The sequence below is a fragment of the Lithobates pipiens genome, unplaced genomic scaffold (assembly GCF_037356315.1).
Source record: "Lithobates pipiens isolate NorthernLeopardFrog02 unplaced genomic scaffold, aLitPip1_a1.2 Scaffold_18, whole genome shotgun sequence".
Lineage (NCBI taxonomy): Eukaryota > Metazoa > Chordata > Amphibia > Anura > Ranidae > Lithobates > Lithobates pipiens.
In genome coordinates this window covers 435,979,889-436,051,977 of record NW_027507758.1, presented here as the reverse complement: position 1 = coordinate 436,051,977, position 72,089 = coordinate 435,979,889, and the positions used below count along the sequence as shown (strand labels likewise).

Genomic DNA, 72,089 nt, shown 5'->3' with positions numbered 1-72,089 from the left:
GGTGGGCATGGATGGGCACTGATAGGTGGCATGGATGGGCACTGATAGGCGGCACAGATGGGAACTGATAGGCGGCATTGTATTCTAATATATTGTACTAATGGTTGCCAATCAGTGCCAATCAATAATGCATGCCAATCAGTGATGCCCATTGTGGGCACTGATTGGCATCCATTATGGGCACTGATTGGCATCCATTGTGGCACTGACTGGAATCCCTGGTGGTCAAGGGTGGCATACCTTGTCCTGGGCATCCCTGGTGGTCTGGTGGCGTCCCTGGTGGTCCAGTGTGGGCATCCTCGGGGGGCTGTGCTGATAATCGATCAGCACAGACCCCCCCCCCTGTCAGAGGAGCAGCCGATCGGCTCTCCTCTACTCGCGTCTGACAGACGCGAGTGAGGAAAAGCCGATCACCAGCTTTTCCTATTTACACTGTGATCAGCCGTGATTGGACACGGCTGATCACGTGGTAAAGAGTCTCCGTCGGAGACTCTTTACCGAGATCGTAGTTGCCGGGTGTCAGACTGACACCCCGCAACAACGATCGCCACGATGCGCGCCCCCGGGGGCGCGCAGCGGCTCATAATCCTGATCACGTCATATGACGTCCGGTCAGGATTATGCAACCACTTTGCCACCGTCTATTTGTTATAGGGCGGGCGGCAAGTGGTTAAAGCAGTAATAAACCCTAAAACAAACACTTATTATATGACAGCTTACAAATTCTTAAATTTGGTGGCTGCATTTCTTTATTAGACTTTCTTCTATTTCCATATGGTGATCCATCCAGTAAGTCTGTTGCTTTTCAAAAAAAACACAAGCTCTCTTCCAATTGTATCAGTTTACAGGGATGAAATAGACCACTGGTAGCAAACCTTGGCAACCCAGATGTTTTGGAACTACATTTCCCATGATGCTCAACTACACTGCAGAGTGCATGAGCATCATGGGAAATGTATTTCCAAAACATCTGGGGTGCCATGGTTCACCATCACTGAAATAGACCATTTACCACTGACATGGGTACTTGCAATGAGCAGCTTTTATTCATTGTAGCCAGGTGCTGTGCTACAGCATTATGGAGGTGGAGATATTACTGCCCTTTATTTTTTTCTCCCTCTACTGGGATACTAATGTTATACTACACCATCCTCCTCTGACCAGCAAGGGGAGAGCTAAAGCCAAGCAAGCACACAGACTTTTATGCAGATTCCTGAGAATCCTGGGAGTTGTAGTTAGAGACAGCATCCATATAATGGCTACACTATAATGGTTACACAATAGATCGCAATAGGCACTGTACAGTAGGAGGAGTGGAAAGATGATTTATTTTTATTAAACTGCCGAGGAAATTTCTTCCTCAGGGGGCACTGAGAAAGAGTGACCACCACTGTCTGAATATTCACTTGCCAGCTGGAGACCACACCAAGGGAGACCTAAGCCTGGGAAAGGGAGTGGGAACACCCAGGGGCAGCACAGTACTGCACACATCACAGCACCTGTGCTTCTGCTGAAGGGAGACTGGAGCGTACACTTACCCTCTGTTTCCCACCACTAGTCAAACCAGTCAAAGGAGGGGCCCCTCTTCTACAGCAAGAGATCACTGCATCCTCTCAGAGACTAATGAGAGGGCTATTTGTCTACTTCTGATATTGCTAGCAGGGACTGAGTCACCAGAGGTGGACACCAAATGTTCCCTTTCCATACCACACTCATACTGCCCTCTGTTCTGCAATAATTTCAAACCTAGTGTCATGGTCGATCTGTTGTCCCGATCGTACATAGGAAACCTGCCCGCAGGATTCCCTTGCGGAGAGCTTGACGGTATCCTTGGGCGCGCGTTAGCGCAAACGAACGCACGCGAGTGCATGTAGATACGAACAGGCGCACACGGGTGCGCGATGGCACGAACGAGCGCACGCGGGTGCGCGACGGTGCGAACGGGCGCACGCGGGTGCTCGGGGTCACGAACGGGCGCACGGTTACCCGCGGGGCACGCAGACTCGCCGTGCGACCGTTCTTGGCGCCCAAAGGGCTACTTAAGAAACCAGCTTCTGTTCCTTCTTGCTGTCCTGTCTACAGCGTATCCGGTGATTCTGCTATCCGTTTCTGTTGTTCCTGATTACCGTTACCCGGCCTGTTTCCGACTTAGTTTTGATTGCTGCCTGCCACCGACCTCCTGCCTGTCTGACTACATCTCCGTCTCCTCCCGTGTACCTCTGCTGCCCGCCTGATACCGACCCGGCTTGTTCCCGACCTTGTCTTCTGCCACCTGTTGTTCCAGCCTGATTGCTAGTGCCTGCTGAAACCCGTTGACTGACACCTGCTGTTCCAGCCTGACCTCCAGTGCCTGCTGTCCACACGGACCTCCGTCAGCTGTTCCAGTCATCCACCTGTGCCTACGGTGTGACCGCATCCCCAGCTGCTTACCGGGTATCTACCCTCCAGGGCCTCTGTGGATCTCTTGCTGCTACAGGTCCGACCTACCACATTCCAGCTTGGCACTTGTGCCCTCCGAACTCTTGAATCCCTGTCTCCACTTCCAGGGGCTCTCGAGCCGGAGGCTTACGAGGAGCCGCTCCCTGCATTCTGGGCACTCCTACCAGGTACGTGACACCTAGACTGCACCTATACCAATCCTATACCGTATTATACAGAAACTTTACCGCATCTGAACTACATCTACCTTGCACCTGTGCCAAGGCTACACCTTACCTATACTGTATCTATACTGCATGCAGGTTAACTCAAGCTGTCGTTAAGCGCACCAACACTCTTAAAGAGCCCCAACAATAGCTGGCAGGTGAACAGCTCAAAGGATTGCCCTTCTTGTAATTATTATTCAGCAACCCCCTTTTTACCCCTGCCTCCTCCACTGCCATTCTCCTTTTCTTTTGAATAGTGCATAACCAGTCCTTCTAGGACTAGCATCGCTGCCATAAATGCTCTGACTATATAGTTCCAGTTCTTGGTTGATTAAACTTCACTTATACTCACTGCTGCACTTGGGTTGGCCCTGCTACTGTTTATGCTAATCTGGATGCCAAATGTCAACCCATTTCCCAGTCCTTACTGTTAATTTGTGTTATAACTAGGGATGACCTTGATGTTCAGGTCGAATATAAGTTCGACTCGAACATCGGGTGTTCGCCTGTTTGTCAAACAGCGAACATTATGGGCCATTTGCTGAAAATTTTAATGGCGCAGAATGCCCCATAATGCACTGCGAGATCACCTGACCTGCATGCTTTGGCCAATCACAGCGCACTCTGCTGAGAAAGCCATAATTGGCCAAAGGCTGGGTGCCTTTGGCCGATCAGGGCTCAGGGAGGGCTAAGACCACGCCCCACACTATATGAGGCTACTTACAGAGCGGCTGTGTGTAGTGTTGTTGGCGTGGACAGAGAGATAGCTTGAGTTAGATTAAGCAGGCAGGTTATTCAGTTAGTGGCAGTTTATGTGATATATATATATCTATATATTCACTGTTTACTCTATATTCAGTCAGTGCAGGCAATGTATTAATATATATATACTCTGCATCCAGTGTAGCCTATATCTATCTAGAGTGCATAGTATGGTGTAATGTTTTTAATATACTTCAGGTGGTGTATTAATATATAAATATATAAATATATATCCACCCCCCCCCCCAAACCTTCTCAAATTTGTTAATTAGTTCAGAGCCCCTCTGCTCAAGTATGTAGCCTTGTAAAACGGTACTGCCTTGTTGGCCAATGTTTTCCAAGACTCCAAAGTCGGTGACACAGAGCTTTTCCATGAAAGGATAATGCACTTTTTACAGTAATAGGGCAAGAAGGGTTTGAATGGCCCTGGTAGTGGCCAGAGGCTCCACTAAGTGTAGAAGACACACCTCAGTGGACACAGGGATAGAGATTGAAGTGACCAACCTTATACAGGAGGCAATGGCTTGCCAATAAGCTTTAATTGATGGGCATTCCCAGGAAACATGCATAAAATTAGCTAAGGGTGCAGCGCATCTCAAGCACATGGAGTGCTGGGTTCCAAACATCCTTGCCAGTCTAGCCGGGGTGAGGTAGATTCTGTCTAGGAACTTGTAGTGGATCAATCTATCTCTGCTAGATACTAAATACTGGAATGCAGTCCCCCACATATCGTCTCAATCATCTCTGTCCAGTCCCGGAGCCATGGCCTCTCAAGCTCTCCTGCAAGGCCACAACAGAAGGGTTGTTTCATGAAATAAATCTTTATATAAGCAGGAAACTGTTTTTTGCAGTAATTCACTGTGGGTCAGTAGCTCTAGGTCGCTGGGCTCAAGGTCAAGGGGCTCCCACCCAAATTGTGAGAAAAAAGCATGCCGCAAATGAATGTACCTAAAGAAATGTGACTTTGGCAAATCATATTTTAGTTTTAATTCATCAAATGACAATAAAGTACTGTTTGATACAATGTGGAGCCAGATTTTAATACCATATTTGGTCCATACCACTGGATCCGGGTAACCGAAGAAGTGGGTTAAATTGGGGTTCCTCCACATTTTATTAGGAGAAAATCTGGTTGGGCCAGGCATTAGCTCTCCCTGGGCCATGACCCATGCCTTCATTACTGAGCGCATGGAGGATGTCAGTGGGTATGGAGCTTTTAGACCCCTGTATACCAAATGAGACAGCGCCTCGTAGGAGCCCACACAGGCCGACGGGATCAAAAGTTCAGCCTAGTACCCAATAGCTTTGCTCTCGTACTTTGATCTGAGCATGCATGGCACTTTGTCCAATCAGAATTCTCTACAAACAATCGGAAAAAGTCTGATTGGATTTTGTTGTTGGAAAATTTGAGATCCTGCTCTCAAATTTTTTCCGTCGGAATTACCGACGGAAAAAGTCCGATAGAGCCCACACACAATTGGATTTTCCGACAATATAATCCGATCGGACCGTTTCCGTCAGAATTTCCAACCGTGTGTACAAGGGCTTTGTCAGGTTTGGGTAATAACACTGCATGTGCCTCATAAAAAAGGAAGTTGGTAAACCCCCTTGTTCAAAACAGTCCATGTAAAGTTGTAGAGATCGGGGGGACAAGACATCTAAGTATTGCTTGTACCACTGCGCTGGGAGGCCATCCAGTCCCGGCGATTTCCTGTTAGGAAAGGATGCAATAGCTATCAACAATTGTCCATGAAGGGGGCCTCAAGACTGGTTACCACCTCATCGGGCAATGCCGGGATCTAGAAGGGGCCCAGCAGGTCAGTCAGTACATGTTGGTCATACGCGTAGTATGCTACAAAAGCCTGCATGATGCCCTCCCTATCATTCACCATATCACCCTCTGAGGAATAAACACAAGGTATAGCCGCATGCGTCTATGTTTCTGCAGTCAGGTACGCCAACAGCTTCCCATTTTTGTCCCCTTTCTCAAATAGTTCCTCAGCCCTGTTTCTGCAGTTACATTGAGTGAGGTTTTAGAAGTGTATTAATAGGGCCCTTCTAGCCATCTGCAATTCAGTTAAGGAGGATATGGAGGGTGTCTCAGCATGTGCCTTAGCACACTGTGTTTCACGAGCCTCGAGTTCATTGAACTTGGAGCTTTTCTCGACCCGTGCAGCTTTAATGGCCCCTCTAGTGGATGTTTTGTTCAAAATATTCCTGTAAATGAGGCAAAACCAGGGCCTCAACCGAGGGTTTACTTACCCATCCAGGGTGCAATCTTCTGGACCTGCTGCGGCCACCCGCGGCAGGAGTCAATGTCACCTGCAAGGGGGTATGGTCAGACAGACCCCCATCCAGGTGACCGACCTCTGAGATATGGGGCAACAACATAGGATTCACAAAGGCAAAATCTATGTGGGAGGAGTTACTGACGTGGGAAAGAGTACCTCATTATAGAAAGATAGGAGACCTCCTCCAGAGCCGCAGACTCTGCCCAATGCCCGAGCTCCAGATTTTGCGCCCCGGTCGAGTTCCCGGTGTCCAAGGAGTAATCCAGGATATTGTTAAAATCACCCGCCACGAGCAGCTTCAAAGGGCCGAAGGTAGCAACTTTTTCCAATACCTGGTATAGCACCTCCTTTTTGAGCTGAATTTCAAAATGTATGCTGGGATTAAGGCCGTGGCTGCCCAGGAACAGGTAGGGAAGTTTGCAGGTCTCGCCAGATTGTTTTACAGGCAGGATGGCGGTGGATTAGGCCAGGGTGAGTGGAGAGGACCGCAGGCCGTGAAGCTCCGCAGCCATGCAGCCGAATTTGAAAATGTATGCTGGGATTAAGGCCGGGGGTGCCCAGGAACAGGTAGGGAAGTTTGCAGGTCTCACTGGATTGTTTTATAGGCAGAATGGCAACAGATTAGGCCAGGATGACTAGAGAGGACCGCAGGCCATGAAGCTCCGCAGCCGTGCAGCTGAATTTCAAAATGCATGTTGGTAGTAAGGCCAGGGGTGCCCAGGAACAGGTAGGGAAGTTTGCAGGTATCACCAGATTGCTTTACAGGCAGGATGGCAACAGATTAGGCTAGGATGAGCGGAGTTCGGCACCTGCACGTATTCTTCGGCTCACATAAGGACACGCCCCTCCTATGTACAGTTTTTAATACAGTGCAGGCAATGTACACAGTATCTAATACAGTGTGTACAGTTTCTATATACTTCTGGTAGTGTATACAGTATACGATACAGTGCAGCCATTGTACACTTTCTAATAAAGTGAAGGCGGTGTACACAGTATCTAATACAGTGTATACAGTTTCTACTACACTTCTGGTGGTGTACACAGTATACAATACAGTGCAGCCATTGTACACTTTCTAATACAGTGAAGGGGGTGTACACAGTATCTAATACAGTATAGTGTGGTGTTGCAAAACAAAAAATACATCATGTCCGGAAGGGCACCAAGGAGAAGCAGGCACTCACGGTGGTCGTGGACATGGTGCATCCTCTGCAGGTGGCTGTGGGGCATGATTGTCCTTTTTTACTGCTGCTGGCCGTGTTATTGAGCCACAACATGCAGAAGAGTTGGTGGAGTGGGTAACAAAGCCGTCCTCATTCTCCTCATCCTCTGTCACCCAAGCTCAGAGTAGTTTTCCTTCCAATGCAGCTGCCAAAGCAGCCTATTCCACCAGCTCCTTGTCCACAGTCACTCCTTGCGCCATCATGCACGGAGGAGTGCCCAGAATTATTCGACCACAGTGTAGGTTATATGCTGCTTGAGGATGTGCAGTGATTTGAAGGCTCCAATATTGGTTCACAGGTTGAGGAAGGGAATAACGTGAGCCTAGGGAGAGGGGGTGCCACAGAAGGACCAGAAACTGGCAGTCATGTTCCCCCAGATGCAACTTAATGCCAAGTTTGATCCAGTGACAGGGAAGGAGGGGATGATGAGGTAACTTACTGTACTTGGGTGCCTGAGAGAAGAGAGGAGGAAAGTAAGGAGGAGGAGGCTCCACAGGTGCAGGGCGCTGCTGACTCCCCGCTGACTTTTAAAAGTTCCTTTGTGTGGGCCTTTTTCAACACGTGTGTAGCAGATCACACCATTTGTTTTCAACCTATGTCTGGAGCGGATTAAGTGTGGCCAGAACAGCAGCTGCTCGGGCAACACATGCTTGACCAGACATCTCACAACCTGCCATGCAGTCCATTGCCAACAGCACTTGAAAGACCCACATTAAAGAAAAAGGTGGACTTCTCCTTGCTCCTCATCTGGGATCTCCAACCCTACTATACTTCCAGTCCTCTCAAAAACCTGCACTGAGAGGAATGAAGGAATAGCAATAGGTGTCCCAAGTACTTGCAACCAATCTGCAAGCAGTACACCACCAAATGGTTTTAGCAGGCAAATTTCCCTACCCCAGTTGCTGAAACGTAAAAAGAAATTCGGTCCCGGCCATCCACGTGCTCAGCATCTAAATGCTAGATTGGCCAAATTGCTAGCACTGCCACTGCTGCCTTTTCAGTTGGTAGACTCTGCCCCCTTTCATGAATTTGTGGAATGTACCATACCTCAGTGGCAAGTTCTAAAACGCCATTTCTTTTCATGGGAGGCCATTCCAGTTCTCTACAGGCAAGTGGAAGCCAATGTCTTGGCCAGAACTTGCCAGATCTTGCTCAATATGCAATTGAGCTACTGGCCTGCATCCATCGTTCTTTCTGAAAGCACATTCAGTGCTGCTGGAGGTTTGTAATAGATCATAGAGTGCACCTGTCCACAGACTCCGTTGATAGGCCCACATTCATAAAAATAAATCAGTCTTGGATCAGCAGCTATCAAGCACCTGATGCTGATGTAACTGATTGAATTTGCTATGGATCTGGGATCCCTTGAAGACTGCCTATGCTGACTATCCTATTCCTTCTCAATCTTGATGATGCTAGATTCCAACAATATTCTTGGTTTAGGGCACCACCACCCAAGGCCCAATTTTTCTGCCCCTGTTTAACAGGGGCATGTAATTATGATTTTTGATCTAATATTTCACAGCAGGGCCCATTTCTGCACCCAAAAAGAGTCTCTGTGAGGGGTTACAGTGTTGTGGCACCACCACCACCACCCAAGGCCCAATTTTTCTGCCCATGTTTAACAGGGGCATGTAATTACAATTTTTGATCTAATATTTCATAGCAGGGCCCATTCCTGCACCCAATAAGAGTATCTATGAGGGGTTACAGTGTTGTGGAACCACCACCACCCAAGGCCCAATTCTCGATCTAATATTTCAACTCAGGGCCATTCCTGCGCCTAAAAAGAGTAACTATGAGGGCTTACAGTGTTCTGGCACCAGCAAAACCAAAGGTCCAATTTTTCTGCCCCTGTTTAACAGGGTCATGTAATTACAATTTTTGATCTAATATTTCACGGCAAGGCCCATTCCTGCGCCAAACAAGAATATCTGTGAGGGGTTACAGTGTTCTGGCACCACCACCCAAGGCCACATTTTTCTGCAGAGTATATAGGGCAGGCTATACCATATATATACTGCTGTTAAGAGTATATAGTGCCTGGGGGCCTAGGGACCTGGGGGACCCCCACACCATTTTTTTAAAAATAATTGGTGCGGGGTTCCCCTTATTTTCCATACCAGACCTGAAGGGCCTGGTATGGATTTAGGAGGGACATCCACACCATATTTTTGGGGTATTTTTGGTATTTTTTTCCATATTGCTGGGATCCAACAATACCAGCAGTTTTGAATGAATTTTTTTCCTTTAGAAAATTAGTTTTGCTGTGGCACTGTTATAAACATGGGAAAGATGCACTGCTTTACAGGCATACTAAGGATACCCCCCAGGCATGATATTTAATGGAATATTTCATTTTTATTGTTTCACTTTTAGCATTATTAAAATCACTGCTCCCAAAATTTTCCTGAAACGGCCATTTTTAAAACTTTTTTTGCACTGATACATGTCCCCTGGGGAAGGACCCCAGATCCCCAAACACTTTTTATGGCAATAACTTGCATATATGCCTTTAAAATTAGCACTTTTAATTTTTCATGTTTGCATCCCCTAGTCTTTAATGGTGTTCGTACAAATTTTTTACCTGTTGGCTAGGGATGAGCCGAACACCCCCCTGTTCGGTTCGCACCAGAACCTGCGAACAGACCTAAACTTCGTGTGAACTTTAGAACCCTATTAAAGTCTATGGGACTCGAACGTTCACAATCTAAAGTGCTCATTTTAAAGGGTAATATGCAGGTTACTGTCCTAAAAAGTGTTTGGGGACCTGGGTCCTGCCCCAGGGGACATGAATCAATGCAAAAAAAAGTTTTAAAAACTGCTGTTTTTTCAGGAGCAGTGATTTTAATAATGATTAAAGTGAAACAATAAAAGTGTAATATTCCTTTAAATTTCGTAGCTGGGGGGTATCTATAGTATGCCTGTGAAGGGGCGCATGTTTCTGGTGCTTAGAACTGTCCCTGCACAAAGTGTCATTTGTGCAAGGAAAAAAAGTCTTTTAAAATCACTTGCGGCTATTTTGTCGGCTCCCCGTAATACAGAGAACACTCAATGAGTGTTCTCTGTATTAGCCGACAATTCATTCATTCATTGATAAAAAAAAAAAGCGTGGGGGTTCCCCTAAATTCAATTACCAGGCCCTTCAGGTCTGACATGGATATTAAGGGGAACCCCGTGTCAAATTTTAAAAAAAATTGACGTGGGGTCCCCCTAAATATCCATACCAGACCCTTCAGGTCTGATATGGATATTAAGGGGAACCCCGCATCAAATTAAAAAAAAAAAATTGACGTGGGGGCCCCCCTAAAAATCCATATCAGACCCTTTATCCGAGCACGCAACCTGGCAGGCCGCAGGAAAAGAGGGGGGACGAGAGAGCGGCCCCCCTCTCTCCTGAACCGTACCAGGCCACATACCCTCAACATTGGGAGGATGCTTTGGGGGTCTGTGACCCCTCAAAGCACCTTGTCCCCATGTTGATGAGGACAAGGGCCTCATCCTCACAACCCTGGCCGGTGGTTGTAAGGGTCTGCGGGCGGAGGGCTTATCAGAATCTGGAAGCCCCCTTTAACAAGGGGACCCCCAGATCCCAGCCCCCCCCTGTTTGAAATAGTAAGGGTACCCCTACCATTTCACAAAGAAAGTGTAAAAATGGTTAAATAAGACAAACACACTTTTGAAAAATTCCTTTATTAAAAATAAAAAAAAATAAAAAAAGATTCCAGCGGTGCTAATCCACCCTTGCTATCCAGCGACAAATCTCCGGGGTCCAGCGATGGATGATCATATCCAGCGACGGGGGATCTCTCAGTCCAGCGCTGTCCATACATCCGTCTTCTGTCTCCACTGCGGAGATCCCAGCGCTGGCGTTTCTTATATTAGGAGGGCGGGGCCACCCGTCACCTGACCCCACCCCTCTGATGCTGGAGAGGGAAGCCAGGGGTTCCCCAGTGACGTATGGGTGACCCTGTCCCCTCTGATGTAACGCAGGTTTCCGTTACATCAGAGGGGGCGTGGTCACCCATACGTCACTGGGGAACCCCTGGCTCCCTTCACCAGTGTCAGAGGGGCGGGGTCAGGTGACGAGTGGCCCCGCCCTCCTAATATAAGAAACGTCAGCGCTGGGATCTCCGCAGTGGAGACAGAAGACGGATGTATGGACAGCGCTGGACTGAGAGATCCCCGTCGCTGGATATGATCATTACCCTTACCCTTACCATTTCAAACAGGGGGGGCTGGGATCTGGGGGTCCCCTTGTTAAAGGGGGCTTCCAGATTCTGATAAGCCCCCCGCCCGTAGACCCTCACAACCACCGGCCAGGGTTGTGAGGATGAGGCCCTTGTCCTCATCAACATGGGGACAAGGTGCTTTGAGGGGTCACAGACCCCCAAAGCATCCTCCTAATGTTGAGGGTATGTGGCCTGGTACGGTTCAGGAGAGAGGGGGGCTGCTTTCTCGTCCCCCCCTCTTTTCCTGCGGCCTGCCAGGTTGCGTGCTTGGATAAAGGGTCTGATATGGATTTTTAGGGGGACCCCCACGTCAATTTTTTTTTTACATTTGATGCGGGGTTCCCCTTAATATCAATATCAGACCTGAAGGGTCTGGTATGGATATTTAGGGGGACCCCCACGTCAATTTTTTTTTAATTTGACACGGGGTTCCCCTTAATATCCATCTTAGACCTGAAGGGCCTGGTAATTGAATTTAGGGGAACCCCCACGCTTTTTTTTTTTTATCAATGAATGAATGAATTGTCGGCTAATACAGAGAACACTCATTGAGTGTTCTCTGTATTACGGGGAGCCGACAAAATAGCCGCAAGTGATTTTAAAAGACTTTTTTTTCCTGCACAAATTACACTTTGTGCAGGGACAGTTCTAAGCACCAGAAACATGCGCCCCCTTCACAGGCATACTATAGATACCCCCAGCTACGAAATTTAAAGGAATATTACACTTTTATTGTTTCACTTTAATCATTATTTAAATCACTGCTCCTGAAAAAACGGCCGTTTTTAAAACTTTTTTTTGCATTGATTCATGTCCCCTGGGGCAGGACCCAGGTCCCCAAACACTTTTTAGGACAGTAACCTGCATATTACCCTTTAAAATTAGCACTTTAGATTTCTCCCATAGACTTGTATAGGGTGTTCCGGCTTTTCGAATTTGCTGCAAACAGCCCAAATTGTTCACTGTTCACTGAACATGAGTTCGACTCGAACTCGAAGCTCATCCCTACTGTTCGCATGTTCTGCTGCAAACTGAGCCGGGGGGTGTTCAGCTCATCCCTAGTTATAACCATTGTTAATCCATGTTATGCTTGCCTAGTTATCAACCATACTGAGTGACAATATATTAAAGCATTTGTTACCCTAAAAAAATTAAATAAAAAAAAGATCCTGTTCCTTTAAAGAATGTTATACAGCACAGTGCTTGTGCTCTATAATTTGGCCCCCTGTAACACCTGAAACACCTAGCTGATCCTGCCAGTTTCTACTCTCATCTTTTTAAACTAACCACTGTTTATCATGGCTGCTGAGCCCTGACAACATGGTTAGTTTACGTGCCTCCTTCATCTGCTGTATCTCCTGTCCTCCTCTGTCCTCTCTCCCCCCTCGCTACCTGCCTCTTAGCTCCGTGTCCATGTCTGCCCCTCCCCTCCTGTTGCTAAAATTACAGTTCAAAAATCACACTATCCTCTCTGTTTAATAATGTAATCTGCCCTGTGTCTATGTTTTATAAAAAAATTAAGCTATGTACCTCATTTCAGAGCGCCCCTCAGTGCTCACATGAACGGCTACCTCTCTTCTCCTCCCCTCCTGACTGACCTCAGCGGGGGATCCTCGGCCCCGCCCGCTGCAGCTGTCAGAGAGGGAGAAAAGAAAGGATCTGTGAGTGTCGAGCAGTGCTCTGAAATTAGGTATATAGCTGCATTTTTTTTTATAAAACACAGACACGGGGCAGATTACATTAATAAAGAGAGAGGATAGTGTGACTTGTGAACTATGGGTTAACAACCACTTTAGGTTTGCCTTTACTTCCTGGTTTGGTATCTGTTTTCTTTTATATAGCAGTACTACTGGGTACTAAGTATTAATTTTTAAGTGATTTCCTGTGATATTGTATGTTTGTACACTTAACCTGGTGTGTCTGAGGTTCTTGAGATGGTCGACGGGAAGAACAGAGGAACCATCCTGTCCAGCAGCTCTTACAAGGGTAGCACTACATTATTCATGTAAAATCTTTATCCCAAATAGAAAAAAAAACTGTTGCTGTAACTGCTTAATTATTACCTGGAGTTTGGTTTCAATTTGTTAGTGTATCTAATTCTGCTAGTACATTTAACAACTCCCCACCCTCCCCCCCTCACCTCCGACTGACAATGCTGCTGTCCGAGGGTTCCCCCCTTTCCCCCTGTGCTCCTTCATCTAGAATGGGGGCACTCTAATACAGGAGGTGTGTTACAGAAGGAAATAAACCAGAAAAAGAAAAGAATGCAGCCACCACATCTAACGGTTGATAAGTTGTAATATATACAGCTGCACTTAATTTTTTTGGGAAACATTTTTGTACTTGTTGTTTTCTGTTATGCACTTTTGTTTGTACAAGATGACAATGCTATATACATCAATACAAATAATAATGATACCGTAATAATAAATACCAGTATTTATGAATTTCTTATAGATTTAGCCACCCAAGAATACATTACAGTAAAAGTACAGTAGGCAGCTTTTTTTGTTTTTTTAATACAAAAAAGCATAGCATTTAGAGTCAAATACGAGCTTCTAAGGAACTGCAAGTTATTCATCTCTTACTGTATCTTGTTATATTTAGTCTCTCCAGGGCAGTTCTAGGCAACAAGTAATACCTAAAACAAATGCAATCCTCAAAACTTTTTGTACCAAAGTCAAAACTGTGCTAAAGTCAAAACTTCATGAAAGAGTCAGACTGAGCAGGGATTTTTGCAAAGACTAATGCCCTGTACACACGGTTGGACATTCCGACCACAAAATCCATCAGATTTTTTTCCGACGGATTTTGTCTGAAACTTGTGTTGCATACACACGGTCACACAAAGTTGGCAGAAAATCTGATCGTTCCAAACGAGGTGACGTCCAAAACGTACGACGGGACTACATAGAGGCCAGTAGCCAATATATTTCGTCCTCAAATTTATTCTGAGCATGCTTTCCACTTTGTGAGTCGGAATTCTATACACACGATCGTAAAAAGTCAGATCGGATTTTGTTGTCGGAAAATTTTAGGTCCTGCTCTCAAAATTTTTCCATCGGAAATTCCGACGGAAAAAGCTCGCTAGAGCCCATGATCGGATTTTCCAACAACATAATCCGATCGGACTTTTCCTGTCGGAATTTCCAACCGTGTGTACAAGGAATCAGATATTAGAATCCCTGGTCTGATTAATCACATTCCCAAAATGATAGGTCAAGTATTGTCAGGTAATTTAACACAGTGGAGTGGCTTCATGTTCTTGAGCAACACCAGAATAAAACTGAAAGCACAGGTATTATTGTCTCTGAATTGCCTATTGCGTATACTGTCCTTGGTAGATATGGCTGTGCACACACTTTCAATGAATTTTAAAAAAAGAGTTTGTGACATGTGATGTAACCCCCATGCTGATGGAAAGGAGCCGGGGAAGGACAAACAATGATGCTGTGCCCCATGATGCCCCATGTCATCCTTATCAACCAATAATGTCATTGGTTGGTAGGGTGCTGGTGGCTAGAACTTTAAATGAAAACATGTGACTTTGTGTATTTAAAAGGAAGGCTTGGCATATATAAAACTTTTGGACAACTTTTAGGTATTTTTCCAAGGCACTCCTGAAGAGACCTAAAGGCACCCCAGGATGCCTGGGCACCCTGGTTGAAAAAAGCTGCTCTAGAAGACAATTGTCTGTCTATGGCTAGCTTATCAGTTTTACAGAAAGTTTGTTTTGTCTAATATGAAATCTCAAGCTTTGTTGTAATAATCAAATTTTCTTCTTAGACCTCAGGTGTCCCAATTTTTTTTTTTACAAACATGGCTGTGTTGGCTATGGGAAGCAGATAGATTTTAGCTACCATTTTCTACAGCAAGATATAAATTGTAAAACAACATCTAATTGATTGCTATCGGCAACACACATAGTTTTCTCTTTTTAGACACTTTTGATATACGACACACTATGTGAAGTAAACAAGAATAGTAGATAATTTGATCTTTAGATCTGATACTTAGCAAATTGTCAGAACACCTGAGCATCAATTTTACTTACACCGATGCAAATAATCAAGCTTGAACCTTTAGGGGATTGTGTATGTTTAACTGCCAGGAAATGAATTTGGTACAGTAACTTGAAGTGAATGCTGATTAGAGTCCTCAGTGAATTCATGTGAAACAGGGTAACTTTCATAGCACAGTGCTGCTGGGTTTTCCTGCACAGCTGCTTATCAGTGGGTCAGTGTGGGCTGAGGGAAATCTGTGCTAATATCAAGGGAAAGAAAAAGGATAAAATATCAATTACTAAAAATACACTGCTGTGTGTGGAATTTTTTTATGTCTTCATAGAGCTAAATTACCAATTGCTGTCAATTTATCTAAGAAATACAGTTACCGTATTTTTCCATGTATAAGACGCTACTTTATCCTTAAATTGTTAGACTGAAATTCGAGCAGCGTCTTATACAAGGTCAGTCAGCCTGGGAGAGAGCCGCGCGGGTGCGTAGATGGTCATAGCTTGTTAACGGCTTCCTCCAATCACGAGCCGTATGTTAGTGAGGTCAGCTGGAGATAGAGGAGGAGGTGGAGAGTGCGCAGATGCGATCCCATTCGACGTGGAGACTGCGCAGGTGCAGAGAGCGGAGCGTTTGAGCCCAAGATGTCACAGAATAATAAAAGTAAGAGACTGTCTTATTCTGCAAGATTCAAACTCAGTGTAGTTAGCTATGCAAAAGAGCATGGGAATAGAGCTGCAGAGAGACAGTTGACTGTGACTCAGAAGACAGCAGTGATGCAAAAGAAGTTGAAGAGATTCTGTCTGGAACTAGTGATGAAGAAGAGAACATTGATGCAACAGAGGTTGAATAAAGTGATATGATGCATAATATACTGGTATGTAAACGTTAATTACTAAATAAAACTGTGTTCTGTTTTACCTGTTTAAAATATGGATTTCTTAATTCTGGGTTGCAAAAGTGGGGGGCGTCTTATACATGGGGGTGTCTTATAAACGGAAAAATACGGTATATTGCTAGAGTCCTATGTCAATATATTAGTTACACCATTGTTGGTAAACGGTAAAGGCTAAGCCCACTTTGTAGACCAGGTTTCATGTTACACCTATATTTAAGGTGTAACATTAAGCATAGTGCATGCATCCCCAAAACCCTCCTTTACCTGAATGGCAGGATGGTTCTATGTCAATTTGATGTGTCTGTGTGTGGCTCCATCCTCAAAGCCATGTCAACAAGGTTCAGTATCACTCACTGAATTTGCTACCAGTCCCATCTGCCACCATGTGCTGAGATCGCCCCTTCCAATTCAAGCCATAGTTTGGCCATACCTCCAGGCTTCTAAACAGCAGATCTGTACCACCATATGGACCATTGGCTGGCAGAGTATGTTGCAAAAGCCTTGTACTGTACCTGCAACACACTGATCATGAATTCAAAGCTCTACATGCTTACAAAAAATTAGTAAATAAAAAAATATTCAGGAGCTGCATGTAGTACTTTGTGAAAAAGATAGACTAAGCTAACACCTGAAAAAAAGTATCAATTAATTATAAAATAAATCGCTATTTAAAAAAAATATATATATTTAGGATATCCTTACCATTGTAGTGGATTCATATCTTTCCAATAGTGCCCTTAGTGTTCTCCTTCTGCCCAACATTACCTTAAATTCTAGCAGTTTTTCCTTCCGGTTTACCAAAACCATATAGTACAAGGGCCTGTCTGATTGCATACAAATTGAAACTCCTAAGGTTTGATCTCATATTAAAAGGTTTTGGTAAATCGAAAGGAAAAACTCAGTAGAAAAACTGATAGTTGGTATGGGACTTTCGAGTTCTGATGCCTGACAATATATTTAGAGTCCACATTGCAGCTCTGAGAACCAGCACTCTTCTCTGCTCTCTGATGCTTCCTGTATGTGGGCAGGCAGCATCCTGGTGTTTAATGCAGGACTGCTGGTCCTACATTGTACGTGATGATGGTAGAACACTTCAACCAGTCAAGCAGCAAATAGGAGTAACTTCAGAGACCAGTCACATAACTGAGGATAAAACTCAAGGAACCAAGGATTAAGAAAAAATAGTTAAACTTATACCTATGTCCCTAGATAAATTGAGAGGGAGAGGGCACTAACTAAGGTTATTTTTTTTTTTACCTGCCCAATGCAATTTTTTTGTTACCCCTATGCACCAGTGAAAGTTTAATCTTTTCCCATTGAACAACAATGCACGTTCAATGTTTTCCCACTGAACCTTAATAAATGTTTAATCTTTTTCATGGCTAGTTTAATATTAAATACCACAATAACCAGATTTTTTTCCTACTAATTACTGATGCCAGTTTAATCTCTGTCAAGATCGATAGAACTGCTATCAGCCCATCCCCACATACCAGGTCCTAGGTGTAATCCTGGACTCTGAAATATCCTTTCAGCCCCATGTCCAATCACTGTCCAATCTTGCCACCTCAACCTCTGCAACATATCAGGAATATGCCCCTTCCTAACCAATGGCACCACACAGCTCCTAGTTCACTCCCTGGTCATCTCTCGCCTCAACTACTGCAACTCAGTTCCTCATGGGATTACCTTAACGTAGGCTATCCATCATCCTTCAGTCCAACATGACTGCTGCTGCCAGGCTCATCCACCTTAACAACCATTGTCTGCTATGCCTCTCTACCAATCCGTCCACTGGCTTCTATACATCCAACAAATTAAGTTCAAAATACTAAAAACATTTTACAAAGTCATCCACAACTCTGCCTCAGCTACATCACTGACCTAGTCTCAAAATACCAACCAAATCATTCTCTTCATTCCTCCCAAGACCTCTTGCTCTCTAGTTCCCTTGTCGCCTCCTCCCATGCTCACCTACAGGACCTTTCCCGAGCCTCTCCTATCCTATGAAACTCCTTACCCCAATCTGTCCGACTATATTTTACTCTGTTTGCTTTTAGACAATCCCTGAAAACCCTTCTCTTCAGAGAAGCCTATTCTCCCTAACAACATTACTTTTATTTTCTCCATTAGATCATCCCCAAGTTATTAACTTTTTTATCTCTTGACCCTCTTGCCTAGATTGTAAGCTCTAACGAGCAGAGCTTCGTAAACTGTTGGTGTTATATAAATCCTGTGTATATATATATATATATATATATATATATACAATTATTATTTGTCCTTCTATTTATTATATCTACAACTCACTGGCCACACTAACACACCATCAGTTGTAGATTTGAAAATTATTCCTGGGTTCCCTCAAGACCTGCATATTTTTTCATGGGTTCCTCTAGGGTAAAAAGGTAGAGAAGAGCTATATTAGCCAGTTAAAGAATATCTTGCACCTGAATAGCTAAGTCAGTTAATTTAATCCTAGTACACACTGCTAGGTTTTTTTTGTTAAAAAAAAAACAAAAAACTGACAGCTCAGGTCAGAGCCGCTGTATTAACAATCTAAACTTAGTATAGTACAGCAATCTCTCCTGCTGTGCTATTTTGTTCTGACAGAAAGACCCCCCCCCCCAGAACACTCCAGAAATTGGCTGAGAGCACTGATCGGAAGCCAGTCGGCAGACCTTTTTTGGTCATGAGCCTTCAACAGAAGGTGAACAAATTCTGTCAAACCGGCTGCCATAAACACGGGCTGAGTGTCGGTCGGTTTCTATTGAACAGGCCAATGCTAGCCGAATATCGGCCATGTGTACTAGGCTTTAGTGTGCTCATTACTTTGTTACCAACCATATCAAAGTGGCACTATATAAATCTGCCTATACTAACTGTTCAGTGCCAATTTTCATTGAAATGCTACTCGGTACTAAGTATTACTTTCAGTGTTTTTCTGTGATAATGCATGCTTTGTACACTCAACCTAGTGTGTCAGAGGGGTTGAAGTCCTTAAAGATTGAGGTAAAGAAGAAAGGACCCATTCCTACCAATGGCGCTACACATTTGAGTATGCTTAGAAGTATGAGAATGTTATTCATACATAATAAACAAAAAAAGAAGACTACAAACACTTGCTTCAACTGCACAGTACTGATTTATTGCAGCATGCTAAAAACCAAATACACAACTGATCATATTGTATTTCTATCTATCTATCCCCGTGGCACCAAGCGTAAATGAACAAGTGGTGTCTTGGTTACAGGTAAAATGTGATTTACAGAACACTTAACACACCTTTAATATTAGGATTCATTTAATTTTTGAAAAGCCTGCAGGGAATTTCTTTATTTTCATTAGCCATTCTCAGAAGAGATGCTGGTATTTCCCAGCTGTATTTTTTTTTCTATAAAAAGTAAGCGCTGAGCATAAAAAGAACTTTCGCTTGTGATCTGTTAGGAGGATGATGGGCACCGCTTGTCAGAATGAATTTCAAGCAGGTATTGTTAGGGCTGAGGTTTCTTTTTTTAATAAGGACACTAGCTGAAAAGGAAATTCATCCAAGCTGCATACTAGATGGACATTTTGACCTGACAGCTGTAATTAGGAAGGGAGATGTGAATATAGGGGGAATATTTTCTGCAAACTATGTGGAATCTCATCCAGATTTATCATTCAGGAATGACCCAGAAAAACTACAGTGTTCAGGGTAAGTACTGAGATCTTATGTATATATAATAAAGATTATAATCATTAATAGTTATAAAGATTAAAGCATAACTGCACAGCACATCAATCCAGTGTCTGCACAGATTCACAGTGAAATAAGCATATATTACAATGAAAGTGTACAAATGAGTCTAAGAATGATGACATACTATTTTACTGACTTACTGACTTCTCTCTTCACTAGTCAGGGATATGTCTGATAATCCACTCCTCCCCACTGACCACCAAATTTGGTGGGCAGCCTCACTGGCCACTAAGAAAAGTGACCTGGGTTTGGGGAATCCCAGGGTGCACTGGTCTTAACTTGTGGTCATCTGGAGATGCCTGCTCAAAGGTTTCAGGGGTCACTTAACCAGGTAAATGAGTGTGTATTGCACTTTACAGTCAGTAAAAAAATCAAACTACCTGCAACAGTAAATGTTCTTTCTACACAATATTATAGAATAGAATGCAATATTCTAAATATGGTTTCTTTACAGGTTTAGTGTTGCAGATTTCCAGGCTGTACAAACTATGATTTTCACAATTGAAGAAATAAACAAAAGTGATACGTTGCTTCCCAATATTACTGTGGGCTACAAAATATATGATGCATGTTATACCCACTTCCAGGCAACGCGGGCAGCTGTGTTATTGACCACTGGTGTTGGAGACCAGCACATAACCTGTGACAAATTTCCATTAGTACCTGTGATAGTCGGAGGCTGCTGGTCTACCCAGTCAATTGCTGTGACAAGAGTGGTGGGGCTTTTCAGAATTCCAGTGGTAATATATTAATGTTATGTTTTTTTTAATATCTATTTATTATGCATTTTCCAATACACATAATTCACATAGTTTTATTACAGTTATGGTCAGGTATTTACTAAATTTGCATTTAGGTCAAAGTTACACACTATATTGCAAAAAAAGAGCAGGGTTTAATTAAAAGTTGTATATTGTTCTAAAACAAGTAACAGCTGTATCAATAAACATAACCAATACCACATTTACTTTCTTTTCTGATATTTGGAGAATATTTCCTATCCATTTAGCAGCACTTTGCAATCTGAAGCGCAGGGTTTATGGACCCTACACTTCAATAACAACTTACAGTATATAGTTAAATATCAGTAGTTTAGTGATTAGTGAAGTAGGTATGGCCACTAATGCCCCGTACACACGAGCGGACTTTTCAACATCCAAAGTCCGTCAGACCGAGTCCGTCAGACTATCCGTCGCGTGTGTGGGCTGCAACGGACTTTAGCTTCGCAAAAGTCTGACGGACTTTAGAAATGAAGCATGCTTCAAATTTTCCCGACGGAACTCCGCCGGACCCGGTCCCCTTCGAAAAATCCGCTCGTGTGTATGCTACTCCGACGGACTAAAACCGACGCTAGGGCAGCTATTGGCTACTGGCTATGAACTTCCTTATTCGAGTCGGGTCGTACGTCATCACGTTCGAATCCGTCGGAGTTTAGTGTGATCGTGTGTGGCCAAGTCCGTTCGGCCGAAAAGTCTGTCAGAACTCCGTCGGAACTCCGGCGGAACTCCTTTGGAAGTCTGTCGGACATAAGTCCTCTCGTGTGTACGGGGCATAAGAGTATAATAAACAATATACTCTAATGCCCCGTACACACGGTCGGATTTTCTGACGGGAAATGTTCAATGTGAGCTTGTTGTCGGAAAGTCTGACCATGTGTATGCTCCATCGAACATTTGCTGCCGGAATTTCTACACACAAATGTTTGAGAGGAGGTTCTCAAATTTTCTGACAACAAAACTTTGTTGTCGGAAAGTCCGATCATGTGTACACAAGTCCGCACACAAATGTCCACGTATGCTCAGAATCAAGTATGAGACAGAAGCTAGCGTTTGTAATGGAGATAGCACATTTGCCATGCTGCAAATTTGGAAATCTTTCAATGCAGTGGATTCTCTTCTTCTTTATAATGCTAGAATATTGAAGTTGCTTTGCTTCTGATATTCACACAGAGTTCTGACAAACTCGTGATCTCATGAATAATCTTTGTTTTTGTTTTTTTGTCTTTTTATCAAGATCTCCAGAAAAATCTTTTATTTTTATTTTTTATAGTGATCTCATTTTTTTGTTTTATTATTTCTCCAGAATAATCTTTTTTTTATATATAGTGATCTCCATAATATTGTATTTCATTTTGTGTGTCAAGTTACCACTTTATTATCTTGTATTTTTTTTTACCTCAAATAGGTTGGTTGGTGTTGGTGCCCCTTTAGTATTTGATACAACAAAAATTGAAAATGTATTAGGGGTCCTAAAAAAATAAAGAGGAAGGCAATGCTGGAGAAACAGTTGGAATTGGTGAATCCTTTGTACCCCAGGGCAGACATCAATTATTTGACAGGCCAAATTGGTAACCAATTTTATAGGGACCACAATACGATCCAGAACTCTGAGAGATCGGGAGCAGCAGCAGATGACATATATGTCCCAAGGCGTGGTCTTACAACAGCCTGTGTCTTTTGCCAGACCACACCAAACCCAGGCCATCACTCTCCTTTCACACTTTTTTCCAGGCTGCTGTGGTGGTTTGGGTGGCTGTGGTGGTGGTGGTGGTGTTGCTGGAGGTGGTAGTGGTGTTGCTGGGGATGGTGGAGGAGTTTGGTCCAACTCACACACATGGCTTGTATTTGTGAGTTGGCCCCTCATCCCCTTGTTTAGAGCCTCAAGTTTTACCTCCTCACAGTAAAAACTTTGGCCCTCCTCCATTCCTTACAGTTTACCGGCCCTCACACAGCCAAAGGACTCAGGCCACCAGGGGTTGTTGTGGGGACCGCAGTAGCCTGCTGAACCAAAGTAGTCGCTGACTCCTCCAGATTTCTCACCTTCCTCGTCTTTTTTGTTGGAAGGCGGAGGGGAGGACCTGGGATTCGGTCAGGCTACATTCCATGGCCACCTCCTGACTGAGACTTTTCATGGCCTCCTCCTGGCTGAGACTTTCCTGTATATGAAAATGGGACATAGTTTTAGTTTTTTGGTCATCAAGCTCACACAATTTTAAGCTCATGACTGTTGCAAAGTGAATGTTAAAAAATAGAAAAGACTATCCTTCTGACCCCAGCGTTTTTCATTCTTGTCCCAATCATTTTGGCTACTACTGTCTATTGATATGTAAACCACTTTGTTAAATCAGAAATTAGTGATCAATAACATCTAGGTAACATCATTCAATTTTTGACAAGAAATATGTTGAACAATGCTATACCTGGCTCAAGCTGGGCTCCTCCACATCTTCTTCCTGTGTGGAATGCCCAGGTTGGACTTCTAATGCCTCATCTGATGTGGAAGGAAGTGTGGAAGGAAGTATAGATAGTGATGGCCTGAGTTCTGTCTGGTCTGACAAAAAACGTAGTCTGTCGTAGTACCACAGCCTGGGGACATAAACGTCATCTGCTGCCGTTCCTGATCTCATGGAATCCTGGAACGTTTTGTGCTCTCTATTATATGTGCTCCTCAGGCCACCAATTTTGGCCTTAAAATAGTTGATGTCTGCTGTGGAATACACAGGCTTTACCATTTCCAACAGTTGCACCAGCACTGCCTAGCTCTTTAGCTTGTTGGAGTAGTCACTGTTTTTGACTTGCCAGAGACATGGCAGCTCCCTGTATTTGTCTATAAAGTTTGGCAGGAAGTCCTGTTCAGTAAATGTATAAATTTTCTCTACACAACACAAGACAAACCCTGTCAGGCTAAACTCTCCTAATCTTGTCCCAATATAGGCCTCAATCTATAAACAGTAGTATAGACCACTAACCACTGATGCTCCAAGTTAAAATTGTACCTTTGTTTGCACGATTGGCGTTTATGCCACTCCATCCTCCGCTCATAGATCGTACGTACGATGCACGCGTGTTATGCTTTATATACACTGCGCATGTGTGAAACTCCGCCCCTGAAATTCTTTCTAGAGTATTCCCCGCCCCTTCTCTTTCAGCACAGGCTGACTATGATGGGAAGCATGGACCGTACCCAAACCCAAATGTGAGAAATGCCAATATCATGACTAAAGTTGTAAGAAGTCTTCACAGGAATTTTGGGGTACGACGATCCAAGGAGCAATTGAGGAAATGCTGGTCAGACCTGAAATTGAGGGAGCATGATCAGTACAGAAGGATCAGGAAACTGCTTCTAAAAAGTAAGTATTTGTCCTGTGTTCCTTTTATTATAATCACTTCCATGCTGCTCCATGTGCTTTTCTTTACTGTTGTACAGTTTAAAATGGCAAGTTTGAGGTTCATGGGCACAGTAATCGTTCGCATTAAACATTGTTCATTCACCCACTAATACAATATTTTTTGGCAGATGCAGGTTAACTACATTTGTTCATGCCTATTTGTATGAAAAGAAGTTTAGTATATTGTTGTCTAGATGTGTTTGTAATATAATGAAATGCAAACTTAATTCAGTGTAGGAGAGGACACTCAGCAGCTGTTTACACATCTGGATATAGGAGCACTAGTGTGGGACACCAGAACACACTTTTTATGGTGTCCCACGCAGGTGCTCCAGTGGATACTAGGGGTCTCGCCATGTGTGAAACTTTAACAAAACAGGTAAGTATTCAGCTTTGGAAAGGGAAAAAATAATGTCTTTAGCTTGGAACTCTTCCAAAAGAGACAATTTGAGGACACTTCCAAGCAATGTTTCATATTAATATTTCTTGCCTCAAATATCTGTGTGCTAGGTATACCTTTTTTGTATTCACATAGGGGAGAAAAGAATCGGGACATCTGAGGACACCAGGAACCCAACACATCCTGAAGAAGGGGAAATCACCAAACATCATGAAGATGTGGATTCCCAGGTACATTTAGTGGGCAAAATAGTGACCACAACAGGTCAGTGTCTGAGACCACAGCTTCAGGTAATAGATGTATGCCTGCATATTTAAAATACATGGTGTGTATTTTTTTTTTTAGGTGATGTGGATGTTGTGGAAGAAGAAACTCCCTTCAACAGTGCAAGTGCACAGATCCTGATTAGCGAAATCATGGTGTGCAATCGTGAATTAGAGAAGGTCGAGCAAAGCATCAATGATGTTGAAAAACAACTCACCAACATCATTGATATTTAGCCAAAATATAACCAAAAAACAAAAGTAAATGTTGTTATTTGCTAAGTTTTATCAAAATTTTAAAGTAATTTAAAAGCCAAATTTTGAATATGCTCACAGGTTGTCTACATGTGCTATCAGCCATCATGGGATATGAATGTATGCATTTTGTTGGTGCAACTCCTTCCTCTCATCTACTTTAGTTGCGAGGAAGGGGTTGCACCCACAAAATGCGTACATTGATATCCCATGATGGCAGATAGCACCTGTGTGTCTTTTTCAAAATAGATGTAGGGAAAAGACACACATTTTAGGCAAGGGATCATGATGAAAATCCACATTTTCAAGTCCCAATTTGTGTGCATCTTCAAAATTTGGCTTTTACACCAACATCACCCCATCTGATGAAGGCAAAATCAACACAGCTTTGACATACTAATGTCTCATATTGCCTTTACTTTTTTTAAAGTTGAACTTTGCAGGTTTCTGAGTTGTGGATGTTCTGGTTTTAAAAATGCCTATTTAGCCACAAAAAGGCTATATACTGTCATACATACATACATGTTATACACCAAAGATGTTAATTTGTTTAAAAAAAAACTTTTATAATGCACATGTGAATGTGCTTTGAGTAAAACAATGTATACTCAACAATGTGCGGCTTCTTCTTTCAATGCTCAATACCAGTATTTTTTTTTAAGTTGGTCTAGTTACAGTGCTAATGGGTGTTATTTACTAAAGGAAAATCCACTTTGCAGTTCAAGTGCACTTGTACTGCAAAGTGGATTTGCCCTTAGTAAATAACCCCCACAGTGCTCTAAAATTTGTCTCAGGCCATTTTGGGGACTGCAAACAATTAATGGAGTTTAAAAGGATGATTATTTTTATCATGCATGCATTACATACATTACGAACAAAAAAATTGTGTGTGTGTAGCAGACCCATAGCACAACATAATAGTTAGCTGAAGAAGAGATTGTCAACTTATGTATTAAATAGGTTATGTTTGCACTATTGAAGAAAATGCCCAAAAAAAGGCCATTGGAGAACCTAGAAGTCAGTTAAAAGAAACACAAACAGTATATCAAAAGAAATATGAGTTCAGTTTATAAAAAATGTATTTGCCATAGTTTTTACACTGTATCTGGCATATCAATTGCCCCCCTACCCGCAAAGTACTACATATAGCTTTGCCATACTGTGCGGGCAAGCCAGGATGGCCAGCTTCAAGTGCCGTCAGATTTGAGTCCAGTGAGCTAGCCTCAGTCACAAGTGAGGCCACATAGTTGGCTGCATTTTTGTGTAAAAAATTGGTCAAAATCAGCATGAAAGAACAATGTGATTTTGTATATATTCCGCCATATTGATTGCAGTGAGGAATAGGCGGAATCGGCTGGCTATTATGCCAAAGGCATGTTCAACCACTCTTCTGGCTCTGGCCAGCCAGTAATTAAAAACCCTCTGGCCCAGGGTGAGGGTCCTCCTAGGGAATGGCTGCATAAGATTGTCCCCCAGAGCAAATGGTTCATCTGCTACGAAGATGAATGGGAGTCCCACCACATTGTCTTCTGGAGGTGGCAGCCCAAAGCTGCCATTCTGGAGCTGTCTGTAAAACTCTGCCTGGGTGATGACTTCACCATCGTTTTTCCCCACATCCACATACAAAACTCGTAAGTTGCCGACACCACCGCCAACAACACGATAATACTATACCCCTTATAATTATAATAGTATGATACCAAGTTGGGGGGCAGAATGATGTGGACATGTTTCCCATCTATTGCCCCACCGCAGTTGGGAAAGTCCCAGTGCTGGACAAACTGGGAAGCCACAGTCTGCCATTCCTGTGGGTTTGGAGGAAACTGTGGACTCAAACAAAAAAAATTTGTACTTTTGCACATAACATTGCAAGCAGCTTAGACACAAACATAAGTATAACATTTATTGAAATAAGTATTTAAACACAAAAATATAAGGTCCACTTATCAGATTCCTCCTCCCCTCTGATGGCCCATTGTAAAAATTTTAGGCGGGGGGAGATTTTTTGGACAGGTATCTATATGTTGGCAGCTTCCTTTATTTTTTCTTTTTAGGTAGCGCTACATAATATTTTTATTATAATTCTTTGGACAGGTAACCGTCTCCACTTTATTGCAAGCTGAATGCATAAATAATGTGTGTTACTTTGGCCAGCCCCTCCTTACTTACACTATTGGCAGCGCACTGGACAGGTAAGACATGTCATAATCCAAAAATATGAATACACACTTTACAAATTGAAGCACATTTTTACATTCTGCAATTACCTATCAAGATAATAGGAGAAAGTATTCAGGCAAGCAATTGCACTACATGCTTTGGTGAATTCATCCATAAATATGAACACAAAAGAGGGAGGTATAGTGTGTATGGGTTTGGCAAAGTCAGCAGATAGAGTATTGTATCAGTTGACTTAGCGGGTTGGGGGGAGGGGAGTTCCAAATGAGTTTTGGCCCCCAAAAAAGAATCTTATACTCTGCCTGAATTTAAGGACAAAAATAACATTTGTACACATTTTAGGGGGTGTTTAGGGTAAGCACTACAATGGAGCTGACAATATACATTGTTAAGTGACTAGGCTAGGTGTGTATGGGCCCAGGATAGCATGCTGGGGAGGTTAGTGAAGGAAAATATGCATGAAGGACAAAAAAGGAGCATTAAAAGTTTACAGCATGCATGAGCACACAGAGGACACTCACAGCATATTACAATCATGGTAATTATGGAATGATGAAATAAATAGAATACATTAGCAAACATTAAATACATAGAATGTCATGTTAAAGCATAAAATGTACCTTAATAAGGTCCTTCTGCAGGACCTGAATTATGGCAGAACAGGTCTCTGGAATAATGATTCCCAGAGCCTGGGGGGAGAGTCCAGTTGTGAACTTGATGTCCTGGAGACTTGTCCCTGTCGCCAAGTACCACAAGGTGGCCATGAGCCTCTGCTTGGGAGTCATGGCTTTCCGCATGTAGGTGTACTGCTTCATAATATAAGGGGACAGCAAAGCCAACAGATGGTGAAAAACGGGGTCCATGATTTGGAGATAATTCTTGAAATCATCAGGATTTTTCCCTGGATCTCCCACAACAAAGGCTTTGTCTGAGAAATGGTCATGCTGAAGCAAAAAATTATTCGTCTATTAACTCCTCCTCGCCCTGTTCGTGGACTGGACTTGGGTCAAAGCAAGAACTCCAACACCAAGCCCAAGCACAGTATGAACTCTACAATGAGTACATACCCGCAACATGGCTTGAAAATGGTCGGCTGGTCAGAATGAACTAACAGAACGCACTGAAAATCAGAAAGGACCTGAGAAGAATGATCTCAAAGTCAGAAATGAGCGGACAAAAACATTCCTAAAAACAGAAGCGAACTATAAATAGAATGCACTGAAAAACAGAAATGAACTGACAACACTGAACTGAAGAACAGATAAGAATCCACAAGCACAAACTGAAAAGCAGAAACAAACTGAAAAGCGCAAATCTTCTCTCACCAAACTTCTACTAACACGAGATAAACATGAGATTAGCAAAAGGAGCCCAAAGGGTGGCACACTGGCTATTGAACTTCTTTTTTATAGTCCCGTTGTATGTGTTGTACGTCACCGTACAGAATTTTGGGCCAACATTTGTCTGATCGTGTGTATGCAAGACAAGTTTGAGCCAATATCCTTCGGAAAAAAATCCACAGTTTTGTCTTTGGAAAATCTCATTGTGTGTACGCGGCATTAGAGTTATAGGCACATGTGATGGCCAAACCCCCTTGGCCCAGCACTCACTAAGCTGTCTGTTCATACTGCAATAATATTTTGTAGTTTTCATGATATGTGTCATGTCATATAGCATAGAGCTTTATGTGTGTCTCCAAGTCATCAATCTCTGGACCAGGATCTGATATTGATGTGATGGCCTTACTGAAAATATTTGAGATCTGCTTGAGCTATATCAAGCTATATGACTTGAGCTGGGAGCAATACTTTGCTGTGTTAGGCCGCGTACACACACGGGGACTGTTCGCCCAACTTTGTCCGCTGAACAGTGTTTCAGCGGACAGTCCGCTCGTGTGTGGGCTTCAGCGGACAGTGTCAGCGGACAGTCTGACGAACAAAGTTTTTCGGAAATTCCGTAAAACTGTCCGCTGAAACTTGGTTTGAGCGGACAGTCCGCCCGTGTGTAGGCTTGTTCGTCAAACTAAGTTCCGCGCATGCTCAGAAAGGATTTACACGGCGAAGGTTGCATTGCAGTGTATAGGACGTCGTATTTCTAGTCCCGTCGTACGTGCCGTTCATGTCATCGCACAAGTTTCAGCGGACTGTTCGTTCGTCGTGTGTGGCCAAGTCCGTCCATGCTAATTTTGAGCGGACTGTCCGCTCAAACTGTTTGACGAACAAAGTTGGGCGAACAGTCCCCGCGTGTGTACGCGGCCTTAGAGTTTTGCATTTGTTTGAAGAATAAACTTATGGATGTATATGTGACTGCAGCTAATTGTGTATTCAGTGTGGGAACTATAAAAAATGTTAAGGAGTCACAAATAAAAAAGAGAGAAGTTATGATAATTAGCACACATACTAAAGCGAAAAGAAAATAAATCATCCACAGACAATTTGCTGCAATATAGATGCAAGTAAGAAATCCACCTGAAAGATAACCAACTCATTATTTGTTATTTTCTATTGACTGCCTTGAGATTTTCTTGAGAAACGAAAACATATTTTCTAAGGCAGATGCATGATTTTTGTAAATAATGTTCTGTACAGCAAGGAAAGGATCTAACAGCCTCACAATTAATTTGCAGGCTCTCATATTACCAATGATTTGACGCCAATAAGCAAGCTCAGTGTAATGCCAATTGCCTGGAATCCCCTTACGAACAGGGACTTTGTCAAGTATTATACATTTATTGAATACAACATGATCCTAAATTTTTCCCTGCTGACATGCCATTGCTTAAAATGTCAACCCCAAGGTGCCATTCACACCTGAGCATGGTGCTTTCAGGCAGAAAGTCGTGCGATTTTACATACATTTTGACGCATTTTTGCCACGATTTTGTACAGGTCAAAATCTCGCCAATGTAAAAAGCAGAAAAACTCCTGTAATCTGCCTAAATAAAAAGTTCCAGAACTTGTTTGAGCTTCAGACGTTTTGTGGCTTCTGGCTTCAAGCATTTTGGAGTGGAGATGTGAACCATCTCCATAGGGAATAATTGATTTTTTTCCCCTTTAGCGTCTTGTAGCCTCAGGCTTCAAGCTATAAAATGCTCAGGTGTGAATAGGGCCTAACAATGGACTTCTCTTTTTCGTTCCCTTTTAGTCTGTTAAACAGGGGCAGACTGGCTCACTGGAGAACCAGAGGAATGTCTGGTGGATCCCTAGTATATTGCTTAAAACAAGTTAAAAATACCTAGTGGAGGTATGACATTATTGACCAATTTCTATCTCTCATTTCTACCTGTAATTCTTGTCAATGCCATGTCTGCCTCTCTGCATCAATTGTTCCACCCTCAGGGCCACCAGCCATGAGAAAAAAATCCACTGAGAGAGTACAACATTGGAGGTAGTGTTATTTAGGATTACAAAAGAAAAAGATTTGGGGGTGCTTATTTCAGATGATTGCAAAATGAGCAAACAATGTGACCAGGCAGTGGGAAAAGCAAATAGAATTCTAGGATGCATCACTAGAGGGATCACCAGTAGGAAGAAGGAGGTCCTGATTCCCTTATATAAATCTTTAGTGAGACCTCATTTAGAATACAGTGTCCAGATCTGGATACCTCACTTACAGAAAGATATTAATAATATAGCACAAGTTCAGAGACAGGTAACAAAAAAGTGTGCGGGGGATAAAAACATACAGAGAGCGACTTTAAGAACTTAATATGTACAGTCTGGAAGAAAGAAGAGACATGATTGAAACCTTTAAATACATCAAGGGGCTGAATAATGTTCAGGAAGACAGTCTTTTCAATATGAAACCAAAATCAAGAACACAGGGACATGACCTCAAACTAACTGGAGGAAGATGCAAAACTAATCTTAAGCCGCGTACACACGGGCGGACTGTCTGGCCAACTTAGTCCGTTGAAACACATTTCAGCGGACAGTCCGCTCGTGTGTGGGCTTCAGCTGACTTTTTCAGCGTGCAGTCTGGCGGACTAAGTATTTCGGAATTTCCGTAATATTGTCCGTCATACTTTGATACAGCGGACAATCCGCTCGTGAGTAGGTTAGTTCGACGGACTAAGTATGGCGCATGCTCAGAAAGGATTTACACGGCGAAAGGTTGCATTGCTGTGTATTGGACTTCCTATTTCTAGTCCCGTCGTACGTGCTGTACACGTCATCGTGCAAACTTTCGACGGACTGTTTGTGCATCCGTGTGTGGTCAAGTCCGTTCATTCGAAAGTAGGACGGACTGTCCGTCGGATTGTCTGACGGACTAAGTTGGCCATACAGTCCGCCCGTGTGTACGCGGCTTCAGATGTATTATTTTACTGAAAGGATAGTTGATTGGAATAAACTACCAACAGAGGAAGTGATACAGTCAACAGTAAACAGCTTAAAGCATGCTTGGGATAGACATAAATCTATAGTCAAACAACGAGGTTAATGATGTGAAAACAAAAACAAAAAACAAACAACTGCCCCCCCCCCAAAAAAAAGACAAAAAAAGGGTAGACTGAGTGGACTACTTAGTCTTTTTATGCCATCACTTTTCTATGTTTCTATGTCTCTACGTAATTTAAATCAACTCACATTGTGCACAGCTACATCAAGTCACTAAATTATTGACAGCTGCTTCCTGGCTGTGACCCACCCTCAGTTTTCCACTGTGCCTGCATTCTGCATTGTTAAGCAGTGACTTAACGTGACGTAAGAAATAAGGATTGATGTCAGAACACCTGAATTTCTACTCTGATCAGCACCCTTTGCAACCCGATTTAAAATCAGCTCATGTAGGCATGCCCTGGAAAGTGCAGGAGACCACTGACTGGCTGTGTGGCCTGGGAGTCTAGAAAGCAAGAGACATGTGGGGTGTCAGCCAGTGGCCATATTCTCTACATAGGTGAACCAGAGAAGCCTATATATCCTCAATAATTGCTTGCCAAAAACTTAACAAACTATGTCCTGGGGCATAGTAATTATAGTATAATTTATTTGGGGGTCAGTCACTCTGTTGTCTAGTTTTGGATTGGTAAGTCTGGGTTTTGTGAGATTTTTACAGCCATCAGAGAAAGTAAATCTCAATAATTGACTCTGATTAAAAATAACAAACTGTATCCTGAGGCACCGTAGGAATAGTATCATTTATTTGGGGTCCAGATGGTTAGTCACTCACTTATGAACTGGTCATTTTGGGATTTGGGTAGACATCTTCTTCATCAAGTGAACCATTAAAGCCTAAAGTAATACCGATAAATAAAAAATAACTGAAGAACTTAACTCTGGGCACTGTGAAACTGCTATTATTTGCTTGGCAGTCATTCACTCAATTCTGAACTGGTCATGCTGGGATCTTTAGCAGGTGAAAAAGGAAAAATTAATATCAATAAATTATTTTTAAAATTATTATTTTTAAAAACGATATTGTGTGAGAATGGTAAAGTCTATTGAGGGGTCACTCACTTGCACGATATAGAACTTTCTAGAAAGGACTTTTTCAGCTACACAGCCAGGAAATGCTTGTAAGAATGTGCCAAAAGCTTTCTCTGCTGACTAAATATGTAATTTACAAACACAGGCACAAAGGGATGGCTGCACATCAAGTAATAAGGAGCATGGAGCTCAACCTGTGGACTGAAAAACAATTAAAATAACTACCATTTGCAATGTTGCAGGCTGACAAGACAATCGAGCTATCCTAGTTTCAAGAATGAGTACAGGGTACAGCCAGGGATCTGTCACTTTACAGCGTTATTGCTACTGACACAAAATGATAGATCCCAAGCCAGTTTGTTTACAAACAGAAGCTGGCTGATGATCTGTATTTTAATGGTGGAATTTTGGGGTTGTTCATGTGAATTTTAAAGGGTTAACTTCACATGCAGCAATAAGTTATTCCTGAGCATGTTATTTAAAACATTTGTGTATTTTAAATGTTGCCCTTTTAGTGTTAGCATTAAAAAAGTTCCATTGAATTGTATTTTATTTAATTGTTTGCACTGGTACAATGTTCCACATGGCAGTACTCAGTTACCTTTGCACTTTTTATTTAAAAATTGCTTGCAAATTAGTCATGAAAAAGGACAGAAAAAAATAGCAAAATTTAGCTCCCATAGGCTTCAGAGTGGATGAGTGAGAGATGTCATATGGTTGGCAGTTGTAAGCAACAGTAAATTCTAATGTATATACCGTATGTATATGCCTTGCAAACTGCAGCACAGTTGGCTGAGGTTTATATTCAGTTCTAAAGAACGCCTCTCTTAAAATGGCATTGATGATTTCGTTGAAAATGAAGAATTCACTACTAAAATCGTACAGCATTTGAGATCTGTCTTACGTGTATTTTTGCACGACTATAATTTGCAGTCTACTTCATATTCAAACCTTTTTTGCAGTATATTAAAGGGATTGTAAAGTCTCATGGTGTTTTACCCTATGCATTCATTAAGGTGAAAAACCTTCTTTGCAGCATCTGCCCCCAGAGCCGTCCCTTTTTCTTACCTGAGCTCATCTGTTCCAGCGACATGCCTGAGCCCAGCAGCTCTAGCCACTGTCTGTCTTCATTGGGTAGATTGATAGCCGCGGTAAGCCATTGGCGCGGTTGCCAAATCCCGCTGTCTCTGTCAATGGATGCAGCAGCAGGACTCGGGAGCGCGCCCACACAAGTGCCCCCATGGAAAGTGGCTCTCCCTGGGTGAAGGAAAGGAGCTAAGAGCGCTGGCAGGGCACCCCAGAAGAAGAGGATTGGTACTTCTTTCTCTCGCATGTACAGTATGTGTCTTGTAAAAGTTACACATTTTAAAAAGCAGCTTAAGATCTATATTTGTTTAGGATCTCCTGGAATCTTTTATTTTACTGAACACAGAGGGGGATATCAGCAGGTTGTTTTGGATGGTATTCTTTATAAATGTGCTGACAATTCTTCTGTTCTACAAAACGTATTTTGAAGCTGAGTACAAAATCTAGATAATCACTCCCCCTAGAGGCTTAAGATATTCCTGTAACATGTCAGCAAACAGTAAAATGAAGGGTAACAAAGCCAGTAATAACTACATCATTACAAAGGTTTTAAAGGTTCACATTTAGCTGAAAAAGTTGTGGGTGCTCTTGAAGAGTGGATAATCCAAAAATTTTAGCTCTTTACCATTAGTCATTATCCTCATCATACTTAGTGACACTCGTTTGATTAAATAATGATCATTGTCATCATATTTAGCAACACTTACTTGATCAATTACTGTGTATCTTGTTTTCCAGTCATCTGTTTCTTCTTTGTAATTCTTTTTTGTAATATACTACACATCTTTGACGTAGTTCACTGAGTAAGAATATACAAAAATCTGTCAGAATCATTTAACTAAATATATTTTCAAGATTGCGTTATAAATACAGTGTGATATATAATTTGTTTGTGTTAGGCAGTGGTATCAAAAATAAAGGCAAAGTCATTGGATGAAGACCCTGGTTGTGTTGTGCTGAAAAATTTGATGGGTTGGCAAAGTGGCCCACCAGACCATACTTTCTTCACTGAGCTTCAGGATCCCAGAACCCACACTCCCATGCCCCCCATGTGTACTGGCAGGATCATCAGGGGAACATTCAAGAAAAAAAGTCTAAACAACAAAAACAAATGTGGCCACTTATATTTTTAATATTGGCTTTAAATACACTTAAAAACTGTTTTTTTATATTAAGGAGTTAGAATACTGGTAAGCTAAATGAACCACAGAGATAGCACCTATTACTATTGCTGTGGTTCTGATGAAGATGGTACTACCTTGTAACACGTAAGCTGTGTGCAATCCCATCTGGTTCCTCCTAACATCCGGTCCAGGTTGCATGTGTCTAGAGACATGGTTCCGAATTGTTGGAGCACTGTTAAGCCTTTTTTAAACGTTTGTGAGTATTACTCTTGTTTTTATTATTTAAATAAATGTTATCTTTGGTAATGAAGAAGGTGTGCCCTCCTTCTCTTTCTATATGTTCCAGCTAATTTATAACAACCATATCAAAAAATAGCACAAAGTTGTAGTTACTGACAACAGCAAGTTTTCAAATTGCATCCTTAAATTTATGGGAAGATTAAACATGAATTCCAATTGCTATGAATAGCAGCTCTCATTTTGTGTCCTTGTTTTTCTTTAGTTTTTAATAAAGCACTCCCCTATTTGTGTACCCTACCACATGATATATTTTCTACATTAGAAAATTTATTGTGCGTTTTGGTTTGCAGATCAGTTACTTTTCTACATGTGCTTGTTTGAGCAATAAGCATGAATATCCAACTTTTCTTCGCACCATACCCAGTGACTTGTTCCAGTCCCGCGCCCTGGCACAACTGGTACAACATTTTAAATGGACATGGATCGGTCTTATAGTGGAAGATAATGACTATGGCCAAAATGCTGGAGGCATATTTAAAGATGAAGCCACAAAACGAGGTCTCTGTGTAGCATTTTACGAAATTATTCCAGCCGTTGTTACTCCTAGCAAGATTTCACAGAGTGTAAGAAAAATCCTCACACATAAAGTGAAGGTTGTGCTTATAATTGCCTCTGAACTTATCGTAGGAATAATTGTCCAGGAAGTTGTTTATGAGAACATATCAGGAATCCAGTGGATTGCTAGTGAGGCCTGGTCCACCTCAAAATATGTATATAATCACCAATTGTTTTCTCATTTTGGAGGGACAATTGGATTCGCCATACGCAGAGGAGACATTACTGGACTGAAAGATTTTCTTGCCAACACACATTTATCTCAGCAGGAAAGTAACCCACTTATTACAAATCTATGGGAATATACATTTAACTGCTCCAATAATAATTCTGTTCACACAGGTAAAGTACCATGTACTGGATTAGAGAATTTAAATGCCTTTGCTTCCCTCTATCTAGATGTGAGCAACTTGCGTACTTCATATAACGTTTACAAAGCAGTTTATGCAGTTGGTCATGGTTTGCACAGCATGATTGAGGTAAATGGATTCAAAGATTTTCTTAAAAGCCAGAGCATCGCTTTGAAGCCTTGGAAGGTAGGTTGAAAATCAGACCAAATTCAGAGAGTGATGATATAGACCTGTATTTTATTAATTAATTATACAATGGTTCGCCCAGTAATGTGATATTTACAGTGTTTACAATGATCAGCTTTTCTTTGACTCCAGTAATCTCCAAAATGTTTACTTTTACCCCATATGCAAATTTATGTTTTTAATAAGATACATGCTAAAAAGTTTGGCCTTAAGATCATTTTAGAAACATAATATTGGAAAATATTAACTCATTTTATCCTAATGCATATGTCAGGGCAAGTACATCTCTGCAATACATGCCCATTTCCTAATGTTTATCCCATTTAACCACTTGAAATCATGCCATTAACTTGATACAGTTTTTTAAAGCCAGCTGCTCAGTAAAAGTGATCAGGTGGCTTTACAGCGACCCTATCACGTTTGTTAAATACTTTCTTCAGCTCTGTGTATACAAAGGAACATGGGGGAGCTCATGTCCATAATGGGGCTGGTATCCACAATGGCTCAAAAGTGATATGGTCCAAAAATATTTAGACAGAATAAAGGGGGATAAAGCACCTGGACCAGATGGCATCCACCCACGAATCCTAAAAGAATTGAGCTCTGTCATTTCAAGGCCATTGTTTCTAATATTTAAGGACTCGTTAATGACTGGAATGGTACCACTGGAAAAAAAAGGATCAAAGTCTTTACCTAGTAGCTATAGACCTGTTATTTTAACTTCTAAAGTCGGGATGATACTGGAGAGTTTAATAAAAGACCATTTAGGAGAGTTCTTGCTGGAAAAAAATATTTTAAGAAGTTGTCAAACAAACCTGATTTATTTTTATGAGGAGGTAAGTAAAACCTTGGCCAGAGGAATGGATGTGGATGTGATATACTTGGATTTTGCAAAATAGAAAACTGGCTAAAATACAGAAAACAGAGAGTAGTGGTTAATGAGTTTTACTCTGAATGGTCTAAGGTTATCAGTATATAGTGGAATAATGTCCTAACAGGATGTCTCCAATTTACAAGCCGACCTCAATGCACTGTCTAATTGGGCAACTAAGTGGCAAATGAGGTTTAATGTTGATAAATGTAAAGTTATGCACTTGGGAGCTAAGAATATGCATGCGTCATACATACTAGGGGGAGTACATAAGTTTAATAGTAGCATGCAATGCCAAGCTGCAGTTTCTAAAGCGAGCAAAGTCCTTTCTTGTATTAAGGGAGGTATGGACTTCAGAGAGAGAGATATAATTGTGCCCCTGCATAAATCATTAGTGAGCCCTCATCTGGAATATGCAGTTCAGTTTTGGGAATTGGTTCTCAAAAAGGATATCGGGGAACTGGAGGAAGTACAGGGAAGGCCAACCAAACTAATAAGAGGCATGGAGAAGCTTAGCCTTGAGTTAAAATTAGAGCATTGAATCTATTCCTTCTTGAGAAGAGGAGATTAGGGGGGATATGATCAACATGTACAAATACATAAGTGGTCCATATAGTGAACTTGGTGTTGAGATCATCACAAAGGACAAGGGGGGCACTCTTTACGTCTAGAGGAAAAAAGATTTAATCTCCAAATACGGTAAGGTTGTGAAAATGTGGAATAGACTCCCTCCAGAGGTGGTTCTGGCAAGCTCAGTAGATTGCTTTAAAAAAGGCCTGGATTCTTTCATAAAGGTGCAGAATAGGGATGAGCCGAACACTCCCCTGTTCGGTTCGCACCAGAACCTGCGAACAGACCTAAACTTCGTGTGAACTTTAGAACCCTATTAAAGTCTATGGGACTCGAACATTCACAATCTAAAGTGCTCATTTTAAAGGGTAATATGCAGGTTACTGTCCTAAAAAGTGTTTGGGGACCTGGGTCCTGCCCCAGGGGACATGGATCAATGCAAAAAAAAGTTTTAAAAACTGCCGTTTTTTCAGGCGCAGTGATTTTAATAATGATTGAAGTGAAACAATAAAAGTGTAATATTCCTTTAAATTTCGTAGCTGGGGGGTATCTATAGTATGCCTGTGAAGGGGCGCATGTTTCTGGTGCTTAGAACTGTCCCTGCACAAAGTGTCATTTGTGCAGGAAAAAAAGTCTTTTAAAATCACTTGCGGCTAAATTGTCGGGTCTCCGTAATACAGAGAACACTCAATGAGTGTTCTCTGTATTAGCCGACAATTCATTCATTCATTGATTAAAAAAAAAAAAAAAAAAAAAAAGCGTGGGGGTTCCCCTAAATTCAATTACCAGGCCCTTCAGGTCTGACATGGATATTAAGGGGAACCCCGTGTCAAATTAAAAAAAAATTGACGTGGGGGTCCCCCCAAATATCCATACCAGACCCTTCAGGTCTGATATGGATATTAAGGGGAACCCCGCATCAAATTTAAAAAAAATTGACGTGGGGGTCCCCCTAAAAATCCATATCAGACCCTTTATCCGAGCACGCAACCTGGCAGGCCGCAGGAAAAGAGGGGGGGACGAGAGAGCGGCCCCCCCTCCCTCCTGAACCGTACCAGGCCACATACCCTCAACATTGGGAGGATGCTTTGGGGGTCTGTGACCCCTCAAAGCACCTTGTCCCCCTGTTGATAAGGACAAGGGCCTCATCCTCACAACCCTGGCCGTTGGTTGTGAGGGTTTGCGGGCGGGGGGCTTATCAGAATCTGGAAGCCCCCTTTAACAAGGGGACCCCCAGATCCCCCCCCCTGTTTGAAATGGTAAGGGGGTACAAAAGTACCCCTACCATTTCACAAAGAAAGTGTCAAAATGGTTAAATAAGACAAACACACTTTTGAAAAATTCCTTTATTAAAAATGAAAAAAATAAAAAAAAGATTCCAGCGGTGCTAATCCACTCTTGCTATCCAGCGACGGATCTCCGGGGTCCAGCGATGGATGATCATATCCAGCGACGGGGGATCTCTCAGTCCAGCGCTGTCCATACATCCTTCTTCTGTCTCCACTCCGGAGACACTGCAGAGAGCCCAGCGCTGACGTTTCTTATATTAGGAGGGCGGGGCCACCCATCACCTGACCCCGCCCCCTCTGACGCTGGAGAGGGAAGCCAGGGGTTCCCCAGTGACGTGTGGGTGACCCCGCCCCCTCTGATGTAACGCAGGTTTCCGTTACATCAGAGGGGGCGGGGTCACCCACACGTCACTGGGGAACCCCTGGCTCCCTTCACCAGCGTCAGAGGGGGCGGGGTCAGGTGACGGGTGGCCCCGCCCTCCTAATATAAGAAACGTCGGCGCTGGGCTCTCTGCAGTGTCTCCGGAGTGGAGACAGAAGAAGGATGTATGGACAGCGCTGGACTGAGAGATCCCCCGTCGCTGGATATGATCATCCATCGCTGGACCCCGGAGATCCGTCGCTGGATAGCAAGAGTGGATTAGCACCGCTGGAATCTTTTTTTTATTTTTTTTATTTTTAATAAAGGAATTTTTCAAAAGTGTGTTTGTCTTATTTAACCATTTTGACACTTTCTTTGTGAAATGGTAGGGGTATTTTTGTACCCCCTTACCATTTCAAACAGGGGGGGGCCAGGATCTGGGGGTCCCCTTGTTAAAGGGGGCTTCCAGATTCTGATAAGCCCCCCGCCCGCAGACCCTCACAACCAATGGCCAGGGTTGTGAGGATGAGGCCCTTGTCCTTATCAACATGGGGACAAGGTGCTTTGAGGGGTCACAGACCCCCAAAGCATCCTCCCAATGTTGAGGGTATGTGGCCTGGTACGGTTCAGGAGGGAGGGGGGCGCTCTCTCGTCCCCCCCTCTTTTCCTGCAGCCTGCCAGGTTGCGTGCTCGGATAAAGGGTCTGATATGGATTTTTAGGGGGACCCCCACGTCAATTTTTTTTTAATTTGACACGGGGTTCCCCTTAATATCCATGTCAGACCTGAAGGGCCTGGTAATTGAACTTAGGGGAACCCCCACGCTTTTTTTTTTTAAATCAATGAATGAATGAATTGTCGGCTAATACAGAGAACACTCATTGAGTGTTCTCTGTATTACGGAGACCCGACAATTTAGCCGCAAGTGATTTTAAAAGACTTTTTTTCCTGCACAAATGACACTTTGTGCAGGGACAGTTCTAAGCACCAGAAACATGCGCCCCTTCACAGGCATACTATAGATTCCCCCCAGCTACGAAATTTAAAGGAATATTACACTTTTATTGTTTCACTTTAATCATTATTAAAATCACTGCTCCTGAAAAAACGGCCGTTTTTAAAACTTTTTTTTGCATTGATCCATGTCCCCTGGGGCAGGACCCAGGTCCCCAAACACTTTTTAGGACAGTAACCTGCATATTACCCTTTAAAATGAGCACTTTAGATTTCTCCCATAGACTTGTATAGGGTGTTCCGGCTTTTCGAATTTGCTGCGAACAGCCCAAATTGTTCACTGTTCGCTGAACAGGCGAACAGGCAATGTTCGAGTAGAACATGAGTTCGACTCGAACTCGAAGCTCATCCCTAGTGCAGAATATAACTGGGTACTAACATTTATAGGTAAAGTTGATCCAGAGAAAATCTGATTGCCTTTCAGGGGATCAGGAAGGATTTTTTTCCACTGCAGTAGCAAATTGGAGCATGCTTTGCTACAGTTTATTTTGCCTTCCTCTGGATCAACTGTGAGTATAGGTGTGTGTATATCAGATTGTATTATTATTATTTTTTTTTGGTTGAACTAGATGGATTTGTGTCTTTTTTCAACTTATTTTTGTAACTTTTACAGAAAGGGTTAGCCCCCTTGTGATAACAATTAGAGTAAATGAGAAATTAGCGTTAAACAAAATAGTTTAAATAGTGAGAAAATAAATAAAACTATTGAAAAAGTTGTAAAAGCACCCCAATTCCGTCCAGGCATACATGCAGATGCACACATACTCATACAGCCTACATGTGTATGTACACAACGATTGAGAGCAGCATGAGAGCAGTAATTCAGCGTTAGCTCTAAGATCTCAACCCATAAAGACATTTAAAATGTCACCTATGAAAAATGTAAGCATTATAGTTTTTCTCCATTCCACGGGCATGTGCAAATTTTGAGTTTTGATATGTTTGGTATCTATTTACTCAATATAACCCTATATTTTATATTTTATGAGAAAAGTAGATATTATATTTTGAAGTTTTGATTGTTTTGGAAATGTGCATTTGATAAACAGCTGTCCAAATATCATACAACATATAAAAATTGCCACCATTTTACTCTAATGCGGCATACACACGATCAGATTGTCTGCCGGACTTTTCTGAACGAGCGGACCTGCCCACACACGTGACTTTTCCGGCAGACTAATTATCCGCCATACTTTTGAAATGAACAGACTTGCCCACACACACACAGAGGAAAGTCTGTTCAATTTGAGTGCGGCTCCGGGTACACGGGACCAGCGAAGGAAGCGTCGCTGGCCCCGTCACCTGGTAGGGAGTTAAAGGGGAAGCCCTACGCCGAAAAAACGGGGTGGGGGTCCCCCCTAGGTCCATATCAGACCATTATCCGAGCACGCAACCCGGCCTGTCAGGAAAGGGGGTGGGGACGAGCGAGCGCCCCCCCCCATCCTGAGCCATACCAGGCCGCGTGCCCTCAACATGGGGGGTGCTTTGGGGGAGGGGGGCCTCGCGCCCCCCCACCCCAAAGCCCCTTGTCCCCATGTTGATGAGGACAAGGGTCTCTTCCCAACAACCCTGGCAGTTGGTTGTCGGGGTCTGCGGGCGGGGGGCTTATCGGAATCCGGGAGCCCCCTTTAATAAGGGGGCCCCCGGATCCTGACCCCCCACCCTATGTGAATGAGTATGGGGTACAATGTACCCTACCCATTCACCCGTGAAAAAAATGTAAAAAAACAACAACACACAAGGGTTAAAATAGTTTATTGCACAGCTCCGGGGGTCTTCTTCCATCTTCGGGGGTCTTCTCGCCGGATTCCTCCGCTATCTTCTGCTCTTTTGCTAGCTCTTTTACTAGCGGAGGAGCCCGGTTTTCTTCTTCGTCGCCGCCGCCCTCTTCTTCAGACTTCGGGGGTCTTGTCCCCCTCTTCGGTTCTTCTTGCCGGGCCTCCGCGCCTTCTTCTAGCTCTTTTACAAGCAGTGGCCCGGTCTTCTGTCGCTGCTGTCTTCTGGCCTTCTGTTCTTCTCTTCTTCTCTTCTTGAGCTGTTGCCTCGTCGCTGTCTCTGGCCACAATGACAAGCACGCAGTGTGCGGCGACTTATATAGGGACATCGCCGGATGATGTCCCCGCCCATTATGATGTCACAGTCCCAGCATCCTCTTGAGTGCTTGAGTCCGCCGGACTTTTCCACCGGATTGTTTGATCATGTGTACGCGGCATAAGGTGCCTCCGCTCTACTTTCATAAAATATATAATGTTTGGGGGTTTAAAGTAATTTTCCAGCACAAATGCTAAGTTTACCATAAAAAATTTGCCCCAGACACAAAGTGATTCAAGTGATTGTAAAGTCTTGTTTAAAAAAAAATAACAATCATGTTATACTTACCTCCTCTGTGCAGTTGGTTTTGCACAGAGCAGCCTGGATCCTCCTCTTCTCGGGTTCCTCTTCGCTTCTCCTGGCTCCCACCCAGGGCCGCTGTTAGAAATCATGGGGCCCCATACAGCCTACCTGACGGGGCCCCATTGACCCCGCCCACAACCCATCCTGGCTCCGCCCATAACCCCACCCCTGCCTCCACGCTGTCAGGGCAGGAGGCAGGAGCTGGAACATTTAACATTTACACCAATCATAACTGCATCTGAATGGGAGAGATGTCAGTGTTTTGACATCTGTGCCCATTCAGTTTGTGTCTTCATACAGAGCTTTCAATCAGGTCTGCATGAAAAAGGACCTAATTGCAAAGCTTGGGTGAAAGGTTATGAAAGGAGAGTGGTTTGGGGGTGGTAAAAATGCAGCTTGGCTATGTATTTTTACTGTCCCTTCCCCCATCACATGTGTAAAAGTAGCATCTCACTATGTGCACATGGTCATTATCATTATGATGATCAGTGCACAGCAGGTGCTGTGTGGCTCTGTCAGTGTAACATGACTGTGTGATGCTGACTTTGTTATGGCTGTGCTGAGTTATAGTCTGTAACACACAGTACAGCCATATATCAGGAAAGTCAGCACCACACAGTCATGTTACACTGACAGAGCCATACAGCACCTACTGTGCCCTGATCATCATAATGATAATAACCATGAGCACACAGAGTCTAGGGACTGCACATGCTACAATAGTGTGACCTGTCAGTGTGTGTGTGTGTGTGCAGGGGACTGCTTGCCTGTGCACCACTGCCATTGTCCAGCTCCTGCTGCTCTGTCTGTCTCAGCCGTCCCAGTGATAAGTCCCTCAAGCTGCAGCACTTACTGGATGAAGGGAGCCGTATAACAGTAATATCCATCCGCCGGAGAGGCATAAAGTGAGCAGGAAGAACTTTAGTTTGTGCAGGTATACTGAGAACAGCATGCGGCACAGCATTGTATCCCTGCACCCGAAAATAGAAAAAAAGTCCCTCTTCTGCTTTCACCTCCTGGGCCCCTCTGGTAACCTGATGGGGCCCAGGAAATGAATATATATTCCTTATATATGTTAGTAATCAAGTGGGTGCAGGTTAATATAGTTATTTCGTTTTTTTTTTTTTTTTTTTTTTTAGCTAGAAGTTAAAAGCTGCTCGGGCCCCCCCTGCTGGCCGGGCCCGGTACAACAGGGCTGGTTGTACTGCCCTATCAGCGGCCCTGCTCCCACCTTCTGTTGAGTGCCCCCACAGCCAGCAGCTTGCTATGGGGTCACCCAAGCTGAGTCACAGCTCCATGTGTCCATTCAAACATGAACAAAATATTACAGCACACACATGCAAAACATACATTTACCTCCAGCAAAGCTTATTTAAAAAAACCTAGACATTTTCAAAAAACATTAGCAAAAAATATGGGGATTTGGTCACACCATATTGCTATATGGTGCTTACGCCCACTTACTGAGACAAAGTACCCCAATGTTTTTTGAAAATGTCTAGGTGTTTTAAATAAGCCTTGCTGGAAGTAAATGTCTTTTTTTGAATGTGTGCGCTGTAATAGTTTGTTCTGTTGTATGGTCTTATGGCTGCACCATCTTTAATGCATCTTTTAGGGTGTGCCCCCAAAATATCTTGCTTGTCCATTCAGACATGGAGCCCTGACCTGGCCCTGCCCCTTCTCTCCCCTGATTGGCTACTTGACTTTTATTGACAGCCGTGGGAGCCAATGGGGCCACTGCTGTGTCTCAGCCAATAAGGAGGAGAGTCCTGAATGGCTAAAACACTCATGGACGTTGCCGAAGAGAGATGGGGCTCAGGTAAGTAATTAGGGGGTGTCGGGAGGCTGATACAATAAGTCATATGGTGATATCCACATCTAAATAACAAATCATACAGTAATTTTTTGGCTGAGCACTGCACTATTGAGTATATTATTATTTTACCTGAATACAGGTATTGGGGTTGATATACTAAAGAAATAGAGACTTTTCTTACTTTTAAAAATTATTGTTCATTTTGTTCAATGAATGATGTAAATATGTATTGACTTGGAATACCTATTCTTGTGCAAAGTAAGTTAGAAAAAATATTTCCTTTTGGTAAGTCAGCCCCAATAAATGTAGGTATCTTCTATTTATTCATTGTTTTTTACAAGATTAAAAAAAAATTATGGTCACTACATTGTGGGGGTCCTGTTTAAAAGAACCAGAATGAAAGTGGCTGATCTGAACCTTCCTTTTAAGAAATAAGAAATGTGTTTTCATTAGAATGTGTGGGCCTCTTTGCCTGAACTCTTTGGTTAACTGTATAATTCTTTCTTGGTTTTCACTCACAATATATTCTTCTTTTTTTTAATTTGTGGGCTTATCTGTCTAGTCTAGTCCAGGATGCCAAACAGACTTTTACCTATAATATTTTAATCTAGATCCCTGACAATGCCCAATTGGGAGTCTTTTTTCTTGGTTACCCATGAAAGATAGAATAGTAGAAATAATAGAAAAGTCACAACTCACCGTGGATTATATTACTACAAAGCGGATCTCTATTTGCTAAGATCATGGCACTAGAAATGTGTGCATATTTGGAAAGCAATAAAACTACCAAAGATATATTTGAATGGGACATGCTTTCCGAGAACGAGGTTTTCCTATAATATATATGCAATAACAAATTCATTTTCTAACATTAAGCTTTTAGGGTATCTCAAAAATGTGAATTTTACTATGGATTCTGGTGATGAAATAAGCTTTGACCAAAATGGAGATCCCTATCCATCATATGATCTGGTGAACTGGCAAAAGAAAGAAAATGGATCATTTTTCATTGCTCATGTGGGGGAATTCAGTGGTAGTGAAAACCTAAGCGTGAATGAACATTCTATAATATGGCAAGGAGGTCAAAAAGAGGTAAATAAATGTAAGTGTATTACAATATGGAGGAAAGTGTTTTAGAATGCTGTGCATGTTAGGCAAAGGTGACCTTACCCCTTTTATGGTAGTCAAAACAAATGGTTTAAAGGGGAAGCCTGCTAGATCAAAATTAGGCAGGCCATATTTTTTGTTTTCATCCAACCAGAAGGTTGAACGGAAAAAAAAATGGCTCATTTCAGTTCTATGGTCCTTAACCACTTTCAGACCGGACTATTTTGCTGGTTTAAGACCAGACCACTTTGTTTCGCTATAAACAAAAAAAGAGCGAGAATTTTGAAAAAACGCATTATTTTTTACCTTTTGCTATAATAAATATCCCCCAAAAATATATAAAAAAAAAATTTTTTTCCTCAGGAAAGGTAGATACGTATTCGTCTACATATTTTTGGTGGAAAAATCGCAATAAGCGATTATAGATTGGTTTGCTCAAAATTTATAGCGTTTACAAAATAGGGGATAGTTTTATGGCATTTTTATTAATATTTTTTTTTTACTAGTAATGGCGGCGATCAGCGATTCTTATTGTGACTGCAACATTATGGCGGACACTTTTGACACATTTTTGAGACCATTGTCATTTATACAGCAATCAGTGCTATAGAAATGCACTGATTCCTGTGTAAATGACAATGGCAGTGAAGGGGTTAACCAGGGGGTGGCAGTGTAGGGGTTAAGTGTGTCCTAGGGGCGTGTTACTAACTGCAGGGAGTGAGGCTGTGTGTTAGTGAACACTGATCTCTACCCCAATCACAGGGAGCAGAGATCAGTGTCACTTGTTGCTAGGCAGAACGGGGAGATGCTGTTCACTTCCACATCTTGCCTCCCCGTGAGACGATCGCGGGTATCCCTGCGGTGATCGAGTCCGCGGGACCCGCGACCGGACTCACAGGGTTCCCAGCCGACACGCGCGTGTGCCGCCAGCGGGCTCGCACGCGATGAAACAGCGGCAATTTAAAATGGACATACCTGTACGCCAATTTGCCTGTCCGTGCCATTCTGCCGACGTACATCGTCGTGCACCGGTCTGAAAGTGGTTAAGGTTATGTGCACTCAACATGAGCACCATATGTTGCACCACAAACATCAAAATGGTAGACCATTTGTTGCCACACATGAATCAATTGGTCGCTTGTTATTGAACCTTCTGTTATGGTTGTCAGGATTCAATGTCTGCAGTAACTACAACTTGTACAGCTTCATATGCACATGTTTTTTAAGAACATGCCATTACATTGTTTAAGGAATTCCAAGCTCAATGCTTGCCCACGTTGTGAATTTTCTAGGGCTTAGTTCAAACACACCTGAGATGCGCTTAAGATGTTCTGATGTGCAGCACTAGGGTCATTAGTTGGAATCCCAACCATAACACTGGAGTTTGCATGTCCTCCCTGTGCCTGCGTGGGTTTCCTCTGGGTACTCCAATTTCATCCTACCCTCCAAAGACATGCTGGTGGGTTAATTGGCTCTAGTATGTGTGTGTATAAATGTGAGTTAGGGACCTTAGATTGTAAGCTTCCCAAGGGCAGGGACTGATGTGAATGTAGACTATATATATGTAAAGTGCTGCATAAATTGATGGCACTATATAAGTACCTATAATAAATAAATAAATCTTCAACAGAATTTTTTATGCCACTTGTAAATTTGCTCGGGATGAGGCGGCTGTTTATTGAACTGACAGTGGAATTCATGTTGCACTTGAACAATGGATTCACACTTTGCAAACTGCAGCATGCATAGTTACATAGTTAGTAAGGTTGAATAAAGACACCAATCAATCCAGTTCAACCTGAGTGAGTGTCTACAATTGTCTCTATCCCTATATATATTGCACACTCACATCAGTCCCTACCCTCAAGGAGCCCACAATCCAAGGTCCCTATTCATATACTAGGGCCAATTTTGGACAGAAGCCAATTAACCTACCTGCATGTCTTTGGAGTGTGGGAGGAAACCCACGCAGGCACAGGGAGAACCTGAAAACTCCAGATGGGTAGTGTTGTGGTTGGGATTTGAACCAGCAACCCTTTTTACTGCTAGGCAAGACTGCTAACCACTACACCACTGTGCTGCCCCACACAAAACAGCATCTCCTGTGACATTGCCATTTTCCTATAAACAAGAAAGAGTGCCGTTGCGTGGCATTGAATGGAACTTCTAGTTGGGCTTTTAACTTTGAAACTTCCTTTATCCAGTGTCAAAGGTGCTTTTATCCTTTGTGGTTTGTTTGAAATACAAAGATGAAATCTGCTCCATCTTTTTGCATAATCCTAAAATGGGTAGAACATGCAAAAGAAAAGTTTCCTCCTCAAAAAACGAGACTTTAAAGGACCATGAACACTGAAATTGAAAGTATGTTTCAATTTCATGTGTACTTCAATGTTATTATGTGTTTTAACTCCTTTTTTGATATGATGTTAATTAATAAAAATTTTATTTTTTACAAAAAAATTCTTCTTGAGTGTTCATGGTCCTTTAAAGTCCTGTTTTTTTTAGGAAACGTTTCTTTTACATGTTTTACAAGGGGCAACTTTCCCATCCAATTAGTCTTATCCACTTTTTGTCCTAAAATGGGTAGAGGTCCTGCATCCTGCGTAATGAGCATAATATCTTTTAACCTTTTAAAAGTAAAAGTGATCCCTAAAACTTGATATTCACTGCTCAGATTTCAGCCCTGCCGGTCACCCATAGGACTGATTCAGAGAACTTTGAAGTGTGTATGTTCAACCCAAGAATATATATCACAAGATGCCCATGATGAAAATTTTTAGCTAGACACCCCTCCTATTTGAGCCCCTCTTCAGCTAGATTCACTTTAACACCGATGACTAGGATCTGACTTTTTTGATTTATGGGTTAGCTGTATTTTTTTCCATTAACCTGTCCAATGTCAAATGTCCACTTAATCATTCTTCACAGTCAGCTGGCAGAGCTTAGCCTAAATGTCAGGCTTAGTTTGGAGAAGGCACACATCTTTTTTTATGTTACTAAAAGTAAAGGCAGGCATCTTGTGGTGTCATGTAGGACCTAATGTAGACATGAACGTTTAAAATAGCTAACAGTTTCACATAAAGTTAGGGAACAAAGAGAGGCGCAACATCTTGCGTTTCACACTGGTTAATGCAAAAACCGGCCGCATCCTACAGCCTTCCAGCAATACAGCCTTATCACTCAATGCCACCACCTCTCCAGGACCCCTGAGGAGAGCCTGAGGAGTGACCATAATGATCTCACATGCCTTATTGATCTACATAGATGTGAGTTAACATTTGTCTTGTTTTTAATAAATATATTTTTAATCTTACTGCACTTAGTCGGGCACCCCTCTGTGTTCCCTTTCTATACCTACAGAGTTGTCTGCTTCACTCTAAGGGTGCTGGCGCTGGTGCTAACATCTTGGACTTATGAATAATGGACTTTTAACCCTTTGAGGACCAAGGGACATATTTGTCCCATGTTTTTAATTGCCTGTATCATCTGATTAAGAATTTAAAAAAATATATATTTTGGTTTGAGTCAAAATATTAGTTCTTATCAACAAATAGCTGTTATAATTATTCCCCTAAAAATGACACAAGTGTGGAAATGGTTTTATTTATTGTTCAAATACATTCTTAAAGGGAAAAATATATAATTATTTTTATATTGATGACAATCTTACGGTCCTCAAAGGGTTAACAATATTATATATCAAGATACATTTATTTTGTGATAATTATTGTATGGTTTGTTCAGGCTACATCCCTCAAGCACCACTATCCTTTCTTTTTACTTTTGTTTCATGTAAAGTTAAAATCTCTATTCTTGCAAAAAATGCAATTAATGTGAACTAGTCACTAAATAGTCTACAAAGTTTTATAGTAACCCAAAACAAGTAATTACATTTTTAGTACATCCAGCTGTATTAAATCACATACCAGCTTCTTACACTATAAAGTGTCAAAGGTGAAGACTTGTGTGCACTTGAGTTCCCAGCTTTATTGATGTGCTCTGGTTGTTACAAAGGCTGTTTGATCTACTTGTTGAATTTTATGATTTGCTGTAAAAAATGGACCTGCAAAACTGTAATATCCGTCATACAAATAGAAGGGTAAGAGTCTGTGATGGGATAAGCAAACAAAAAAAAAATCTATTGTGGAGATATTAATACTAGAGTCCCAATGAGCTATAAGAAGCCTGAGAGTATTTGGGTTAAACAACTAAAATACTGACTTTGAGTGATTCGATCCTGTAAGTTTAGCAAGAATAAATTAAGCCTAAGATTGTCCTTGTAGAAAAACAATCTTCCCATAATTTATTACCAAAAATTGTTGTTCTTGCAAGTGCATACTAACAAACAAAACAATCAGCATACACATGGTTTACACTCAGGCAAAATGTACTGTATGTCTTTATTAAACCCATAGTACAGGAGAAGGTCACCACACCACTGCATACTGTAATTTCATAATATGTCTCCTCCCATTTGCAGATACCAGTGTCTGTGTGCAGTGCAAGCTGCCCACTTGGAAGCAGAAAAGCAGTACAGCAAGGGAAATATTCATGTTGTTTTGACTGTGTAATGTGTGAAGAAGGCACGATCAGTAATCAGACAGGTCAGTTCTACAGACTAGTCATCAACAATATCAACTCACTTAGAGGGTATATGTGCACAGATTTCCTAATTAGATTGAATGGCAGGAAGAGCTAACTAGCGACGCCTGCCTATGGGACCAGGGACTGAGACGGATCAGTTAATATGGTTATGTAATGTACATCAATTGTTATATCATTTGTAAAAAAAGTCAATAAACTTTATTTAAATTTGTCCTGTAATTAATAGAAGGTCATGTGAATTTTTAAATCTATATAAGGAAGAGAAAAGTTAAAGTGGAAGTAAACCCATGGATTTAAACAGTTAAAAAAAAGGCATGCCGGGAATGCTAACTGCACATTGGCTGTGCTCTCAGCCAAACTATGAAACCCTCCAATGGCTGGTGTCATAACGAATCACATGTGCAGCACCATAGCAGTTGAAGATTAAACAGAGGCAAAGATGGCAGCTTCCTTGGCTGAAAACGATAGGGGAGTTTACTTCCACTTTAACGGTCGTTAGTTTCAACGACAGTGGAGCAAGAAGACACATCCCTCCCCCCCTTCCCTCTGTCGTGGTCCTTGTTATGTGGCTGGTGTGCTTGTTTTGTCTGGTAAAATTTTCTGCTGAAAAGGGTATTGGTATATTTATTGGTTATGGTTCGAGCTTTAATGGCTGAACTATTATATGTTGGAATATTATATATAGTTTGAGCTTTGATGGCTGAACTATTATTGTATATATGTTGGCAATGGTTATAAAGTAATTATACATTACAACGATATTATTATGATGCCAATAATAAAGGACCACGGCCATTTTTATCCACGTTCTCAGTCTGTGTGTATTTATTATATTATTTATGAATACATTGGGCGGGTATGTTCAGCCTCTGGTCCCATATTAACATTATATTGGCAAAAAAAGGTACCTGCTAATGCTCATCAATAGGTGTGTGTCTGCAACCTCAAGGCACGTTGGAGAGATTGCCTTAGGCTAACAGATGTACAGCTATGTATTTATGATGTATAAAGAGATAACATTATTATTAACCAGAAGAGTAAAAAAATATGAAGCCCTGGTGCCAGTTCTAAACATCTCCATATCCCTTTGATGGTCTGGTTCAACTCTTCTGCTGGTTATGTTTAATAAATGGGGGAAGTTTTCTTTAGGTAATACTAATATTTTTATATCTATTGAGTTTGTATCTGGCTTAAAGGTGCTAGCAGCTGTATCTTATATTCTGTATTTCTAGTGCAGCGTTTTCCTTTGGGCTATCATTTTTTGCCTTAATACTAATATTACCATGTGTAAAAAAAAAAAAAAAAACGATCAGAACAGAAGGGAAACATTGCTCTTTTATACAGAGAGCAATACGATTATGCAGCTAGGATTGCAGTATTGAGACCCCTGAACTCATTGCATTGGCATGGTTTTACCCTCTGTGCCTGGTACAGTTACATACTGACCATAGGTTTTCCCAAATAAGAAGAACATGAAACCAGGTTATTGTTTTGCTGCCTCCACTGAGTTTTCTTGTTGCCTGCCAAACATGCAATGAATGTTTGGTCTATTAGCTAAGTAACAAGTGCCAGAGGTTACTAGCAACTCATTTACCCATAATATTTTTACTTCATTTTTCATGTAAATTATTTTCTATATTTATTCAGCATAGCCATTTAAATTTAACGAAGTATACAATGGAAAATAATTTGCCTTCGGATCTCTCATGCATGACTGATTTTAATATATTGCAGCTTGTGAAGTAGCTGTGCGCTTTGACAGAGTGAAATTTCCTAATGAGTTTCAGAAAAGAGGTGGTGGAATTCTGACACAGTCAGTGAGAGGCTTGTATTTAGCAGGCAGCAAAATATGGCAAATGAATATTTCTTTTCTTATCGTCTCATTCACAATATCCTGTTTTGCACAGCTTGGTTTAATATGTCATTGTTAACACACTCATTTCTATTTTATATTAAACTGAGAAAGGCACAATTGTTCTTTTGACAACATTTATCATCTCTAGATTTAACTTTCTTTGTGTCACTTAAAAAACCCAGTTTGAAGACAGTATTCAATGTGACGCAAACTAACTTAGTCTTCAATGTATAATATGTTTGGTGTAAATCAAGAGACAAGCATTAATGATCATGCTGCTTTTCCTAGTTAGTGAGATTCCATGATCAATGACATGTCACTTGTATCCTGCTTGGCTTATTCAACACTGAACATCTGGACAAACATTTTTCATGCCAAGCTATCTGATTGTACAATTTAAAAAAAAAATATTGATAGCATGAGGGGAGGTAGCAAGTGGGAAAAAATAATTTGTACTAGATCAAGATAATAGCATAGGTTCACCCGCTCAAACTATTAACCATCTAATACAAATTATCTGTTGGCTAATGATGACTGGAAAAAAAACAACCGATCAGAAACAAGGGTTTGTTCTACTTCACAAAAAATGTTGTTACTAGGAATGAAGTAGAATTACTTTTTAGGTATGGCTTTAAAATCTTTGACTGCAATTTCAAGGCCAGAGCATTTATTGACAGCATTGCTCAATTTTTTGGTAATACCAAAAAATATATTTTATTGCAGCCTACCAATCTTTAGATGTGGTGGCTGCATCATTTTTCTTTTCTTTGGCTTTTTTTTTCTTCTGTTTTCACCTGGTGATCTAGCCAATCAACTTCTGCTGTATTAGTGAGACACAACTATGGAGGAATGAGAAAAGGAGTCAACGTGAACAGCAGTACTATCAGTCTGGGGGGGGGGGGAGGGGTTAAGGGTAGTGTTAAATGTATTATCAGCTTTAGATACACTAGAAAATGTAAGCCAAACTCCAGCTCTCACTTTATAATCAGTTGCAGCAAACAGTTTTTTTTTTCTTTTGGTTTGCATATATAAATTAAAGCTGATTATTATTTGTGCTGTAAAAAACAACTGACTTGGCTGACTATTTGCATCTGGCTGAATTACCAGATTAAATTATAAATAGGGAGTTTAAAAAGGAAACAAATGTAGCCATAATATCTAAGACTATATATATATATAAGATTCAATATAATAAATATTTTCTTCTGGGTTTTTTACTGCTTAATAAGAAAGTTTGATTGAGAAAAAAAATTGCAATTATATAAGACACTACTGAAAAATATTATGATCATAAAGAGAATTGTTAGACCCTGGGTTGGCACCTAGAGTGTGTTTCCTAGGTTTTAATTGCCCTAGATCTGCTTTGCAGTACATGTTGCTATCATCCTACGTATGATCCTATAAACTGTAATTTGCTGAACTTTGGTTCTGACAATTTTCTTATCTTGTATATCAATTTTCATGCCTCCTTTTCCTTACAATTCACTTAGTGAATCTGAATTAGGTATTTGACATTCATTTCTGAGATTCAATGTTTATCCTATTTATTTTTTCCCTAATACATTAAATAAACCCTGTCCTGGGAAAAATAGAGAATCTCTTATCTCTGACCTCCTGAAAAGGCTGGTTCCCCTTCTGTCTCTGGACTTTGATACATTAAGTTACTGAACTGGTAAAAAACATGCAGATGAGGAAAGTCAAAGTGAAGTCAGACATCCTGATATGTACACATTACAGGTTATTGACTAAGGAAATACTGAACCCATTGGATTGACATGATGGTCATTTTCAGAAGGAGGGATCAGAAAAAGAAACCTACATACCTCAGTACAGGTTCTCTTTAATGACTATTGATAATAAATATATCTTATGAATAACAGTATTTGCAAACTCATTCTGCAGCACTATAAAAATCAATAATTAATACATATAAAGTGCAGATTTATAAACACAGTATATCCAAATAAAATGTTCTGTGCAAAAGGAACTCCCAATAGGAAAATCACTCACCAAATATACATGCATTTCTGAATTAAAAGATCAGCAAGAGCCGCTTTAATTCACTCCACAGTTAGGGGCTGTTATAACATCAACTCCAGTCAGCAATCCACCTCCAATAGAGATATTCATATCCCACAAACAAAAACAGGTAAAACAGTACAATCAAGTAATAAAATGTAAAAAATGGACCCTCGCGCCACTAAGTGCTAAAACGTGAAAATATATCTAAATACGTGTAGAAAATGGAAAATGTACCAATAAAAAATATATGTAAAAAAAACAAGTGGAGTAATACAAAAGTGCAAGTGCTACTAAATAATGCAAAATGCAGCGGGACAAAATAGTAAACACAAACTATCGCATAAAATAAATAAAATAAAGAGTCCTGCGCAAATCGTGCCACTGAAAAAATTTATAATAAATATAAATATAAAAATGTGAAAAAATGTAGAAACAGTCAATAAAAATAGATCAAAATTCACACACTGATGAGTGAGGATATAAAGTGAAAAAACGAGAGAAAGAACGGGACCAAATGTTCCAAGATTTACAAATCCAGGCTCTCAGAACTCTCACCTCAAGATGAAATAATCAGGCAAATGAAAATAACCCCAATAACTTCTCCTTTGCTTCTCTGTGTACAGTAACCAAGGAATTGCAGATAAAGCATGTAGTATACACTTCTGCCACTAGAGGGCCATTTCCAGCTCTTAGATGTAATACTGCAGATATAGGCTTGTATTTCCGTAGTATGGAGCTTAAAGAGAGCACAGAGGAGAGGGGGAAAGGGAGAGAGAGAGGGGACTCCAATTGTGTAGTGGTTCAAATGAAGTAAATACATTTATTAAGCAATAACCTAGACTGTCACATTTCAAAGTAAAAATTAACACAGATAGAATAAGATGGAGATCTGGCGTCTTCCGCCAGTCTTACGCTACTTCCGGTTTGTGACTTCATGAAGAAGTCACGTGGTATGACGTAACGCGTAGGGAGTGGTCGTATGACAAACCGGAAGTAGTGTAAGACTGGCGGAAGACGCCAGATCTCCATCTTATTCTATCTGTGTGAATTTTTACTTTGAAATGTGAGAGTCTAGGTTATTGCTTAATAAATGTGTTTACTTCATTTGAACCACTACACAATTGGAGTCCCCTCTCTCTCTCCCTTTCCCCCTCTCCTCTGTGCTCTCTTTAAGCTCCATACAATCAAGTAATACCATCGACAACGATCAAATTTATTAAACTGTTAAAATCCTACTCACAAAGCATGCAGATAGTTATAAGCATATCTCCAGGACCTATATGTGTTCAGCACACAGCTGCCAACTTTAGCTGCTGCTTTCTTAGGGCTCCAGTATCTGATCCTCCTCTCCCCTACTTAACAGTCTGCATACACACTTTAGTTAAGCCAAAATGTCAACATGTTCGTCCAGGAAGGACTATTTAAAGAAACTGGCTTAATACTTGTACAAATGAACCTTCACCAGTTCCCGCCTCAGCCTATAGCAAAATGATGGCTGGGCGAGCCTTTTTCACCAGTTCGGGTGGATCATCCTCTATATAGGCATCCAGCTATATACACTGATTTGGGTTATTTTTACCAAAAGAAATGTAGCAGAATACACTTTGGTCTAAATCTATGAAGAATGGAAACAAAGAAAAACCTTTTTTTTTTCCAAACTTTGTAATGTTTTCGAACTACCCGTTGGGTTGCTTTTACAAATAGTGGGAGGGGACATCCGTGGCTTTACTCCCATCGGGAGTCTCAATCAACCAGCCGGCTAAGTCAGGCTCTCTGATATAGTAACCAAGAAGCAACGACGTCACATCACTTCCGGGTTACCCAGATGTAAATGGCACCATTTTTAAAAATCAAAATCATTTAATAACACCAATCTTGGTGTGATTTTGTTTATAGTATACATTTTTTTTTAAATTGCATTTGAAAAACCACTGCATAAATACCGTATGACACAAAAAAATTGCAAAACCCCCAATTTTTTTCTCTAGAGACTATGTTTGGGGGTTCTAGTAAATTTTAGAGCAAAAAATACTGATTGTTACATGTAAACGAAAAGTGTCAGAAAAGGCTTGGTCTTAAAGTGGTTAAATTAAAACCATAACATTTAAAACTTCTAAAAACAATTCATTAGACTATATTACCATCCTCTAAATTACCAATAATAATGAAGAATCCTAAAATAATTAAAAAACACGGGGGACCTTTAATAATCACCGATATAACAATTTAGGTATTTTCTACGTTTAAACCATTCTGGCGGAGGGTGTTCAATAAATAAATCCACTTGGTTTCCTTTTTAGATAATTTCCTGACTAAATTAGAATCTCTCCAATGTGGCACTACCTTATCTACAAAAAAACTGTAGGAAATATGTTACTTTTTGAAGTGTAATGATACACTATGATACACTATAATGTTTGTATCCATTCTGGATATTATTAATATGCTCCGCTACTCTTTTCTTTAACAGTCTTTTACAGTGTAATATATATACCACCCCTGTTGAGTTACTTGTAATAAAATGTCTAAGATCATATTTTTGTTTCAGTGGTTTGACATAAAAAGTTTTCCCTTTTTCTTTTTTCAGTTTACTGACCCTGCAAGCAGTACACTGTCAGCAGAAAAAAAAGCCCTATTTAAGGATAATTTGTTTAAGCCAGTTTTTTTAAAAAGTCCTTCCCAGACAAAACATGTTGAGATTTTGGCTTAACCAAGGTTTATATGCACACTGTTAAGCGAGGGTAGGATCAGATACTGGAGCCTAAAGCCCCATGGGTTAAACGAAAAAGAACTTATAGTGTGTACTAGACCTTAGGAAAGCAGCAGCTGTGCACTGAACACAGATAGGTCCTGGAGATTCTGAGATATGCTTATAACTGTCTGCATGTTTTGTGAGTAGGATTTTAACAGTTTAATAAATTTAACTGTGGTGGATGGTATTACACGATTGTACAGTTTTCCTGTTTTTTTTGGGATATGAATATCTCTATTGAAGGTGGATTGCTGGCCATAGGTGATGTGTGAACAGCACCTAACTGTGGAGTGAAATAAAGCTGCTCTTGCTGATCTGTTAATTTAGAAATGCATGTATATTTGGTGAGTGATTTTCCTATTTGGATTGGGTCAGAGTGAAAGGAGTGATCACAGCTTGGATTAAGGAGAAAAATAAATTGTGCACTGCACATAGAACACTTTATTAAGATCTGGATTTGATATGTTTGATCAACTTTTTGGATTTATGGATCTGCATGTTTTGTAAGTAGGATTTTAACTGTTTAATACATTTGACTGTGGTTGATAGACTTACACGATTGTACAGTTTTCCCATTTTCCCTGGGGATATGAATATCTATATTGGAGGTGGATTGCTGGCTGGATGTAAAGCTGCTCTTGCTGCTCTATTAGTTAAAAAATGCCTGTGTATTCAGTAAATGATTTTCCTATTTTGATTGGGTTAAGGTGGAAGGAGTGATCACAGTTTGGATTAAGACGGAAAATAAATAGTGCACTGCACATGGAACATTTTATTAAGAACTGGATTTGATATGTTAACTAAACTTTTTGGATTTATAAACTGAAATATTTTTCACTTTTGCACGGAACATTTTATTTAGATATATTTATAAATCTGCACTTTATATGAATTATGCTGCAGGATGAATCTGGGAATACTGTGATTCATAAGATATATTTATTGCTTTGACATATTTACTGCAGCAGCAGGTGGTGCTTATTTAGATAAATAGGAATGTTGTCGATTTTTGTAACAGGTGACTCATATAGGGAAAGTTAATACCGGTAAATAATTTTATTTAATTAAAATAAATAGAAAAATGTAAATTAAATTGAAAAAATAAATCGTTTTTATTATTTTTAGCACAAAGTGACGGAAATTATAATATTAATAACAATATATGGTTTAAGTACAAATAACATATTTTTATCATGGTTCTCTCCCCTGGGACCCCTATTTAAAAATAATTAGAACATTAATGGTCTAATTGTTCATTTTTAAGGAGAAAGAATGTGAAAGAAATAGAGAACTGAGATATGACAAACAAAATCAACCTTAGCCACTTCTTAATATTGTATATCACCAAATGTTTTGCTCTAGAATGCCCGGGTCTTTTGGGATCCTAGGAACATGAATAACTGTGACAATAGGCTGTAAGGTTAAACGCTCTGATTTCTTATACTGTGTATTAGTAGGAGGGACTAAGTAAATAAAGCACACATTAAAAAACCTGATTTAGACTCCACCCCCTTGATCTAAATTCCTTTCAAAAAAATAATGACAGTGCATTTAGAAAAAATATATATCAGCCGTCACATTTTTACACTCCACTTGAACAATGCACAGCATAGTACTTTATTAAATAAAAACCATAAAAATCATAAACATTTCATAAAATTAAAAACCACAATGTCCTCCTCTCTTATTTCGGCAACATAAAGAAATTGTCATATATTTAGTAAATGTGTGCAATTCTATTTCCATAGAACAGAGGGATGGATATCTCAGAACTGCGTTTTGGACTGGGGTGAAGCAAACATGATGTGTAAAGTCCACTAGGCATCCAAAAGCAGACCCATCACACATTGGTCAGTGTAATATTATGGTAAACACTCATAGTAGTAGCACCATAATGCACAGTGCAACATATGGTGGGTCTGCTTCTGGATGCCTAGTGGGCTTTGCACATATAGTTCCCCCATTAGAGGCTCCCCTTGCATTTATGCACTGGACTACTGTCTTTTGCTAGTGTGGGTGAGAGGTTGACAGTAGTTGCCTGCTACATGAATACATAAGGTAGAGGCAACAACAGAAGCTTGGTTTGCCCTGGCAACTAATTTATCTTTCCTCCTCTGCACCTTTGTGCTCCTTTTCATGTACTGGGCACCACCAGCTAGTTTTGGTGTCTTATAAATTGGGAGTAATCATCACATAAGTGGAATGGACACGTGAATCTATATGAAACTCTACTCCTTTGAGCATCCCATATGATCCATTATAAATATATTGCTGAGCAATTTCCTGACAGTTCACAGCCCTACTTCTTTGGATGAATTATCACATTATGGACGTTTGCATCATCCCGCTTCTAAACACATTTCTGAGATCTCCAAATTTCTAATATATGGAAATAGAATTGCACACATTTACTATATAATATGTTGTCTTTGTCTATGGTTTTTGTGGTTTGTATTTAATATGTGCATGTGCATCGTTCAAGTGGAGTGTCGAAATGTGGAAGTGGATGTCTTTTTTCTAAAGTTAGTTGTTCTCTCAAATTTTTTTAGAAATTTAGGTCAAGTAGGTGGAGTCTAAACCAGGTTTTTTTAGTGTGTTTTATTTACCTGGATCCTAGAAAAACCCTAGCTAATGAATTAGAATTCATAATATTCATGCCTGTATTTAGTTAACTGATCACTAGAAGGCCTAGTGTAACCAAGTCATGTAATGTTTGTGCACACAGATTCTCTGGAATGTCTGGTATGTCCTCTAGAGTTCTGGTCCAATACACAGAAAGATCACTGTGTCCCAAAGGAGCTGGAATATATTTCCTTCAAGGAAACATTGGGATCTGTGCTGTTTGGAGGAGCATTTCTTGGCATATTTCTTACAATAACCATCATTGCTATCTTCTTATACCATCGCTATAATCCCATTGTACGTGCTAACAATTCTCACCTGAGCTTTTACACCCTCTTCTCCATTGTCCTGTGCTTGCTGTCTTCCATCACATATCTGGGACAACCATCGGCCGTGTCTTGTCTTCTTAGAAATACTGGGTTTGGCATTACATTTACCTTCTGCATTTCCTGTATTTTGGGTAAAACCATTGTTGTGATTGTGGCATTTAATGTGCAACATCCTGACAGGAAAGCAGCTTTGTTATTTAGTCCTATAAAACAAAAAGTCCTTATTATTCTATGTAATTTGTTTCAGATTGTTGTTTGTTTTACCTGGAATATATTGTCTCCTCCACAACCCATAAGGAAAACTCTTTTTGACAGCCCTGCAATTACTTTGCAGTGTGATGCTGGTTCAGCCCTGGCCTTTTCTCTAGTGCTGGGATATATTGGGCTCCTGGTATGTGTCTGTTTCACTCTGGCTTTCTGTGCTCGGAACTTGCCCTATCATTATAATGAAGCTAAACTCATCACCTTCAGCATGGTGATTGTCTCTGCTGTCTGGATAACATTCATTCCCACCTATCTGAGTGCTCCAGGAAAATATTTAGATGCAGTACAAATGTTTGCAATACTGTTCTCCTGTTACGGCCTTCTCATATGTATATTTGTTCCAAAATGTTACATGATTTTATTGCAACCGCACAAGAAGATCCGGAGAATGCAGAGAAAATAGTAAAGATACTGTCATATGGTTTAAAGATTGTTTTATTACTTTTATAAAAAAATTATTGTGAGAGGAAGTTGCTGGTACCTTAAGGCCTGGTTCACACTAGCACGATGCAAGAAGCCTGCAAATCCAGTGCGAGTTTCCGCATCACACCTGAATCGCACAGTAGTTCACACTGAGATCTGCAAACTGCTGCTGGTGTCCACCTAAAGTTAACGACACCCCCTTATTGGTTAAAAGATCGCAGAGCGAACTACAAAATGGTACAGGAATCGGATCGCATAGGTGTGAACACCCATGTGAGCCGATTCCAGAGCAGATCAAAAAAAGGGTCTTGCACCATTTTGGTGCGAATGCAATGCAATTTCAGCCATACAATTTGTATGGCTGAAATCGCACAGACATTGCATGTGATCTGCACAGCAATACGGTGCGAATCACATGCGATGTCTGGCATTGCACTAGTGTGAACTGGCCCTTACTCTCATACGTAACCTCAGGATTAGCAACAGAAAATCAGTCAGAGAACTAGATTCGAACTGGATTGGATTAGCAAGACACTCAGGAAATTATATCCATGTAAATTTATGGAAATTAAAGAATAAATGCAGCCAAAACAGTAGGAAAAAGTAAATTATGTCAGATTTTTATTGCCGTTTATGATCCTATTGAGAAGATTTCCCGTCACTTGCTGACCAGCCTTTGATAGCAGGAAATGAGGAGCCATTACCAGGACAAAAATTCATGGATTGCATTAATGACCTGTCAGAGGTTTTAACAGCCACCATTTTAATGACGAAAACATATTTTTGTTGCAGTAGATGTCCCCAGGTGACAGATTTCCTATCACCATACGTGTAGCAACAGAACATGGAGGAAACATTTCCCAATAGAGGTAGAGACATTATGTGGTTTTTTTATCTACCCACTCTGTCCAAAACAAAAGAAAAACCTTTTTGGCTGATCTGGGGCTTTTATCTACATAATTAAACTAAAAATACAATTTATCATGTGTGATAGTTTATATTGTATATTGTTTTGCTGAGAAGCCCATCATTCTTTGTTCTATAACATTTTAAGCTAAATAAATCTAAATTTGAGGAATGTATTTTAAGAATGACTAGTCAGGAAGTCATGTGTGTGGAAACGTTATCTCTCTTATAACATACCTTCAATATCTACTTTTCTGTTATGCTATTAAAAAGCTAGATGTTCATTTGTGAATAGGGATGAGCCGAACACCCCCCTGTTCGGTTCGCACCAGAACCTGCGAACAGACCTAAACTTCGTGTGAACTTTAGAACCCTATTAAAGTCTATGGGACTCGAACGTTGACAATCTAAAGTGCTCATTTTAAAGGGTAATATGCAGGTTACTGTCCTAAAAAGTGTTTGGGGACCTGGGTCCTGCCCCAGGGGACATGGATCAATGCAAAAAAAAGTTTTAAAAACGGCCGTTTTTTCAGGAGCAGTGATTTTAATAATGATTAAAGTGAAACAATAAAAGTGTATTATTCCTTTAAATTTCGTAGCTGGGGGGTATCTATAGTATGCCTGTGAAGGGGCGCATGTTTCTGGTGCTTAGAACTGTCCCTGCACAAAGTGTCATTTGTGCAGGAAAAAAAGTCTTTTAAAATCACTTGCGGCTATTGTCGGGTCCCGTAATACAGAGAACACTCAATGAGTGTTCTCTGCATTAGCCGACAATTCATTCATTCATTGATAAAAAAAATAAAAATAAAAAAATAATAAAAGCGTGGGGGTTCCCCTAAATTCAATTACCAGGCCCTTCAGGTCTGACATGGATATTAAGGGGAACCCCGTGTCAAATTTTAAAAAAAAATTGACGTGGGGGTCCCCCTAAATATCCATAACCAGACCCTTCAGGTCTGATATGGATATTAAGGGGAATCCCGCATCAAATTAAAAAAAAATTGACGTGGGGGTCCCCCTAAAAATCCATATCAGACCCTTTATCCGAGCACGCAACCTGGCAGGCCGCAGGAAAAGAGGGGGGACGAGAGAGCGGCCCCCCCTCCCTCCTGAACGGTACCAGGCCACATACCCTCAACATTGGGAGGATGCTTTGGGGGTCTGTGACCCCTCAAAGCACCTTGTCCCCATGTTGATGAGGACAAGGGCCTCATCCTCACAACCCTGGCCGTTGGTTGTGAGGGTCTGCGGGCGGGGGGCTTATCAGAATCTGGAAGCCCCCTTTAACAAGGGGACCCCCAGATCCCGCCCCCCCCTGTTTGAAATGGTAAGGGGGTACAAAAGTACCCCTACCATTTCACAAAGAAAGTGTCAAAATGGTTAAATAAGACAAACACACTTTTGAAAAATTCCTTTATTAAAAATAAAAAAAATAAAAAAAAGATTCCAGCGGTGCTAATCCACTCTTGCTATCCAGCGACGGGTCTCCGGGGTCCAGCGATGGATGATCATATCCAGCGACGGGGGATCTCTCAGTCCAGCGCTGTCCATACATCCTTCTTCTGTCTCCACTCCGGAGACACTGCAGAGAGCCCAGCGCTGACGTTTCTTATATTAGGAGGGCGGGGCCACCCGTCACCTGACCCCGCCCCTCTGACGCTGGAGAGGGAAGCCAGGGGTTCCCCAGTGACGTGTGGGTGACCCCGCCCCCTCTGATGTAACGGAAACCTGCGTTACATCAGAGGGGGCGGGGTCACCCACACGTCACTGGGGAACCCCTGGCTTCCCTCTCCAGCGTCAGAGGGGCGGGGTCAGGTGATGGGTGGCCCCGCCCTCCTAATATAAGAAACGTCAGCGCTGGGCTCTCTGCAGTGTCTCCGGAGTGGAGACAGAAGAAGGATGTATGGACAGCGCTGGACTGAGAGATCCCCCGTCGCTGGATATGATCATCCATCGCTGGACCCCGGAGACCCGTCGCTGGATAGCAAGAGTGGATTAGCACCGCTGGAATCTTTTTTTTATTTTTTTTTATTTTTAATAAAGGAATTTTTCAAAAGTGTGTTTCTTATTTAACCATTTTGACACTTTCTTTGTGAAATGGTAGGGGTACTTTTGTACCCCCTTACCATTTCAAACAGGGGGGGGGGGCAGGATCTGGGGGTCCCCTTGTTAAAGGGGGCTTCCAGATTCTAATAAGCCCCCCGCCCGCAGACCCTCACAACCAACGGCCAGGGTTGTGAGGATGAGGCCCTTGTCCTCATCAACATGGGGACAAGGTGCTTTGAGGGGTCACAGACCCCCAAAGCATCCTCCCAATGTTGAGGGTATGTGGCCTGGTACGGTTCAGGAGGGAGGGGGGGCCGCTCTCTCGTCCCCCCCTCTTTTCCTGCGGCCTGCCAGGTTGCGTGCTCGGATAAAGGGTCTGATATGAATTTTTAGGGGGACCCCCACGTAAAAAAAAATTTAAATGTGATGCGGGGTTCCCCTTAATAACCATATCAGACCTGAAGGGTCTGGTTATGGATATTTAGGGGGACCCCCACGTCAATTTTTTTTTTAATTTGACACGGGGTTCCCCTTAATATCCATGTCAGACCTGAAGGGCCTGGTAATTGAATTTAGGGGAACCCCCACGCTTTTTTTTATTTTTTTATCAATGAATGAATGAATTGTTGGCTAATGCAGAGAACACTCATTGAGTGTTCTCTGTATTACGGGGAGCCGACAATAGCCGCAAGTGATTTTAAAAGACTTTTTTTCCTGCACAAATTACACTTTGTGCAGGGACAGTTCTAAGCACCAGAAACATGCACCCCTTCACAGGCATACTATAGATACCCCCCAGCTATGAAATTTAAAGGAATATTACACTTTTATTGTTTCACTTTAATCATTATTAAAATCACTGCTCCTGAAAAAACGGCCGTTTTTAAAACTTTTTTTTGCATTGATCCATGTCCCCTGGGGCAGGACCTGGGTCCCCAAACACTTTTTAGGACAGTAACCTGCATATTACCCTTTAAAATTAGCACTTTAGATTTCTCCCATAGACTTGTATAGGGTGTTCCGGCTTTTCGAATTTGCTGCGAACAGCCCAAATTGTTCACTGTTCGCTGAACAGGCGAACAGGCAATGTTCGAGTAGAACATGAGTTCGACTCAAACTCGAAGCTCATCCCTATTTGTGAACTGTATTAAGAATATTGCACATATGTACATGTTATGGCTTTTAAAAAAAATAAAATAAATATAGTAAAAATATTATTTTATAAACCATCAATCTTTTAAATAAAACAAGCAAAAAATGTTTACCTGGCTTTACCCATTTTTAGTGAACCATCATGGTAGTTTCTGTAAGGTGTTTGCCTTTGGTGTCACTTATACTTATAGCTATGTATGATATTTATTTCTTCAGGCTGTAAAAAAAAAAAAAATATTTTCTTTTTTTGCAAAACTACAAAAAAACGAAGTCACTGTTTAACTAGTTCCATACTGTGTGAATTCCAGCACTCCTCTACTACATGTAAAAATCATAATTGTTTTGCTAGAAAATTACTCAGAACCCCCAAACATTATATATATATATATATATATATATATATATATATATACACACTACCGTTCAAAAGTTTGGGGTCACATTGAAATGTCCTTATTTTTGAAGGAAAAGCACTGTACTTTTCAATGAAGCTAACTTTAAACTAGTCCTAACTTTAACCACTTCAGCTCCGGACCAATAAACACCTTAAGGACCAGAGGTCTTTTTGCAATTTCGCACTGCGCTGCTTTAACTGGTAATTGCGCGGTCATGCAATATTGCACCCAAACGAAATTTGCGTCCTTTTCTTCCCACAAATAGAGCTTTCTTTTGATGGTATTTGATTGCCTCTGCGATTTTTTTTTTTTTGCGATATAAATGGAAAAAGAGCGAAAATTTTGAAAAAAAAAGATATTTTCTTCTTTTTGTTATAAGAAAAATCGAATAAACTAAATTTTAGTCATACATTGAGGGCAAAATTTATTCAGCCACATGTCTTTAGTAAAAAAAATGTCAATAAGCGTATATTTTTTGGTTTGCGCAAAAGTTATAGCGTCTACAAACTAGAGTACATTTTCTGGAATTTACACAGCTTTTAATTTATGACTGCCGATCTCATTTCTTGAGGTGCTAAAATGGCAGGGCAGTACAAATCCCCCCCAAATGACCCCATTTTGGAAAGTAGACACCCCAAGGAAATTGCTGATGGGTATGTTGAGCCCATTGAATATTTATTTTTTTTGTCCTAAGGGATTGAATAATGACAAAAAAAAAAAAAAATAATATTTTTTACAAAAAGTTGTCACTAAATGATATATTGCTCACACATGCCATGGTTATATGTGGAATTGCACCCCAAAATATATTCCGCTACTTCTCCCGAGTATGGCGATACCACGTGTGTGGGACTTTTTGGGAGTCTAGTCGCGCACGGCACCCCGAAAACCAATCACCACCTTCAGGATTTCTAAGGGTGCAAATTTTTGATTTAACTCCTCACTACCTATCACAGTTTCGAAGGCCATAAAATGCCAAAATAGCACAAAACCCCCCAAAATGACCCCATTTTGGAAAGTAGACACCCCAAGCTATTTACTGAGAGGCATGTTGAGTCCATGGAATATTTTATATTTTGCCACAAGTTGCGGGAATATTACAAACTTTTTTTTTTTTGCACCAAGTTGTCACTAAATGATATATTGCTCACACATGCTATGGGCATATGTGAAATGACACCCCAAAATACATTCTGCTGCTTCTCCCGAGTACGGGGATACCACATGTGGGGGACTTTTTGGGAGCCTAGCCACGTACGGGACCCCGAAAACCAAGCACTGCCTTCCGGATTTGAATATAAAATGCTATAAAAAACAAACTAACCAGAGTCACCCGTAACACTTATACGGTGATCAGTGGTGAAAGGGTTAACTAGGGGCAATCAGGGGGTTCAAATTTTTATTAGGTAGTATATGGGGGTCCCTGGCGCTATATAAAAACCTGACGGGGAACCTAAATAACTAACTGGCTAACCAGCGTCACCAGTGACACTTATACTGTGATCGCTGGTGAAAGGGGGTGAAAGGGTTAACTAGCAGCAATCAGGGGGTTAAAACCATTATTGGGTAGTATATCGGGGTACCTAGCGCTATAAAAACCTGGCGGTGAACCTAAAAAAATAACTAGCTACCTAGCGACACTAGCGACACTGATGCAGCGTTCAGAAAAATTATCGCTTAGTGACACTGGCAAAAGGGGGTGAAAGGGTTAACTAGCGGAAATCAGGGGGTTAAAACCATTATTGGGTAGTATATCGGGGTACCTAGCGCTATAAAAACCTGGCGGTGAACCTAAAAAAATAACTAGCTACCTAGCGACTGTAGCGACACTAATGCAGCGATCAGAAAAACGATCGCTTAGTGACACTGGCAAAAGGGGGTGAAAGGGTTAACTAGCGGCAATCAGGGGGTTAAAACCATTATTGGGTAGTATATCGGGGTACCTAGCGATATAAAAACCTGGCGGTGAACCTAAAAAAATAACTAGCTACCTAGCGACACATGCAGCGATCAGAAAAATGATCGCTTAGTGACACTGGCAAAAGGGGGTGAAAGGGTTAACTAGCGGCAATCAGGGGGTTAAAAACATTATTGGGTAGTATATCGGGGTACCTAGTGCTATAAAAACCTGGCGGTGAACCTAAAAAAATAACTAGCTACCTAGCGACTGTAGCGACACTAATGCAGCGATCAGAAAAACGATCGCTTAGTGACACTGGCAAAAGGGGGTGAAAGGGTTAACTAGCGGCAATCAGGGGGTTAAAAACATTATTGGGTAGTATATCGGGGTACCTAGCGATATAAAAATCTGGCGGTGAACCTAAAAAAATAACTAGCTACCTAGCGACACTAGCGACACATGCAGCGATCAGAAAAATGATCGCTTAGTGACACTGGCAAAAGGGGGTGAAAGGGTTAACTCTAGGGGCAATCAGGGGGTTAAATCTTTATTGGGGGGTGATAGGGGGCTACCCTGGACCTAACACTAACTGTCCTGACAGTTTTTACTGTCACAACTGACACTGAATGCATTGATCAGTAAAGAAATGATCAATGCAATCAGTGACACTGTGACTGGGGGGGGGAGGGGGGGGCGGGGGGGGGATCGGGGGGCGATCGGGGGGGGGATCGGGGGGGGTTTGTGTGCTTGTGTGTACCTAGATGTCAGTGTAGTGTTGGTGCACACTTACTTTTACTCTTCTCCTCGTAGTCCGGTCAAAAAGACCGCCCCGAGGAGAATGACATCACTTCCTCCTTCCTGTGTAAACAATACACAGGGGAGGAAGCTTCTCATTGGCCAGGAGCGATCCAGAGGGGGTGGCCAAAAACCAACGGCCATCCCCTCATCACGGAGCGCTCCTGGACCGAATCGGACCGCCGTAAACAGCGGGAGGGGGTCCGATCGGACCCCCCACCCGCTGGAAGGCAATCACGTAGATGTACGTGATTGTGCCTGCCTGTGCCATTGTGCTGACGTACAATGGCAATACGGCGGTCCTCAAGTGGTTAAACAAATATACTCTATACATTGCTAATGTGGTAAATGACTATTCTAACTGCAAATGTCTAGTTTTTGGTGCAATATCTACATAGGTGTATAGAGGCCCATTTCCAGCAACTATCACTCCAGTGTTCTAATGGTACAATGTGTTTGCTCATTGGCTCAGAAGGCTAATTGATGATTAGCAAACCCTTGTGCAATCATGTTCACACATCTAAAAACAGTCTAGCTCCTTCCAGAAGCTACAAAACTGACCTTCCTGTGAGCAGATTGAGTTTCTGGAGCATCACATTTGTGGGGTCAATTAAACGCTCAAAATGGCCAGAAAAAGAGAACTTTCATCTGAAACTCGACAGTCTATTCTTGTTCTTAGAAATGAAGGCTATTCCATGCGAGAAATTGCAAAGAAATTGAAGATTTCCTACAACGGTGTGTACTACTCCCTTCAGAGGACAGCACAAACAGGCTCTAACCAGAGTAGAAAAAGAAGTGGGAGGCCGCGTTGCACAACTAAGCAAGAAGATAAGCACATTAGAGTCTCTAGTTTGAGAAACAGATGCCTCACAGGTCCCCAACTGGCATCTTCATTAAATAGTACCCGCAAAACACCAGTGTCAACATCTACAGTGAAGAGGCGGCTGCGGGATATTAGTGCAATATAGATTATAATTTTTTAATGAACTATGTTGAATGACTTTGAGATTGATGACCTCGTCACCAAGCACTAATTTCAAGTTGGACATTGGTTAAATGGACATAATATGAAATATTGAGCTTGTAATTTATTCAACATATTTTTATTTATCTGGTTTAAATATTTTGAGGAAGTTATTTAAACTATTTAATGCATATTACCGTTATTGTCTGTATTTAGAATAATATGCGCTGTTTTTAACTCTCTCTTGATAGATCGGCTCATCTTTTGGAGGTGTTGATTTATCTTTATAGAGTTTTCGTTTGCACAATAGTGATAGGGTTGTATCAGTGTATATAGCCTAATTAAAACTGCTGCTTAAAAGGAACGTAATTCCACACCCCCCAGAATATATACACACGGTTTAAGGTGTAAGCGCTTGTTGTTTTTTGCATCTAGCAAGGCGGCGCTAGGTGTAAGAAAGTTGGGGTATTTTATTTATTTATAATTGTTTATTTATTTATTTATTTACACTTTCCCTTAAAAAAAATGTTTTGATCACTTTTATTCCTATTACAAGGAATGTAAACATCCTTGTAATAGGGTCTTATAGACTCTCCTCCAGGCTGGAAAGCCTGAGATAAAAAAAAAAAGAACGACCTCAGGCTTTCCTGCCGAGTCCCCAGATGGTGGGGGCGGCGGGAGGGGGGAACGTCCACTCCCGCCACCTGTAAGAAAGGTCAAGTGGATGAACAGCTGCTATGATTGTTCTTATTGTGTAAGGAATCGCCGGATGATAAAAATTATATCTGAATGATGCCTTCAGCTGCAGGCATCATTCAGATATCACGACTGAAAGTGAAGGACACCATATGATGTTCAAACATTGCCTGTTCGCCTGTTTACTGAACAATTTGGGGTGTTCGTGGCAAATTCAAAAAGCCGGAACACCCTATACAAGTCTATGGGAGAAATCTAAAGTGCTAATTTTAAAGGCTTATATGTAAGTTATTGTCATAAAAAGTGTTTGGGGACCTGGGTCCTGCTCCAGGGGACATGTATCAATGCAAAAAAAAGTTTAAAAAATTGATGTTTTTTCGGGAGCAGTGATTTTAATAATGATTAAAGTGAAACAATAAAAGTGTAATATTCCTTTAAATTTCATACCTGGGGGTGTGTATAGTATGCCTGTAAAGGGGCACATGTTTCCCATGCTTAGAACTGTCCCTACACAAAGTGTCATTTCTGCAGGAAAAAAAGTCATTTAAAATCACTCGCAGCTATAATGAATTATCGGCTCCCCGTCATACAGAGAACAGTCATTGAAAATCATTGATAAAAAAAAAAGCGTGAGGTTCCCCCTTCAGGTCGGGTATGGATATTAAGGGGAACCCTGCATCAAATTTTTTAAAAAAAATTCCATGGGCTTCCCCCCAAAAATCCATATCAGACCCTTTATCCGAGCACGCAACCTGACAGGCCACAGAAAAAGAGGGGGGACGAGAGAGCGCCCCTTCTCCTGAACCGTACCAGGCCACATGCCCTCAACATTGGGAGGATGCTTTGGGGTCCCCCCAAAGCACCATGTCCCCATGTTGATGAGGACAAGGGCCTCATCCTCACAACCCTGGCCAGTGGTTGTGGGGGTCTGCGGGAGGGGGGCTTATCAGAATCTGGAACTCCCCTTTAACAAGGGGACCCCCAGATCCCGGCCCCCCGTTTGAAATGGTAAGGGGGTACAAAAGTACTCCTACCATTTAACAAAGAAAGTGTAAAAAAAATAGTTAAAAAAGACACAGACACCGTGGCAAAAGTCCTTTATCAAAAATAAAAAAGATAAAAAAAGATTCCAGCGGTGGTAATCCACTCTTGCTATCCAGCGACGGATGATCATCTCTCCGGGGTCCAGCGATGGCTGATCTGATCCAGCGATGGGTGATCCATCCAGTGCAGCGCAACCATCCCCTGTCTCCTCCGGCGGAGACACTGTGGGGATCCCGGCAGCCTGACACTTCTTATGTGAGGAGGGCGCAGCCACCCGTCACCTGACCCCACCCCCCTCTGATGCAAGTGGGAAAGCCCGGCTTCCCCAATGACGTGCGGGTGACCCCAACCCCCTCTGATTTAACGCAGGTTTCTGTTACACGCGAAGTTCACACGAAGTTTAGGTCTGTTCGCAGCTTCTGGTGCAAACCGAACCAGGGGGTGTTCGGCTCATCCTTACTGAGCATAGCAAATAGGTACTTGCGGTTGGCAGATAGGCAAGTTTCAGAATAGTAAGGGTCAAAATCCCAATTTAAAGGCATGCAGAGTTCAGAGGATAGTCAATCTGAGGTTGTCAATGAGATAATCTAATTTAGCAGAGCAGGACAGACAAACAGAGCTTGATCAGGTAATACACATGCTATCACAAGCATGAGATTGCAAGTTTGACTGACTTATATCAGGTTTGGTATCCACACACAGTCTGACCACATTAACCACCTTGTAGGTGGACAGGGAGACAAGGAGAAAGCTACAGCCAAATGTTGGAATGAGAAGCAGGACAGCTAAACGATCCTGGCAGTAGCTAATAAAAACATAAAATAGGAGAGCTCCATAGTTCAGAAAAGTCTTATATAAAACATTTTACACTGCAGAATGATACAAACAGATTATGAAAGCTACACAAACATGTACTCTTCACATCAATGTCTCAGTCAGGGTGACATGTGGCTGTTAAAGGAAAAAGAGCTGTAGAGTACAAACTGTATGAAGCAGGCAATATCACATGTGGTTGTATAGCATAAGACTCTATAACAATAGAAAGTATGGCTGAGAATCGCTACTTTGCTAAAATAGTTCAGAACATAAACAGATATTTGCAGTTATCCTCATAAATAGCATTCCTTTTGGTGAAATCCAGGGAAGCTCCAGTAACGACCAGCAAACAGCTGGAGGGGTTAAAGGCCCAAGGACAGAAAACTACCTCACTGGAACTTCTCCCATAGTGATCTGGGAGCAACTCCTCATAATAGTTGGGTCTTTTGGAGAAGCTGCACACTATTATGATCTGGACTGGAAGCTCAATCACTGGTTCTGACAGTGGAAAGCTTGTTAACTGGCTGTAGATCACTTGCCCAACTACTTTAGCCTTGTCAGATGTGGCCTCTCTGAGCTGTTGAGGGAGGAAAGCTGAGGAACCTTTTTTCCCTTGGCAAGTCCAGAAAACTAGCTGGTTCTAAAAAAAAACAAAATAACTAAAATGGCCTACTACATGTGCCTGGTTAATCTTGACACTTTTCCACATGCTATAGGGAGCCATTTGTTCATTCTCAAGAGTGATCACTAACAAATTCAGTAGCATAGCTGGGATTAACATATACTAAAAGCCCAACCCTGTGCTCCTTTCCCCCATAAGTAATCCTCCACCATTGTTATTTTATGTTATGCTTTTTAAATTATATTCTTACCTTTTTGCTGATATTTTCTGGTCGGTCTTATAATGGACTGGGTGGTTTTCCTCTCTTGTTCTGAACGATGAAAATAACGGTGCTGACTCAGTGATGCCCAACTTCTC

General features: G+C 41.5%; 1 protein-coding gene across 1 annotated transcript; it reads left to right on the top strand.

The window, feature by feature from the left end:
- Positions 1 to 19,519: 19,519 nt before the first annotated feature.
- On the top strand, positions 19,520 to 60,538 carry LOC143986737 (extracellular calcium-sensing receptor-like). The gene is made up of 6 exons (XM_077485145.1): positions 19,520 to 19,764; positions 20,264 to 20,549; positions 35,300 to 36,100; positions 45,210 to 45,509; positions 50,005 to 50,128; positions 59,484 to 60,538. Exons 1-6 carry the CDS (start codon positions 19,541 to 19,543, stop codon positions 60,374 to 60,376), a joined length of 2,628 nt encoding a protein of 875 aa, XP_077341271.1. The 5' UTR covers positions 19,520 to 19,540; the 3' UTR covers positions 60,377 to 60,538.
- The last annotated feature ends 11,551 nt before the right edge of the window (positions 60,539 to 72,089 follow it).

Bases quoted from the DNA above. Each gene is read 5' to 3' on its own strand.
- LOC143986737 (XM_077485145.1), top strand. From the start codon at position 19,541: ATGAATTTCAAGCAGGTATTGTTAGGGCTGAGGTTTCTTTTTTTAATA. The intron at 20,550-35,299 runs GTAATATATTAA...TTTGGTTTGCAG, and splicing joins GGCTTTTCAGAATTCCAGTG to ATCAGTTACTTTTCTACATG. The intron at 50,129-59,483 runs GTCAGTTCTACA...TTGTGCACACAG, and splicing joins CACGATCAGTAATCAGACAG to ATTCTCTGGAATGTCTGGTA.